The sequence below is a fragment of the Calonectris borealis genome, chromosome 2, assembly GCF_964195595.1.
Source record: "Calonectris borealis chromosome 2, bCalBor7.hap1.2, whole genome shotgun sequence".
NCBI lineage: Eukaryota > Metazoa > Chordata > Aves > Procellariiformes > Procellariidae > Calonectris > Calonectris borealis.
Window position 1 is genome coordinate 117432462 of NC_134313.1, and position 72089 is coordinate 117504550.

Sequence of the window (72089 nt, forward strand, 5' to 3'; positions counted from 1 at the left end):
AGGTCTCTAAGAGCCTCACTAACCAACCCTCATACCAATGACTAACTTTAATAAGGATCTTGGGCATTAGACCACTGGCAGTTCAATTCTTTATTCTTAGAATTATCACTACTGATTATTGTTGGTTTATATATATCGAACTGATGGTGTATAACCTAAATATTTTATGTGTATTTGAAATTGTCTTTTTACTCATGATTCAAATCATCATTTATTGCTCCCTATTTCTAGCATACCACTAAATCAGTGCATTCATCGTGCTTCTGCACAGGAAGTTTAGAAAATATCACTCTCCAAATAATTTGTTTTCTGCACTGCTTATCTCCAAGATAAGTAATTTGGATATAAATCGCTTTTCTAAATGTGAAACACAAGGCAACCTACATTCATCATGACTACTCATCAGTCTCTTTAGAGTAACCCTACTGGCAGGCAGTTCAGAATCTTCGCTTTATTTAATCCCCTGGTTTCTCTTTGGACAATAGCAAATAAGGCTCCAATTATACAGGTGTTTGTTGCATGGACAACTTGTTCCCAAAGGTCTTGATTCTACAAAGCACAAGGAGTTTTAGAGTTGCAGAGCTACTGAGATACTTAAGCACTGGTTTAACTTTAAGAGAGCAAGCATACTGATTTCATTGAGACCATTAGCATAACTACATCTTGAATCAGCATACAGCCAATATTTCTGACTCAGGAAAGTGCCAACGCACACTTAGTTTTACATGTAATCAAGAAAGCCCCCTAGCCTGAGGTTAAGCAAAAGGCTTTTGCAGCACTGAATATCCATGAGAGAATACATATTTTTTGCTACCAAGACAACATAAAAATATAATACAGAAACAAAAGGCATCATATATGGTTACCAACTCAGTGAGCTGTCCTCATTTTCCTATATTCCAAATGTAAAAAAGATACATTAATGCACGATTGCAACTCAGCGTAGTTAAAAGTGGATTTGAATTACCTCAGGCTGTTCTCTCCTTGCTTACATTCACAGACAAAACCAAATAAAGGCAATGCTACTACTGTTTGTTAGGACCTTGCAGCTCTTCCATCACGTTGAGTTTCTTTGTAAGCCAGTGACTCTTGTGAAGTAGCTGCAAAAGACCCAGCAGCTGATCTCAGTTTGAGGACAAGCTGAACTACAGGTGTGTAAAAAAACTTTTGGAGCAACATGAGGATTTTGTCAGAAGCTGCTTTAAGGGATGGCTCTCGTAGAAAGCTCAGAGGCACCTCAAGAGATCATCTGGTTGTCCCAAGGCAAGATTAGCTCTAATGACATCATTCTTCACTAATGCATGTTCAACCTGTTCTTAAAGACTTCCAGTGATAGACATTGCTCCTTATTTTCTCTAGGCAATCCAGTGCTGTGCTTCACAATCCCTCTTCTTTGAATATCTTAGATGTCTTAGGTAACTCCCCCTTGCTTTAATACGTGCTATTAAAATAGAAATAAAGTCCTATTAAATAAAAGCTTGCAGCAGATATGGAGAGGAATTTATTCCTTGGTTCTTTACATTCTTCATACATTTGAAAACTTTATTGTTAATCTTCCCATAATCTTCATTTCTCCAGACCAAACAGACGTAATTCCTTTCCACTTTCTTCTTAGACTGTGTTCCCTAGGTCTCTGTTTATTATCTTGGGGATCCTGGGAACCCCATATTTCAGCCACTTACTTGGGCTCCAGCAATTTTTCTGAGTATGATTGCAAAGCACTTTGAAAAAAATCATTTGTGTAACTATATGGAAACTACAGTTGTATTTAACTACAGTATCACTCCCTATGGATTTAAGATTTAGATCACCTTTTGCAGATGAAAAGCCCTGCCGGATTTTGTGCACTCTCAGAAAAAGCCGTCACTGGTTCCACTGCACTCAGTGACTTGGTTAGAGGAAAAACAACAGAAGCAGAAAGCTTTGGCTAAATAAGAATGATATATCAAAACACCCAATATTTTAATGAAAGAAACTGAATATCCACACATTTGCACTTCTGTACAATTTTTGTGATATATATATATAATTTTAAGCTGTTTACAAATAACATTTAATGCTTCAAATATTACATAATGTTGATATTATATTTCTAGCAGAAATAAATATATTGCACTTAAAAAGAAACTTTTCATTAGATGTTACTTCATAGTTTATGTTCATAACTTCTTTTTCCATAAAAAGATTTCCCCCTACCCCCACCCCATACACACAAACACACACTTCAGTACATGGTGAATGTGCTCACGCAATGCATTATAAACAACAAAGTCAACACAGCAAACAGCAGAACTGTGGTACATTCTGTTAAAGAGGTTACATCCAGTTTTTTACCTTCCTTTTTTTAAACCAAATCTTTCCTCGTGTTTCTGAAGGTACAATTAAAAAAAAAAAAAAAGAAAAGATTGTTTAAATGTGCTAAAGGTAAAATACAGCAAACTGTATTTTTTGTCCTTAAACTACCATAAAAAGTTACTTCAGAGTTTACTTAAATCACTGCTTAGTTTTCTTTTAAAAAGATAAAATAAAGAAAAAGAAGTTGTCATTTGATAAACTAGAGACTATATGCAAGGACAGTTTATCACAGACTAATACATAAATCCTCTGGCCAGCAAGTAAGTGGTTAGTAAAGAAACCACATCTCCTGGAGCAGAAAACACTCTGTAAGAAACAGTGAGAATAAGATCTCACCAAAACCAAAAATAATCTTGCAGCGAGTCAATGTGATCCCTCTGCAGATGATGAGTATAAGCGCTGTGGCCACAACTTCCTCCCAGATAAGGAGCCCTAAGCGTTACACTGATCTCACTGTTGCTTTTACCCCTTATCTAGGGGTAAATTACCACAATTTATATTAACTTACAGTTTTGGAAAGCTCCCCAAGTTTTTGCAATAATTTTCAGTGACATTTTTTTTCCCTATAGTACACACACATAAAGAGGATGTAGTGCATAATCAAGCCAAAAGTGCCAGCCAAAATGTTTTCAGTTTAAGAGAGGTTCATGTTCAAATGCTGGTTAGTGTTTGCTGGATGTTGGAAGCTGCAACATCTTATGTGTGCACGCTCATGCAGTGTCCCAGCTTCCATGGATAAAGCCTTCTGGGAAAAAATTTGCTATTGCATTTCATAGACTGTATTACCAAGTATGTTAACTATCATACAACACACCATCTTTGAACTCGTGAAAAAACATTTCCATTAGAAACTCTGCACCTTTATCCACTTGGTCTGTGCTTGTTTGTCAGTTTATACCTAGAAAAGTACCACTGAAACCAGGGGCATTGGATTTCTGTCTTTGACAGTGACTCAGGCCATGAAAAGCAATACTGCAAACCAAACAGCCAAATTTAAAATGTTTTTTATGTCTAGCTTCTCTCAGGGCTCCAAAAGTAGTAGAAAAAAAATTCAGACAAATGCATCTAAGTCAGTTTTGTTAGTCTTTGGGACGCTTTTGTTGGATTAAAGACCTGAGGCTGTTGACTGTCTATGGCTAAAAGGGTAATCCAGAAAACACCCAAAGGTACTTGTAACACTTTGGTTGATAATCTTATCATTCTCTTTGAAAAGCGCATTCAGGCATGTTCTCTCCACCCTTTAAAAAAAAAAAAAAAAAACACAACAGAATAAACCAGCACCAGTTTGCTCAGCCAAGAGAGCTCATAACGGTGAAGAGCACTTCTCTTGGGATATGAAATGTGAATTATATTGGAAAATAAACTCTAGATTATATTTGGCATTCCTAGACCATCTACCAGCAACAGATGTTCTGTCCTGAAAGTGATATAATTTTGACGGCAGTACAGCAACTCCTTAAATAAATTACTGAGTTATTGTCAAAGTAGTACAGATGATTTTTTTTAGGAAAAGCGATTTCACTCTTTAACCAATTAATTACAAATTTACATTCATTTTCGTCCAATAGTGAAATCAATGCTAAAGCTGATTTGTAGTTGTTTTTTAGTCTTTTCGGTAGAGTTCCTATATTGTTGCTGTCACTACAGTCACTGTTCTTACAGTTAGACTTTATTTTTAGGTAAGAATGTTGAATGAAATCCTGTCTCCATTACAGCCAAGAAATTTGTGGCTGACTTCAGTGGGGCAGGAATTTTGTCCCTGGAACCACTCTCATGGTTCTGCCCCTGCCCCTGCCCACAGGGTGGTGAGAGGGACAGGGGGAAGACACCTTGCGAGGTGGCAAGACCTCTTCGCTGGGCGTCCTGTTGTCTCTGTGAACTTCGTCCCTTCCACCTCAACTCTACACAACGGGTTTTGGAGGTAGGATTGTGAGAGCAAAGAAGAGGAGGTGAGACCTGGACGTAGCTATTGACCTTATTCCTGGCGAAGGCTCTCACAAGCTGCCTTCGTTCCCTTGCTTGGGATCTGCCCGTCATTCTGCATTAGTGGGGAAGCCAGTGGGTTTCTGATGCAAAGGAATTAAACCATCGGAGAGCAGCGTATGCCAGAGAGCAGTGCGGGGAGGGATGAGCACACCAAGAGAGACTTGATCTGATTGGAAAAATCAAGCTGTGGATTTTTAACAGATAGTTCTGCATCATCTACAATATGAAACTCATTACAGAGAATTTGGATGAGGAGTTGGCCTTATCATGTTTTTATATAGGGATAGCCTGTTGCCATATTTTTTCAGATATGAATCGCATTTTATTTGTAGTGAAAAGCACTTGTCTTTCATTTAATATTTTTGTAAGTGATGTTGTCAAAACCCAGTTTCATTTTCCTGGAAGGGCCTGGAGAATTTTCTCTGAAACAGTATCAGGGGCATTTCTGCATGCTAAATATTGGTGTTTCCAGAACAGGGACTGGGACAAGGCTAAAGAGATTGTACAGTTTATTTTTCTGAATTTGCTTCATGAAGGAAGGACAGGTCAATGTATGAGCAGGCATTATGTGACTTGTAAAGTGTGCCTAAGTCAGTCTACCTGTTTCAAACTTATTTCTGGAGTCATGTGAAAGCTGCCTACTTACTTGACCATTTCCTGATGGAAGTATCAGCATTAAAGCTACTGACTTGAATTCTGAACCTAACCATATCCCCTGCAACTCCAGATAAGTTAATGGAGCTGCAGAACAAAAGAGAGAAAAGAAATAGAATTTCCCCACAGGCTTTAGTGCATGTCCTGATAGGACCTTCACACAACTCTTACAGAAGTCAAGCAACTGAAGGAGAGGGATTGAAAGTTTCTTCCAAATCTCCCGTGAAATTCTCATTTCTGTGGAATCATATATGTACTTGAAGAGTTTTTTTTGTTGTGGGGCCAGTATCGTCTAATTTCCTGAAAAATAGGGGGCTTATATCAAAACGGGTCATGAATAGGCACAACCTTACAACATGCACTGTTCAAGTGAATCTGACAGCCTGGAGAAAAATCTAATATTTGGTTACATCAAGCCAAAATCAGTGTCTGATTTTAAAACATTTAAATACTGCAGAGCCTGGCTTATTATATGCATTTATGGACCTCCTTGTAGTAGCTCTGAACCCAAAAACTGGAAACAAAAGTTTGTTTTCATTCACATACAGAGCACAAATGTTGCAAATTGCCTCCGGTCATTTTTTACCAGCAGGTCCAACAGTGAGTAAAGGGAAATTAGGATGATACTGCAGATAACTGAGGCAACTGAAATGGCCAATTTGACAAGATTTTAAATTCAACTACTGGGAAATACATAAAGATGCCCCTTATCTGTGGGATGTAAGTACTGGCCTACAACAGAAACTGGGAAAAGCCTGGGAGGTTGTCATTGCTCGGTGTGATCGGGCATTTAAGACGAGGCAATGGGACAAAAAAAAAGGCACGTGACTTGCCTTGCACTTCACTGAGATGGGAGATAGGTGACTCAGTGTACTGCACTCCGCTTCTTACCATATGACACCAATACGCACTGGTCAAAAGTAGAGGAGAATAGTGCCAAAAAAGACTGTTTTCTATTCTGTGTTCCAGCTCTACACAGATCTTTAATATATGAGGTTGGATTGCTAGTTCTTTTTTATCAGTAGATGTGTTATCATCTATAACTTGGATGCAACTCTACACAGAAACTCTGTGTTGACTTCTTATTTACAGTGAAATCCCAGCTCCCGCCATGCAGAAAACCAGCATCGCACTGGTACTCTTTTCAGCAGTGCAAAGGATTCATGCTAGCTCTCTGCAGAGAGGTCAATTTTTCTTATACCTCCACAGTTCCTCTGTTGCATCAGACATAACGTACTAGAAAAAGTACTTTGAATGAGAACCTTAATTACTAACTCAAAAAAGGCAGATATGAATAAAAAAAATTACATGTGAAGTACTGCACTGATATTTTCCCAAGGAAACTCCACCATACTACTGGGACAGTACAACCCTCATTTTCCTGGTCAAACAGCTTGTATAGTAACAACCATGACCAAATCCAAGAAAATCAGAACAAGTGGAAGGATACTCCCATGCCACTCCTCTTATACCAGTCCATTGATTCTAGTTTGATCTAGAGAGTTTATAGACTGATCTAGCCTGAAATTAGGTTATCTTGGTACACATTTGCAGCTAGAAACAGGGTCTTCAGGTGGCAAGCGCAGCAGCAACCAAGCATTGATTTGATATCTTGGGTTTCTAAGTTTAAGTAACAGAATTTCCCAAATCAACATTTTCCTTCATCATACCTTAACAGACAGTTAAATCCTAGGATATAGGACAAACTTTTTTTTAGATTGAAGGACAGAATCCATCATTACTGCTACAGTTCCGTAACACAGTTCTTTTTTGGAACTGATAGTGTTTTGTGAAAGAAACAAAGAAAGAAAGACAGACTTGTTAATAATTTTCTCTTTGGGATTATAGTAGCAATTAAGAAATACTGCTTTTGGTGAATATAAGCCAGTCTTTTAAAAAGGACAGTGGCCTTCTCCACTTTTTCCCATTCCCAGCGAATGTATGCTGAGATAGCCTAAAACACGCTCAAAGTTATAGCAATACATTTTTTTCTGTTTAGATGCTCATCAGTCACAAGAAGAGATGAAGATGAGTAAGAGTATTGCCTTTTTCAGAATTCTTCTAGCGTATGAAAAAAGACCTATACACAATTAATTTGTACACTGCTGCATGAACATAATCTCTTTCTGCTAGGTATAATGCACCTTTGGAACAAGCTGCACGGGACCAAAAATCCTGGGAACTTTGGGATCCATTTCGGCTGTGTTACACATAGATCTGTGAGCAGCTCCAAGCTGCATGGACGCTTCTTGTGATCCCTCAACGGAGGAATCTATATCCATAATGTATTTTCTTAGCTGGTTTGTTACGAGTTCAGCACTCCTGCCACAGGCCTTTCAGGAAGGTCCCTTGTATTTTTCATATCAAACTTGCTTGTTTAAAAATCTCATGTTTCTCTTGTCTTACATCAGTCATACAAACGGCGTCATCACTGCGGAGGAGTGACGCAGTCCCTGGATAGCTGCATAAGGACCCTGCTGAAAATAATGGTGGTACCTAGGCATGTGGAAGGAAGGGAAAGTGGGGCCACTACCTTGCATGGAGCTGGCTATAGCAGAGGGTGTAAGAGGCATTCCCAGGCGGCTGTATGGAGGCAGAGATCCTTGGATTGGATGAGGAATGGGTGTAGCTATGGATGCAGTGCTGGTACCCAGGGCACTCAAAGACTGTGGATGCTGAAATCCAGGAAAACTGGTTGAGGAGGATACCCAGGAACTGAGGGACAGGTTATCAGATGTTGTAAAAGCTGACCCTGCAAGCAAAGAGAAAGAATGCCTGACGTTTGCACTGCAACACACAAAGCTGGTAAAATAGCAAAAAGGGAGAAAAAGTCTTTCACAGCACAGCTAATTATAATGACAAGTTGTCATTGGAAATACTTCCCAAATACTTCTCCTTATATCTTTCTCTATATTATTATTTGCCAGTCGCTGTCCTTTATCACCGCATCTTAGACAAATTTCCATTTTAAGAAGCTGGTTGCAGTGGCTTGAGCGGTTAAATCAGCTTTGCACATTGGACATTTTTGGTATTAAACACTGAAGAACTTTGCAATGCTGCCACTAAACACTGAAGCATCTACTCTGACGTGGAATCTCACTGCATTGCATCCCTGTTTTGCATCCTTTTTTTTTACCCCAGTAAAACTTGTCAACACTGCATCTTTTCACTCAGCTTGACTTTTTCCAAAATATAGAATAAAAAATTCTAAAATGTCAAAACATTTGTTATTTTTCCAACTCTGTAGAGTGCTCTAAGAAAAACAGTAATGCTAAATCATAGTAAGAGGTGTGTGTTTTAAATGAAATGCGCAAAAATATTAAAAACTTGCTCCCAGGGTAATTATCTACTTTTGATCAAATGGAAGTGGTTTCTTTGGTATTTTTTTAATCTGAAAAGTGCCAAAAGTTCTTTTCACAAATTCTTCCACTTCTTTGAAACACTTTTTCTCTGAAGATTGCAAAATCAGAAAAAAAGGAAATAAATTAGAACTAATTACTTATTTTATTTTGACAGTAAAATTTTTGGGAAACTGATGAATAATTTGTTTTGATAATTATACATGGTCATTTTCAAATAATCTGGTGATGGTGTTGCCCTTCACCTCTGCAGTTCCTCTATGCATCTGGTCATCATCAGATGTCTGATTTCTAAAAATGGGGAATACAATAAAATCCTATAAATAAACTCTTATTTTTTATTCCTGTTCAAAGAGTAATTCAACTCATGTCCCTTCAGTATTTTCTTTCTTGTCCAGCTTTGTCCATTGAGAAAATGTTTCTTACTTTAAGAAATAAATTTACTGGCAAGAATATTTGGCAAAATATAATTTCAAGCCAGTATTGCAAAACATTCTGAGAAAACAAATTTTACAACAGGTATTATTTTCATAAAACTGATTCTAGAAGATAGGTTCATCCAAATCAAATGAAAAAAAATTGAGTGAAAAGTAAAAATGTGAAGACGTCTATCTGTCAAGGCAAACTTATTGGAATTATGTTTATCGTAGCCACTTACTCAAAACTAAACTATGAGCAATAGAAAGAAACAATAGAAAGAAAAAATGCAAATTATTATTTTAAAAAAAATCATAAATCTCTTTAGGGATATATTCTCAAATCAGAAAAAGAGCTGCTCTTGATTAATTCCTCCTCTGCTTAATGAAACAAGTAAAACGGTCCAGTAACAGGAAAGAGAAATTGTGTTGGTTCAGCAGTAGAAACGGACTTGAACCAAATCCTGACCCCACCACTGAACCAAACCCTAACTGCTGGGAGGTTAGGATCCAGAGCCGAACTGTAAGGATAACACCATACTCGCAGACCAGAGCGAACCCCTTTACAAATCAGGGGATACCTGGGCATTATTGCACTACAGGGAAAGCGGGATGCGAATCTGGATTTGACAAGAAGGTTTACATTTGGCCCTGTTCCAGGTGGCTACCACGAATCCTGCGTGTGGATGCTGGAGCACAGGCACCCAGACATTATGCATTAAAGGGTTTTAACTGGATTTATATATTTCATATCTGTTAATTCCTTTGGAAACAGACTTCTTGTGATAAATATACTACTGAAGGCTAGCCACTTCCATCTTTAGACGGCTGAAATTGGCTGAGATGAGAATGCTCTGGATGTAATTAGAAATAAATAGCAGTGATAGACTTTCTTTGTTCTACACAGAACAAAGTATGTGATTCCTTCTCATGAGGAAGGGCCCTCATAAGGGCCCTTTCCTCCTCCAACTGCAATGGTCTCTAACTGCAACTTAGTACTCAAAAAAGTCTCACGTACCACGTTTGCCAGCAGCAAGGAAAAGTGCTGTAGTAATTCTGAGGTCGCCGAGGCCTCAGAGAGCTTGAAACACACACCACCCAGCAGCGTGTTTGTATTTGGCTGTCAACTCTCACACATATGGAAGGACACCCCTCAATTTTCCATGCAGGGTAGTTTTCAAATCCATCAGAAGAAATAAAAATGTCCGTGGAGTTACAGTAAGATCGCTATTTCTCTCCTCATATCTTTGAGGACTTTTCCTTATTTAAAGACACCAGACCTAAACAGAGAGTGAAGGCAGTACAAGGTACTCATCTGCAAGAGCAGTATGTTTTACCCTGCGTGCGTGCCTCTGGTTGCCCAGAACAATCACGTCCTATGTTAGCATATGGCTCCCAGATTAGAAAAAAGTTGGTTGCCACAACTCATCATCTTCCTCACTTACTCATTTCCCATATTGCAAGCAAATGCAGAACTGTACTCTGTATATATTGTACATAAAATTAATTTTAATAAACTATTCCTTCATCCTGTGACACCTTCCTCGGGATTCTCTTCAGAAGAGAAGGGCTCTAAAGGCCAGTTCTCACACTGAGGGTCACCTCGTGCACCCAAAGGAGGACATCATACCAGGGAGAAATGTAATTCTTGGAGAGAAGGTGCCTTGCTCTGAGCACTTCTGGTAAGGGAAAATTTAACAGTATCTTCAACAATAACTGGCCTCGGATCTAAGCTGACGTGAAGCGAGGTAATCCCCCAGAAGTATGTGAAAGGATGGCATTGTACCAGCTGAGGAGTTCCTCCAGAAACTCCGCAATCTAAGGAACTGCTCTTGGAATAGACGTGTATGAACAAGCCGACCTAATCACATTTTGTTGAAGAGCAACTCGTGGTTAAAAATAAGTGTGTTTTCCCTGCACAAGTCCGAAGAGCTTATGATCAGAAATAATGCTCTTATCTTAGCAACACTGTATGAAGTTAGAGGACAAGACAAGGGCACTGCCAGTCGGAAGGCAGATAGAACTGCTTTACCTCAAGTGGCTGTTGCATATCAGGCAGGTCACAAAGTCAACATGCAAAGTATAATGCAACGCAAGTTTATGCTAGTCAGCGATCCCACAGGATGGGTTTGAGATCGATTTCCAGTGGCAAATTATGACAGATGCAATTTGTCCAGCAAGTATCCCCACAAAGAACAACTCTGCCTTGCTACTATTTTTGCGACTGCTAAAGTAGACAAACCATTTGATAAAGCATTTGAGGTGTATTGCCTCAGCAGGAAAAGCACCTTTTACAGACCAAGAGAGAACAATTAAGCATCAATTTTCCAGGGAGCTATGGACTTTTCTTCTTGTAGAAGCAAAGCAGGTTAACCACAAACTGGTTGAAGATGGTCAGAACCAAGTCCTCTGTTCACAGAAGGCTGGAGCAAATGGCACATCTACACGGTACTTTGCAAAGGGTGCTGAGTCCCAGCTAGTAAGTCCTGCCAAGGGATGGGGAGTATTAGCTTGTTCTCAGCACCATGGTAATGAAGTTGCGGTAATGAAACATGAAAAGATGTTTTTCAGCCACCTTGAAGAGGAAGCAGAGAGAGTTCTCTTCTGCCGGCAAAGGCTGTATAGGCACCTCTAGAGCTGCCTCCTGAACTAGCCACCCACACCAGTGCCGTGGGTATATCAGATGTCCAGAAGAGCCATAAGGTAACAAGTATTCTTCTTCATTACAGGAATTCATAGCAGAGAGACACGTCAGAGAAATGCTTCAGAGTAACACAGTCCTGACTGTGGTCCTCCTTTTCTCAAGCATAACTAGGTCACTACAGTTTACTTGATGAGCACATTTTCCTACCTCTGCTTTGTGTTGCCTGGCTGTCATCTCCGAGGTCGTCTTCTCCTCCATAGGTTCGAATGGGGGATCGGGCATAGGAATGCTTTTGGATAAGGCTCTCCACGCTTTCTCTGTGAAAGGAAAAAACGTTCCATATCAATAACATCCTAAACAGTCTCCTAATTAATTCAGTTAAATACAATGAACATGCTGCCTTTTCCCTGTCCAGATCACAGCTTTCTCACACAGACTCTCCAAAATTACTTAACAAAAGGGTTACCTCATAGCATGTCCCTGGAAATGCCGAACTTGGCCTGCGGTGTTTTAACATTGCTGGTCACGTGGTACTGCTTCTTCAGCAGACAAAGTAGAGTGAACTTCCCACTGCGTTTCCTGGATGTGGTCTCAGGCAGGAAATATAAGACCAGCACTCTTCACAAATTTGAAAACGCAAGCTCTGGGGTTATTCATGCTGAGTGACCAAGCTGGGTTCAAAGAGACACCTGTGGTCCAGCTCCTTTCAAACAAGCTTTCACATCACACCTGACCACCTCATCTGGCGCTCTCCCGTTTTTTTGAAATCAGGGGCAAGAGATGGATGTGTCCAGAGAAGCTCAGCTCTAACCATGCTCTCTCAGCATCAGAGTCGAGGCCAGTTTGTAGCAGGAAGTCTATAGATACTACCCATCTCATGCCGCGTCTATTCTGGGAGGTTAGACGTGTCTGCCAGGCCCCTGCCTCACTGGTGGCACAAAGCACTGAAGTCACCCAAACAATTTTTAAATAGAAGGAAGGCATATCTGCACGATAAGCCATAGCAGTTTGTAAGGAAGATCCAACCTTACACGTTCCCAGCGTGTTTCCGTGTAAGTAGGTGGCATTATACCAAAGATGAATATGACCTAGGCACATTTCCAAAATGGCTTTGACCTTCTGTTCCCATTTAAGAAATCTAGGTAGCGATAGCTGTTTAAATCTGCTGCTCGGTGAATTTACCATTTGAATTTACCATTGTCTGAATTTACCATTTGGCCATTCATACTCACTAATGCCCTTCGCTCGGAGAGTGTGGCTGTTACAGAAATTCCAAGGAAAAACATTTTCCAAGTAACATGATAAATCACAATGGCACATGTTTTCCTTTCCTGCAGAAAGCCCATTATGGTCATTTTGTCCTTGGTCTATCACTGGCATCATTACTTATGCTAGTCTCCTTGGAAAAAAATAAATAAAAAGGGGATCTTATCAAAGTGATTTACTTGTGTCAGGATTGGAAGTGGACTGAAAGCAATGGCAGTTCCTACATAGAGGATGATATAATTGAATTACTGCCTTTTAAGTGATTGAAAACAGTAGGCATATCGGGGCTATCTCGAAGAAGATTTTACAAAGAAAAAGACAGATGGCATTGTTTACATTATGTGCTGAATGCCTCTTGAAACTTTTTTTTTTCTGAAGCAGAACGTGAAATGCAAAGAATTTTACTTAACCATAAAGACTATCTCAGATGAGTACAGAATAACAGAATAACAAATTAGACCAGTGTTGTCTGAGCGGTTCAGGTACCAGGCTATAAACATATTCATAACCAAAGAATTACTAATCTTTAAAGGTCTGAAAAATAAATGTGATTCAGGTGATCGTCTGTATTGTCTCTATTGACTTTATTTCTAGTAAAGGTCTGCTTATAATGACAGACATTACAGCGTGTAATAATATCCTGATGCAACAGAAATAATGCAGGCTCTAGTTTTAGTGCAGTGGGCCAAATTCATCTCTAAAACATTGAAACCAATGGCGATTTGGGGATAAACTCACCCCAATAAATTTACATTTGAATTACCTACAGGGATTTAAAGCTAAATCAAATGCCCACAATTATTGCAGACTAAATTCTTTCCAGATGGGTTTCTATGCTAGACAGAGAACTCTATTATTCTATATGGTTGTCTTCTTTTAAAGGAAAAAGAGAGATGACTTCTTAGTGAACCCTGAATCTGCAAAGTTTGAAACCAGGGAACTATGTGGTAGGTTTATTTATTTATTTTTAATGTTATAATGTTACAGGTAGTATGCTAAAGGTTTTAGAAGATTAATCTCATTCATTGGCACAAGAAGCAAAGGTTTTTATGGCAGAGGAAACAGCCTAACGAGGAAACTTGGATCAGGGAAAGCAACTAATTTCACAAAAGCAGTTCCTTTTGTGCAGCTGGGATTTAATATTCAAAACTGTATATGCTTATCTTGCCTAAGCGTGTTAGTGGTTTACGCTATAATCACAACATGCCTTCTAATTTTTCATTTTAGAGGTTGAGGCTCTGAGAGTGATTCACATCATGAGCGCAAAGCATTGAGATTCACACCAGAATTTAGGCCCCCGGCCCCCACAGCCTTCAGGTGGACACTCTTCTTTCCGCATACAACACATGCTGCATATAAACCTCCAAACAGACCTACAAAATGCAAAAGGCTGAGCAGGAAACTACCTAAGTGTGCAAAAGCAAACAAGGAAAAACAAGAAGTGGTGTATTTTCTCCACTCATGAAGTGTATCTCAGAGTTATCCCCACCAAGCACTGTTTCTTCCACCTAGAAAACCAAGAGCTGAAGTCTGCACTCAGGTCTCCCCGATCCTGGACAAGTGACCTAAGTTAAGGGATAATCTTTCCTTCCCTTTGTGTTTCAAAGGAAAGGGGTGGTGGCTTCTGCACCATGCTCAAATATTTCATGCTCAGAGAATACCACCCGGAGATCAAGTCTTCTTGGAGAAGAAGGGGGTTGCAACGCATCTAATCTATGGAAACGTGGAGTTTCCTACATAGGTTGGAAAGAGGAGGCCAACCTCCTCCGCCCTTTAAAAACAGAGGTGCTATAGGACTTTCTCTAAAGTAGATGTGTAGGAGGAAGCAGAACTTTAACAAGAAGATTTAAGTGCCTGTGAAATCTAGTTCAAAATGCAGGAACAAAGCTGGCAATCTGGAAAACAGGTTCCTGCTTATACCCTTTTGTCAACCGGGGCCAAAAGAACTTAAATCTCAAAATCTTCCTGAAAATTCTCTGTATAGAAGTGTGAACTGTTTAGGATATCCAGAATATGGTGCTCTGTAGAGTGGACCAATAAAATAATTTTTTTAAAGTCCAAAAATATACTACTACTACTACTACTACTACTACTACTACTACTACGAGGGAAAGACATTAATTTAAACCTCTGGCTTTATAGTTCTGTATGCAACATCTTCAGATATCTCAGTGTGGTTCAAAGGATTTATGGAAATAATTTTATAAATTACTGAATGATAAATCAATATTTGCCATTTTATGATTCTGCTCAATAAAAAAAATTAGGAAGTGAAGAGTATGGTGGAGTTTTTTTAAAGCTTTCCTTTAGTTTTTTTCAGAGCTGACCCACACTAAACTGGCTGAAGAACAAGGTGACTTCCAGTTACTCAGCGCTCAACTTCTGTACTTTTGTTACTCAGTTTGTGATCAGACACTTGTTATCTAATACTTGGACCTAACAATTTTTACCTTTTAATGCATCTTAGAACTCCACAGTTTCTTCTATTAGCAATAAACTTTGTTTTGAGAGATCACAAGCTGCCAGCTGGATAAAGGAAAGATGTCTTCTTTCTGTCAAATTCTTTTGTGTGGTCTACCAACAATTTTCAGTCTTCCAGACTGCTCTTCAACTCACAGATATCTTGTAAATACCCAGAGGAGGGGAAAAACACACACATAGGCGTAATATATTACTATGCTTAAGCCGTGCTATGTGTACAACTGGATAATAGTAGCAGATGACAGGCTGGAGAAGAGCAAGTTAGGGACTGAAGATGTTTGAGGAAAAGAAGAAGGAACCATGTGCCAAATGGAGAGGAAGAAACTAAGCTCGTATTGGCTAGCACACCCACAGAGAAGATGCTGAGGCAGGATAAATGTGAGGAGAGGTAATTTGGGAAAGGAGCTCAGGCTGATCCCAATGATCTGCATTCTGACAGAAGCACACCTTGAGCCCAGCCCTGTCAATAAACCTCTGCTTGTTATGAACGAAGCACTTCTCTCCTTTGTGCGAGAAATAAACCAGCAAATTTTGACCCAGGAATCAAAGGAAATGAAGGGTTGGGAGAATTTATCAATAGCAAGGTTTTAGGGTGCACAGGGAGCATCTTGCCATGCTGCAGGTTCTAACCTCTTGATTGAACACTTCACTCTTGTCCCTGCTGGCAACTGATTCCAAAACTAAACTTCCAGCTAGGGATGCTTTATGTCTTGCAGCTACAAGCTGAGTCTTTGACCTTGTTTAGTTAACAGTGCCCTGTACATACAGAGGAATCTCAGAGGATCAAAAGTAGATAGGAAAATCCTGATGTAGCTGACAAATGATTCACTAACACTTTACAGACTAAACCCAAGATCTTGCCATGGATATGAACTGGGAGATGGTAGAAAACAGAGCTGACTTGGGAAGCAGCTGAGGAGCGAGGCCCTGCGTGAGGATGCTCACTTCCTTTTGCTGTCAACCCAGATTATAGAAATTCTCTCGGGAGATGGTAAAGTCCCAGATTACCCTGAGCAGGATCTTTAATCAAGATGAAAGAACAGTGCTTCTTTGTAGGTGGTAGCAGGCATCTCTTTGATGCTTCTTTGTCTCTTTTTTTCGGCTCCTTTTGCTGTTGCTCTGCTTCAGCTGTGCATTCACAGCAGCCTGGTGATCACCATGACCCTGATTCTGAAGCGCATGACCACAAGCCCTACTGATATGGAAGAGGCTCACCTGGCCACAGTGCACTGTCAGCACTGATGCTGCTACATGCCTGCATGCACCTAAGTTATGGATTTTCCTGAATTTGGCAGAGAGCGCACCCGGGGGATGGAGACAGGAAGCCTATCTTCTCCCTTTGGGACGAGGAGGCCAGAGGCAATATATTTGGTTTTGGCAGAAGATGTTAGAAAAGCTAATCTAGAACTAGCTTGCTGGAGCCAGGCCTGGGTTAGTATCCATCTTAGATCTATACCATGGCTCCAAAGAGGATGGAGTTGATGTAATAGGCAGCCACCCATTCCACTGGCAGCCAGGTTCAACCTCCTTTGAAGACAACTTGCAAAAGCCAGACTGCGGTGAGAAAGAGCAGGTGGCAGAGCCAGGCTCTCTGAACTCATATCTTCTGCAGAAGTTACTGTCTCAGGAATGGCTACAAGAGGTGCAAATTTCAGAGCAGAGTTGAGCAACCTGTTAGTGTTCTCTCTTTTTGCCCTTACTATGCAGGTGCTAGGTAAGCAAAAAGGTAAGGATATCCTCAGAATCCACTCCCTGTTCCTGGTGTCATGGGATTTAGTTTTTTACTTTTGTTTTTTGTCTTTTTCTTTACAAGAAAAAGGCAATGTTAATAAAAAAAAATTAAAAGAAGGAAAAGAATAAAATAATAAAACTGACAACCATGTTTTTCTTGGCCATTCAGTTCAACACAAAGAAAAATACAGAACAGGATATAAAGTGTATGAATTATCAGTTTGCAGTCTGAATGACTTCTTTAGTTCTGCATTTCAAAGGTTTCCTTTTTTTGTAGCTGCCAGTTAGTATGTTTGGAAGAAAGCCCAGATAACAGAAGACATCAGAAGTGAGGTGAGGTGAAGACAGATGGAATAAATGGGCTGAGAAGGCACAAAAATAAACTTGTCGGAAGTCGCACTGTAGTAGAACTTTTTTTTTTAAGGGAAAAGATGACTAATTTGTCCAAGACGCAAGTGCTAAAAACAAATCTGTAAAAGAAAACCAAAACAAAAAAAAACAAACCCAAACCAAAAAAACCCAACACAGCAGGAGGAACAAATACATTTCCATAACAGCAGCTAAGAGTGAACAACAAACACCGTCAGAACCACTGTTCAGATATCACTCAGCCTTCATGTTCCTGTGGCTTTTTGTGGCTATTTTACACATGCACAAACATACAGACATATTAATTTGCTGCATATAGTTGCTCTTATACTGGTAGATGAATATTACAGGCTGACCCTAGGAACCTAATTCAGCTCTGACACAGAACGGACCAAATCCTCGACAAGAACAAAGTAGCTCCGTTCCACTGCTTGGGTTAGAGCCGAGCCACTTCCAACTGGGGAAGAACCAGGGCCCATCAAACTACTTTGGCTCATGTGAGCTGAGGTCTAATTTGGCCCAAAAGCTAATACAGAGCCACCAAACGCTTTCACACAAAGTCAAAACTATTGGGCAAGTGCTGGATGAATGCAATACTCCAGTAATACATGCAATTTAAAGAAAGAAGTGAAACAAGAATTAAATTATGAAAAATCGAGGTTTAGATGATTGCAGGAGAAAGAACAAGTGTATCTCCAACGTGGTGTTAACTGGTGCCCTCACAATGAACATCTGGCTACAGATGGCAATTCTGGAAGAGCTATAATATGCATGGAGGTGACATAGCCTGGCTGAAGCCATGACATGGGAAAAGTGATGACATTTATGAAGAAGGAGCATGAGGTTATTAAATATACCCACCCCACTTCTCTCAACTGCAAATAAAAATGAGAAAAACAGCTATCTTTATACAGGGAACGGGAAAAAAAAAAAAAAGATAAAATTATATTTCTCATCTCTGACTTGGAAAAAAGCACACACTTGCAAATGTATGTCAAAACTCTTTCTCTGGATCTTTTTTTCCCCAAATATAGTGACACACTTAAGTCTAACTTCGCCAAGCCCATGAGCTCCACTTCACCTGGTGATTACAACCATTTCTTTCTGACTGCCAGTCAGAAAGATGAGGATGACAGGTGAGGACAGAGCAGTGCTGTGAAACTGGGACTGGGGGAAGTCCCTGGAAAACTTCTTCTGGGGTGGAAACCGTGGGTCTGATCTGACATCATCCCCTCCTCTTATGCACGCCTACACCTGCATGAGATGAGTGGAAAACACTAGCAAAATGAAACATTTTTATACCATTTTGCACAAGTAAAAAGGTAGATAATAGAATACCTAAGTGAAAAATGAGCCAGGGTATGAGTGCTTAAAAGCTTGGGAACTGAAGAGATTTTAGCTGGCATGGAGGGCTTTCTGCTAGGGAAGAGTTGCCTGGCTAACAGTAAGCAGAATTGGAGGAACCAGATTTGAAGGGTGTCTAAATGTAGGCAGGCAGTACTTTCTGCCAGGACGATACAGAAAATATAGACAATCCATCGACCCCTCTGGAGCAGCGGCTGGAGTAACCTGCGCACATCTGGAGTGGCACCAGATACCAAGCATTTAGGCACTGAAGTCCCTGGTGTTTCTCCCTAAATTCAGGACTTCACTTCTTCTCCCAACCTAAACATCAGAGATGGTCTCCCATGCTGGTTGCCAACATTCATAGACTGAGAACTAGCTAAGGATAAAAGATCAGCTGGCGAGTTTGACTTGTTGGAGGAGAACTGTGACAAAGCCCTACTTAACCACGGACATGGGAGTAGATCGTAGGGAGAATATATTTCTGGCTGTTGGTAGGGTGCTTTCAAGAGTCAGGGAAGTTCTTCTAGACCAGCAGTAAGAAGTGGGAATGGGGAGGAAGGCAGCTCTGTGGGGTGAGCAGGGAAGGGGTGGAAGAAAGGACTGCTGTGGACAGCACATCATTAAGCACATGGCTTTGACTGCTACTTCAACAGGGCAGTGCCCATATCTGGGCATTAACATCCATTTCGCTTACAGCCTTGTAAGCCGGTACAATGAATTTCCCCATCTCAGACACGAAGTTCCTCAGGGGAAAATTCAGAATCTGATTACCATGCAAATCCAGCTGGGATGCTGGGATGCAGCTTGCTTACTTACTTCCCCCATCCCCCAATCCTTCCCTTCTCTGCCTAAAAATTACTTGGGTGTGCAGCCATACTTTTCCATTACCTAAGATATTGCCTCTTGAAGTATGTATCTACCTCTCAGAAGCATTATTGGACTTGTGCAGATGGGTATACTCCCTTAGCTCTCTTTAATAGTTACAAGTCCACACCCTGAACTTGCCTATCACATGCTGGATCAAATAGACAAGCAACGTTCAGATCATGATTATGATCTGTCAATTCTTGTTTGATCATTATTTTACGATTCAGTAGTTCTGTTGACTCACACTCTTGAAAAGATCACCTTTTTCACTGGATTGTTTGCATGATATTTAATTGCGATGGTTTTATTTATTTATCTATTTATTTTTAAAAGGCTAATTCTTCACAACAACTCAAAAGATAAATTCAGGCTCAAGATAAAAAAATCGATGTGTTGTGTTCTGATTTTGCATCCTTCATAGCTTTGGCAGTTTTTTCTTAAGCAGAAGCATAAAGATATTTCCTTAAAGCCTATCTCTAGAGTGAATTGCTCGTAAACCCTGCATTAATCTTTTTCACAAAGGTTAGCATTAAAAAAGATCACGCTCACCCACATTACTGCATTTGGCATCCCGTAGTCCACACCACAGTACGTTAAGCTCCACATTCTGACAATTGCTGCTAAATGTTCAGTTTTTCAACCACAACCACTGTGGGAGCCTTTTTATAATAGGGAAAATGTAAATACCACATAAAAAGATCAAAAGGTGAATCAGCAACTTATCTAAATCACGGTAGCCCCAGATAAAGTCTGCCCCATTACCATAAATAGATTACCACAAGTAATGTATGGAAAGAATTGGTTGTGGAAGAAATCTCACATCCTACTGAAAATTCGGTATATACCAAACTCACCAAAACTTTTGTCAATGGTTAAAAGCTTTGCATATATTGCTATAAGTACAAGGAAAACGTAAGGTATTCAGACAGGAACGAAAGAAAATACAGGTACTTCAATAGGTTTGCTGTTGCCTACCTCCTCTACCATTTAGCAAATTTCACTACCTTTACATATATTATTTTAACTCCAACACATATAATGCAAACAGATTTAATCCTAAAGGCATTTGCAGCTTGAATTTCCTACACAGGGATCGTAAATCTAGAATGGGAAGCCTGAAATCGTTAAAGTCACATATTTATAAAATCATATTCAATTAGGTTAAAAAAGTGCAATTTCTGTCATCATGTCATAAAAAGATGTGTTTTTCTCTCAGATCTACTATAAAGAAAAGCTCCCTATATTGTTACAGATAGAGGCTGTTTTCAATCAGTTACAAGGAGCAATCCAATTACTGGATGGTTTAGTGCAGTAACTGACTCCAGACTAATTTAATTTCTTTAGGTCTCTAAAGATCAATTGATCTGATTGTTTCCCTCCCCAAAGGCTGTTTAGGAAAAAGCAGGCTTAAATACCTGGAAATGAAATACAAAGCTCTGTACACTTTCACACTACTTAGGTCATTCGGAAAAGCTGGAACTCGCGATAAATGAGTGCTCTCTTGGCCCTAACATCACAGGATGCTTTACAGGAGACCATTAGGATCACCGCACAGCGCTGCAGGTTATGCACGGACGCGCTGCACGCAGGCCTGCCTAGGAGGCAGCGCATGGAAGGTATTTTCACAGCTTCTAGATAAATATTCAGTTTTCAAGAGCTGTGCAAATATGCATTTGGCCTGCATAGTCTTTTGCCTGGCAAATAAATATTTTTCTCAGACGGTGATCTTATAGGAATAACTAAGTTTCCAACTAGACCGAGCAAGAGTCATGCTGTACTATTCAACGTATCACCTATATCTTATACTGCATGTTGCGATGGACATGAAGCAAGAAATTCTTCCTGTTGTCATATCTCACTTTGCTATTTCTTTTGCTTTATATCAGATTTCTTTAAGCAATTTTGCTGGCCCTAAGATGAAAACTGTAGAACCAGTGGGCACTCAGAGAATGACATTCTCATCTGCCTGAATATTTTGATGCTGGAACTGAAAAAAACCCTTGGTATTTCTGGACCATATCAGATAACCTAGGAAATTCTTAAAGTCTCTTACCAGCCTTCTTGCCTGTTGCACTTTTACTATCTCATTACCTGATGTGTTGTGCAGCAGGTTTTGTTTTTCTGAATACTGTTTTTCCCTGATCACCTAAGCTTTCCCGTTTAAGTCAAAATAAGACCTTACCCAAACCTGGACTCTCAGATCCAGAGTTTTAATGTCATTTCAATACTTTTCACACTCTGTTTCTTGTATTTATTGTAGGTTTCACATTTGGCTACCTTATCTTTCACAGCAACGTTCGTGCCTGGGCTAAGCTCCCTGTCTCAGGCTCTATTCTTACGCTTATCAATAAACAAAAGGGCACTGCAGTTTATGCTCCGCATTTCTGACTCCATGCCATGTGCTGTTATAATAAGATGTCCTCTGGAAAAATTCCCTTCATATCCAGCACCACGATAGTTGGTTCATCTGCACAGAGGTAACCAAGTTTTTCTCCCAGCTTATCTATTCAGACTCTCTCAGCCCTTGCAAAGCTGTGTCATTAGATATCGCCTGTCTGTAAAACAAGGAAACTGAAATGTGAAAAATCAAAGTCTCTTCTCTTCCTACAGGTCCTTTCTTGACAATTTATTGCATACAAAGCTGAGCTTTGGATGTTGTTTACCTTAGTACTCTGTCAATACAGTAGGCTATGCTATTTTAATTAAATCTGCTTTGGTTTTTTTTCCCATTTTCAACTAAGACTTTCACTTAGGAAGCAATTTTTAACAACTTTGCAAGTGTGCCCTGCAGTCTACAAGCTTGCTTTCCCAAATTACTGTTCTTTCACCCAATTACTCAACGGATCACTAATGATCCAGTCACTAGTAAGGTATAAAATATACCACTATTTCCCAGCCATGGACCTGCTTAGATTGATGTACTTTTGAAATGCCGTAAAGACTTTCTCTAGCTGTATGGATATGACTTCATTGAGCAGTTTGTCCACTATATGCACCCGTGAAAGATGATTCACAGATACATCTGGATATCCCCACATAGGAGCCTAGAGGGTTTTGGCCTCTCCAAACTTTCTTTCATGCTTGTGTGCTCATAGGAAAATTTGGATGTGCTATATCCATCTCCATCGAGTTCTCTTCCAACCTAAAGGACGCAGGCAGCTTAATTTGCTTCATTTGCCAAACTATTTGACACGATATCATAAAAATGTGATGCGCTGGAGAGCTACCAAGAGATTGAAGTTTATTTCCTATTCAACTGTGGGTTAATGCTTCTGTCCCTATGGCAGCAGTTGCTTATAATGAGCTGTACACACACAAAACTCAACAGTTTCCAGATAAAGCTTTACCCTGATGCAGCCTGCAGTACAATTTTGGTGAAACAAAAATGGCATCTTTGTCGTCAGAGTGGGAGTTATGGGATCTGTCCTGATGGCAACAATTGCTGACTTCAGTGTCTGGGACTGCTGAAGTGTATTTTGGGAAGCTCCCCTCTCTCTTTTCCACTGTGTGGAGCAGTGGGGAGCTATAAAGATGTTTTTCACAGGACCATTGCCCTTGTTTCCCAGTGACCCAATTCACAGCCCTCAATAGGATTAAATGGCATGATAAGAAAAAAGCTTTTCATTCTGAAGTTGTAAAACTGACCCTCTCCCCCCTTCAAGAAGCCCCCTCAGGAAGATGAATATATCGGCCCCAAGTAGAACAGATGTCAAAACTCAAACCAGCTCTTTCTTCATAAAGTTTATAAGTATTTTTAAAGGAGGTGGAGGAGGCTTACTATATGCAACAAGATAACATTAAAATGCACAGCTTCTCAGGAGTTGAAAGGATGCTTTTCCTACAAACTCTCTCTTCTCTTTATCTTATCTGCATGGAAAGTAAACAGAAAGTCCCCATTACCTCTCGATATCAGTGAGTCTGGAAGAGTCCCGGAATCCTTTAGCAAAAGGGTTGCTGTCAATTTTCAACTTGGTTATCTGGAAACACAGAAAAGAGCAACGTAACATAAATATAATGTTAAGGTATTGCAGTGTACAAAGTGTTAACCGATCCATCCTCCTGACTTCACTGCTAATTTTATCCACGCTTCTTATGTGTGCGTGCGCGCTGCTCTTGAGATGCTGCAAAGCTGGGGAGGCAAACCAGGGTGTATTGCACACATGGCAATGGAAAGACTGAAGGGCACGGTGGGCTCAGCCTTCATGTTACCCAGAGCAGGAGGAACCCACCCACGTACAACCTTACTGCTTCCAAACACTTCAACAGCATGAATCAAGTTGTCTTTTCCACGAGCAACGCACAGCACACTGCTAACGTCTGAGCCTCGTTGGTGGAGCTGCACATCAGCTAGTATGAGCCCAAACTAGGAGCCACTGCCTGCAAACCTGAAGACCTTGCTTCAGTTCAGCCCCACCTTTTTTTTTTTTTTTTACTGCAATGCAAATGCTCTCAGCCAGACCTACCAGCCATCACATAGGGGCAGTTTAACTGTTTTTGCATTGAAAGAGGCTGAGGAGGGGAAAGAGGGAGGAAAAATGTGGGGAGAACTCAGATTTAAAGTGACAAAGCTTGGGTTAAAGGAGTAACCCCATTAAAACCATCACAGTCCTGGAAAAACAGAGGTCTTACAATGAAAATTCTCCTCCCTCCTTCAAATGCAGCTACAAACCTGCCCAGTGCATCCTGTCAGCCTTTGCATTCAGCCAGAGTAACCCACTGATCAGGAGTCGCTCTGCCCCAAAGCATCAGGGCTCCCCTTAACTTTGCGGTCAAACTTTTCAGGCACAGGTGGTGGCTTCCACTGTGTTTTTTTGGCAGCAGGAAAAAAAATACACTATTGCCCCTGTGAAATTTTCTAGCTGTCCGACCAAGTGAGATTTGGTGAATAAAACCTGAGACGTCATCATAATATTCAGATTTTCCAGCCATACTTCTTCCAAGAATTAAAAATAAAACTGTAAGTGGCAGTTGGAGCTTGATGAGGGACAACGCAGGACCTGTCCTGCAAGGCAGTGAATGCCACCAACTCTAACTGAAGGCCATGAAAATAAACAGCTCTCAGCATTTCATACTGAGCGGCTACGTCAGCCTGGCTTTCCTCAAAAAAAGACTGTATTGCAGAGGCCACAACCTCATTTTTAATAGCTGGCCCTTGAGACTCAGAAAGAAAAGGGATCTTTTCCAAATCCTCAAACAATCAAATGCTCTCATCAAACAACGGTATTTCAAAATGGGGTGGCTTCTTCTCCAAAATTAAAAAAAAAAAAGAGGACAACTGAACCCAACTTTCCATTCTAAGAAAGAGGTCTTCTGGGAGGGAAACACAGAGAGGGAGGGACAGGCTTACAAAAGACAAAACCTGAGTATTTAATTACTGGTCTGCAGTATATGAACGATGTGCTGAGTGGCTGCTCCTGCGGCTGCCGCCCACCTGCTCTGCCACCCTGGAAAGCTCACTGCACCCCTGGGCTGCAGCCTTCCCTGCTCGGCATTTCGGGTCCATACAGGGGCAAGCTCCCTGGGGAAGGTCCTTGCTTTGAGGCACTACATAGGAGGTGCTGCAGCTCACCGGTTGTTCTTATGGGCTGGTCAAACAACGTGGGACCTCGGTGCTGGCTGAGGGTTTGAGGCTGTCTCATCATGCAGGTACAACTGGTGGAAACTACCCTGACCGCTAGCCTTGTCACAGGACCTTGCAACAGCTCAGCAAGTTAGTTATAGTGTCATCCTACTCCCAAGATATCCATAAGCCCTTGACTCATGGTGATGTTGCAGAGAGTGGCGGGTTAGTGCCTCACGTCCGGCGAATATTTTTATGGCAGCATTTTGAAAACGACCTTGAAAAAAGATGAGTTCTAACTAGTTCCATTGACTTAGATCACCAACACACCGAGCCAACTGCATTGCAGAATAATAAGGACATCTATTCATCTCTTGAGCGTATTTTCACCAATCAAACTTCCATTTTCCTAATATTAAAGATTTGGTATGACATCACAAGAGAAACTTTTTGTATCCACCGAAGCCAGATGAGACTCACAATCATTTATGACCATATTTTTCCTGAGAAACTGTCTCACAAACAATCAGAGAACATCTGCTAGAAAGCATTTTTAAATGAAATCTGACCTGCAATTCAACTCTGTGGCAGTGGTTTGACTGTTTAAATAAATGCATGCCCTTTAAATCTTAAATTATGAGATAGTTTGTTGAAAGTGTAATGTATTTAGCTTTTATCTAATAACCTCCAGAAATGTAATCAACCCCTCCTTAAAACAGTTCTGAAAGAAATGGCAAAAATGAAAAAAGGCTCCATTTTCATTAGTCATAAATAAAATGACAGCATCAACCTCTAGGGGTTCCGGAGATGTTCCATTGAGAAATCTTCCAGGACGCAATGTATGTGCTTTGGGAAGGTTAGTTTAGAAACATCTCTGGTGTAAATATCATTGGTTAACACAAATCCATCCTACTGAAATAAATTCCAGGTTTAGCTGGTTTTGTGCCTGTTACTATTTTGCTGGTTTCTACAGAAAGTTAAGTGGAAAAATCTAACCGCCTGTCCAAACATTATATTCTTGAGTTGCCAGGTGCTGAATGCATTTTCTGCAGCATTCAGATACAAACCTGAGTTTAAAATCAATACATTCTGATATTAAAGCCTTAAAGCAGGATGTGGGGTGTGTCATAAGGACTGACTTAATACTACTACTATTATCTTCAGAGCTTCTTTGGCCCCCTATGCACTAGTTTGATTTTATTCATAGCATTTAAAAATTAATTACTTCTGCTTCATATTAAGAAATGCAGACTTCTTTAAAAAATCCAGCAGGTACATTGACTCTGTGATGCTGCCTGCCCACATGTTTGGACAGTACTTAGATTTTTATTAACTTGGGAGAATTAGAGAGGGAAAGAGGTATTTTTTTGAAGTGCCATAGTCATTAAGCCTTTAAAGCAGTCTGAATCGCACTGAAGCCAACAACATGTTTCCACTGACTTAAATATTAAAGCCCTATGCACTGTCAAGCGGAGCCTCTGCTCTCCAATTGTTTATATACTTCCTAAAATTACTCATTAGCAATCCATTGTTATGATCTCCTCCATTTTGTATATATTATTCACTGGCATGCAAATTGAAATTCAAACATCTGGATGTAATCTGGGCAGCCTCTGAAAAGCATATCTCTGAGTGATTTCCCTTACGTTTGAGCCTTACAGCTTAATTAGTCAACTTTTTAAGCCCATGAAATCATTACGTGCAAACCAGAATACGTCTCAGCTAACAGCTCGTGGCGTGAAAGATCACTGCAAATAAGAACAGTTCCGTAATGAGCTATAATTAGAAAAGGACTAAATGATAATATGCAAACAGCTTTGTATAGACAGAACGGAAGACAAATTAAAGCCTCTTTCATGTCATCTTTACTCCCATGAATAATCCTTATGGCCCTCTGAAGTTAGTAGTACTACCCATATATGTAAGGAATTACTCCTGAATATGAGTTAGGTTGGTCAAGGTCATTACAGACATTGGCGTGGAAAGGTAGGTTATATCAGAAAGTTTCCTAGTATAGATTGGGGGAAAAGAGAGTTTTCAGTAGGGTGGGATTTAGTTAAATCCATGGAAATTAGCAATGGTACTCACCAATTGATTCTGGTAGGCAGTAACAGCTGTAAAAACTGTCTCTGGAAAGATAAATGTCCTGAACTCTTCCGATTTCAAGTTTAGCAAAGAAGCCGTGTGATCCTTCTTCTTGATAATATGGACCCTTGGCTGGTACTTGTGCATGGAGTTCAAAATGATCTGCAAGAAAGAGTGAGAAGGCACTGTCCTGAGAGGAAGGTTAACAGGACCCTCGAAGGCTATAAAACTGTAAGGGAGAAAAAAAGATCCAATTAACACTGCAGGGGAGACATCTGAAATCTAACTGGCTAGGGGTTGATTTTCAGAGCAAAGTCTCCAGCTCCTTTGGGCAGTTCCAGAAAATGAAGATGGAAGAGCAGGCACCCCCAGAGCTGGTTTCCTTTCACTCCTACACCACTAGTGAGCACATGTTTTTTGAAGCATGAATACCTGTTCCTACAGGTGAGGTGTTTTACATACCAAAGTTGTTATTGCTAGCGTGTGCTGTAGTTTGCAGGCATCAGCTGCAAGTGTAAATATGTAACGCTTGAAAACTCATGACCGAGAATCCACACTTGCAAAAATATGCAGGTGCAGAATGAAAACAACCAGGAACCCCTCAAAAAAAACAGGAAAAAATAAAACCCAAGCAAAAAACCACCACCACCACCAGCACAAACCAGCTGACCAAAAATAAAACTCCCCAGATCCTTTTACTGTGGCAAACTGCTTCGTAGACGCTCTTCACCGCAGACTACCAAAAATGAGAGCAAGGAGGAAAACCAGTACAGAACCCCAAAATGGCCAGGGTTTGCCATTTTATCCTCATTAACAATTGTTTACGAGCTCCCAAAATAATTCTAAACCTAATGTATCAACTAACCAATTTCAACGTTCACTGGAGTCAAACCGAGAGTCCCACTTGCTTCGGTTAGCACTGGCTGGAGGCCTGTTTGGCTGCCTCTAACCACAGTATTACAATATAAGAATTAAATACAGAGCTCGGCTCGCACCAGTCCTTGTTTTGGATATAATCACAGTCACAAGACGAAATTGGCAATGGTGTGGGTGGTTCTATTTTGCAGGGGCCATAACGACATTGCAGCCAGCTCTGTACATCTGGAATAGCTAATGTGCATTCCTCGGGAAACGTTAACTTCAGCTGAAACACAGCAAAAGTGGTGCAGTATTTCATGCTAACTCAGTCAATGAGAAAGGTTGCACGTTGCATTGGAGCAGGAAGCTTAGACATGGCTTTGCCATGGCTACAATTTCCATCAGCGTTTTCTTCGCTGCTCTTTCTTGGCCAAATATTGCTATGATTCACACTGACTTTGTGGGGTTGTGCTGGTTTTGGCTGGGGTAAAGTTAATTTTCTTCATAGTAGCTAGTATGAGGCTATGTTTTGGATTTGTGCTGGAAATGGTGTTGATAACACAGGGATGTTTTAGTTCCTGCTGAGCAGAGCTTACACAGAGCCAAGGCCTTTGCTGCTTCTCACACCACCCCACCAGTGAGTAGGCTGGGGGTGCACAAGAAGCTGGGAGGGGACACAGCAGGGACAGCTGACCCCAACTGACCAAAGGGACATCCCATACCATATGACGTCACGCTCAGCTTATAAAGCTGGGGGAAGAAGAAGGAAGGGGAGGCGTTCGGAGTGATGGCGTTTGTCTTCCCAAGTAACCGTTACACGTGATGGAGCCCTGCTTTCCTGGGAATGGCTGAACACCTGCCTGCCGATGGGAAGTAGTGAATGAATTCCTTGTTTTGCTTTGCCTGTGTGTGCGGCTTTTGCTTTACCTATTAAACTGTCTTTATCTCAACCCACGAGTTTTCTCACTTTTGCTCTTCCGATTCTCTCCCCCATCCCACTGGCGGGGAGTGAGCGAGTGGCTGTGTGGTGCTTAGTTGCCAGCCGGGGTTAAACCACGACAGGGGTGCACACAGCGACAAGAAAGTCATTACAGTGATGGGGAACCATCATCCTGAAAGTGTTGCATGTCCGTTTTTACCAGCTCAGGTCCTTTCTCAAATCATTTCACCATTTTATATATGTACACACACAACGGCCATTGACGTTGCCGTTAATATCCTCAGCACTTTTCCCTCTCTTTTTAAAATTTTGTCTTACCAGCCTAGTCATTTGGGCTGCTCTAAGCAGCTGGAAAAGACATTTTCAAGGACGGTGTGTGGATGGTGTTGAGCTTACTGAGGAGTCGGCGCACAGAGCTCGGATCTTCCCATTGCCTTTCACAGCCGCGATATCCACACCAAGGCATTACATCTGAGCAGCAGCCGAGCGGAAGGAGGAAAAAGATGTGACAGAGCAGCTCCCACACATGCCCTTTTCTTTCACTCCTCTGTGAACTCAAATTGTGATAAAGAAACTCCATTTTTCAAACAAGACCACGTAATCCTTTATGAAAGTTTTCCGAAACCAAAAGTGCACATGGATAACATCCCCTGCCACGATGCTCTACCCGTGCCTTTCCACTGGAGGCAAGTCGGGTCATTCAGGTACAAAACAAGTACCGCATGTAGCCAGGAGGTCACAAAAGACCCGTGGCCAAGGTTAAGGTCACTATTTCCTTTTTGTGAGGGTCTGTGTATGTAGTGCTCCATCTGCCTCCCCGCACAGGCTGCCGATGTTGCAGTACTCACATTAAAGTCAGCAGGATACTGCACAAAGATACCCCTCAATATCCATGCAACTTCTTATATTAGGACCATCAAAACAGCCTAAAGGAGTTAGATACACAGGGTGCATCTCACAGAGCAGCCCCCAAGGGTGGTCTCAAAGCCCAAGCAGTCCCCTACCTGCATGGTGTAGCTATCAGAAAATCCCTGATGCCAGCTCTGCGATACTCAGGCTGGTGTGCCCCGAGAGAAACATCAGGTGCACGTATACTTTTGGCAGACCCCTGGCACGTGCTTACTGGCAGTACAGCGTGGTCACAGACCCCCAGCCATCACATCTGCCTCTGTGCTGACAGCCTGCGGCAGGGGAGATGACCAGGATCTGTCCTTACAGGATCCTGCTTGCTGTAAGGTCAGGCAGGTTTGTAGGCATCTGGCTCCCACTGGCTACAGACCGGTCACCAGAGGCAATCTGGATGCCAGCTGCAAAATCCCCGAGGTGACTTTGAATTCAGAAACTCTGCTGTGAATGTGGCTTCCACATTCACCAAAGAAGAGTGTTACCAGGCAAAGTTTGCTTTCTAAAAGCGTGGAGGTTCCTAACTTCTGCCAGGTTGACTGTAAAAAAACCACCTGGGCATAGCTCCCTGTGGCTATTCTGAAACCCCTGCTTTCACAGTTACTTGTTGGCCATGTTCACACCTTTGTGTTTGCTGTTGCAAACTTCGTGTGTTTGAGTTTTGCTATCATAAATGCCAGAAAAGCAATTACGATAATGTATACACTCATGGTTCACCTCACCATAAACCAGAAATGATGCCACCCCAACTAAGTGCAACCAAAAGTCCTAAAAGAAGCAGTCTGTGTGAAAAACATCACCAGAAATCTGGAAAAAAAAAATGTTCATAAGTGTTCCACAACCAGAAAAATGGGAATTTCTTGCTTGGCTGTAAAAATCCAGAGACAGGAGCCATTTCCTTCCTCTGGTAAGGATATCTGAAAGTGTTTCCATGGAGCAAGCTGTATGTCATGCACACAGAGATAAGACTCCTGCCTGGTGCTTGGGGAGAATATGTACATAGCTATGGGGTTATGCATGCTGCTGAAGATACACAAGCAGAGATGCTTGCCAACTCCAAAAGTCTCAGAATAAGAGAAAACAAACAAATGCCTCTCTTCCCTTCAGATTCCTTTTCAGGAAATGAACCACCCTACAAATAAACCACCACAATTACCTTAACGACCAAAACTGTCTTCTGGAGGATGGAGAAAGCAAGCAACTAGAACAAACTGGAATCAGGTTGGATCCAGGTTCTCTACCTATAACTAGTATTTAAAGGCGTCTTTTAGGTCATTAAAACTTCCTCAGGAACCAACACGCCTTACCAAACATAATTAAGATTTTAGCAGGTCAATTAAAAAGATCTCGTCAGTGAAGAAGGGCTCTTTCAAACTGAAGGGAGAGGTTTCGGGAGGCATTTTAATTCTCTCCTTCTCTTAGTACACGGGAGCTCAGAAATGCCATTGGCCATAGCACAGTGAGCCCTCCTTAAAGGCTCCAGAGAATGAATTTCTTCCTTAATTCTACTGAGCATCCAATGGTGGTATTTACATAACTTCAATAAGGCAGCACATAAAACCTGACACCCTAATTTGGAACATAAAAAACCGCAAAACATTAAAAAGCAATGCTCCGTTGAGGCGTAACACCTGTCACGCAAATCTCAACACGGGATCAAGCCTTCGGGGCTTATTCTTAATGGAACCTGCAAAACTTTCCATCGACTTCGGCTGTCCAAAGCCTTCACATAAAGAATGGGATCCACCTCTGCCGCTTCGTGGAAAGTTAATCGGGAGGCCACATCTCAAACGCTATGGATCATTTTCTCCCACTGCCTGTATTTGAGACGATTACGTCTTCTTGCTCTGTCACATGTCTCTGTTCCCGACAGCTTCTCAGACCTACTTCTTTTTTATACTCATCTGGGCTTCTGGGAACTGCACTGCTCCTAACTAGTTTGCAATATACTGCTGCAAGCCCTTTATTAGAGGCACACATGGCCCCTGTTATGATGAAAAATGCTTCTTTTTAAATGCGCACGTATACTGCTCTATCATCACTCGGTGATAGAGCCCACAAATCTTCAGCTTTGCCCTTCTACAGATTACGAAATAAAAGAGAGGGAAAAAAAAAAAAAAGACATTCTCCGCTAGTCAGGAAGGGAACCACGGTGGGAACCAGATTCAAGAAAAATATACCCACAGATGGATCTTTACAAAAGAACAACACAGAGGCATCTATCTGGGCTTTCTTTTGTTTTGGTTTTGTTGGGTTTTTTTTAAACTACTTTTGTTGTTGTTGTTTCCAGGATGTATTTTAAATGATCATGGCTGTGGTTCAATTCTTAGGTCTTGAAATGAGTAAAAAATTCTCTTTCGGATGAGAAGCATTTGCACAGAACACAGCTCAGACAAACAGCTACTGTCTCACACAGTCCGAAAAGGCAATAAATAGCACATTAGGGGAGGGATTTCTGACACCGCGTATGCCACAATTATTCAGCTTTACAGGTTAGTTGCCCCTACACATGCTTCAGAGTTCAAAATCACTCCTCTCTTCCCGACACCTCGTTTACTAACACTGCCTTTAGGCTCGTTCTTCTTAACTGCCCCGTTCTCAGCCAGCAACCCTTTCAAATCCGTCCCCCTGCTCCTTCAGCCTTCCCCCGGGGAACCGCCGAGCCCAGAGACAGCACTTTTAGCTCTTCCTTTGCAATTTGGAGGCGCTACCAAGCCGTTCCTGCACTTTACAGGCATTTTTGGGGAAGGGACAGGATGAATGGCACTTTTTCTTATCACTTACCATTAGACAGCCAGGTAGCTAAAGGAGTTGTCCCTGCTGATGGAGCACAGCGGGCGCCCATGGCCAGCAGCTCTGCACCCTATTTACCACCTTCCAGCCTCAGGGCTTGTGATGACAAACTGGTACTGATCAGAGCTGGGACCCGTTTCCTTTAGACACCCAAGTCCACCCTGTGGCACCTTGACTTGCAGGTAGCCTACAGTTATTTCAAGGGCAACTGAGGCACACTTATTTTTGTAATTCAATAGCCCTTGCTTTGGTGTCACATCATTATTTTCTGCTGACTCTGTGCCCATGCTGCATTGACTCTGGAAGTACAAGAGCTCTTATTGATGGACCCAACAGGTTGCCTGTAACGAAAGGGAGCTTCTAAGCACACATGGAAAAGCGTGTGAGCTTGCTAGCCAGTGCATGTGGCAGAGCATACAGCCAAGTCACAGCAAAATGCAGACAGAAGCACAACAAAAAGCTCACCTGCCTCCCTTCTCTCCCTCACTTTGATGCTCAACTCTACCCTGAATTTGTCCCCAGTGGATGTCCTACCTCTGACCGTGGTAAGAGCATAATTGAAACACTTGTGTTGACCTGGGCTCTACTTCATGAAAGGTAAAAAACTGATTTCTGAAGTCACCTGTTCCTCTACAACAGAGATTAAAACCCAACATGTTTAAGCTTCACACAGCATCCTCCTCCACTGCGGTACGAAGGGCTGGCCAAGGGAGGTGTAAGGTCGGGGCCACGGCAGCCTTTCCCCATCGCAGTCTCTCTCCCGCAAGCTTAGCCCTGTGGCACAAGCGAGCGATTCTCCTATGGTGGTTCCTTCACCCTTTCCCGCAAGGAGGGCTACTCACGTGGCCGTGCTGATCCAGCTCATTGTTGGTGAGTTTGACTTTTTCGAAGGACACCATCTGCTTCAGCAGTTGCTCTCCCGTGAACGGGGAGTCAGGGTGCACGTACAACCTAAAAAACACAGGGAAAAGGTCTGCTCATAAAAAAAATCTCACCTCTTGGCTTGTGCTTGGGCACCACTTCCATATGAAATTAAAAAGCCCGTAGTATCTTGCTTTCGGGATATGCAGTGGTTTCATGGATGTGGATTTCCTGAGCGCTTAGGGTAATACAGAGCTGCTACTCAAACAAGACATAAACAATCTCCCCACATTAATGAACGCCTGAAATACGACCATTAATGAAAGACAGTAAAGCAGATGACTTGAGTTGCTTAATTCACTGGAACATAATGAAGAATCCCGTGTCCAAGTGCTAGATTGCTCTCTAACCATACCTATTATTTTATGTAGTTATCTGAAATGGAGACATTAACTAACATTCGCTGTTGTGTCTTTTCCCAGATGAAAAATTGATCATGTCTTTCCCCACAGCTGTACTAACAAGCACTTAAAATAACAATGACTACAACTCCAAGAGAAAAAACATGGTGTCATTAGAGAGATAATGGGGGAATGTAGATAAAAATGCATTTTTCTTTATATGTAACATTAAGCCGTGATAATGATTTTAACCTGCACTCGATCACACGTTAGCTGTGGTGACGGCTGTTTATAAGAGGTTGAAGGCTGCAGTCCAGCACAGTGGTCTGACATGAAAAAATTAATTGCAGCTCTGTAATTAACAATCCACCACTTGGGAAATTAAGCAGAAGAAAAGGAAGCACAGAAGACGTGTAGATACAATGATATATACGTTATGACTAGACTAATTACAAGTGCCAGGCTATTTAAAAACAATGATTTTATAGGAATAATGCATTGCTGAAAATCATTTAACTCAAATGTTCTTTTGTGGTAGTGAATTAAGAGCTGAACTAGACCTTCAGCTAGTGCAAACCAGACTTGTTCTGCTTCTGTCGATGTTGGTTATCACTTGCTGAGGGCCTGACTCTCATTTTGGGTGATGTCTTTGGCCACGCAGATGGATTTCTTCCATTAGACGGGTGGGGCAGCGCTGAGATGTCGGGTTAGAAAGATAAACGTTTTTTGTTGTTGTTGAGCTACGATTTTGGTTAGACAAGAGGAGAATGGAAAAACCACTAAACGATGGGGCGTAACTCTCTGATAGACGATGCTGATCCCTAATCAAGGAATGCCCATACTAAAGACGCCGGGGAGCACAGCTCTGTTGCTCAAAGAGGAAGGAGATTTGATCTTGCACTCTCCGTTTTTGCCAGCAGAATCCCCAAGACACAGTGAAACTAAAGTTTTACCAGCACAGCTTGCTTCAGATGTGCAGGATGTTTTCCTTACATTGATCCAAAGCACAGCTTGGCTGGTATAGCTATGTCCACGGGAGGGATGCTGAGCCAGGGTTCGTGTCGCAATAAAATATTCCTAGCATACAGGCGCCCTCACTGCTATCGACTCTGTTGATTGCACTGCAAGGCTCATGAAAAATTATGATGTATCTGAAAACCCAAGACCTGGAATCCTGTTATGTCAAAAGAATTTCACCTCTCATTAAAATTAACTTTGCCTTCGTGTAAAAAACTGTGAAAATCTCAATCTTTAAAGCCCTGAATTAGAGAAGGCAAAACAAAAAGTGTCCCAAACAGGTCCTGCAATTTTTCAGCCAGTCTTGTGGTTTTTTTTTTTTTGGAGCCTGAGTCCGTATTTTGAATGTCTGGATAGGTAATAATGTTTACTGTGATCACAGAGCGTCAGGCTCAGCAAGGTTTGGCTAATCGGGACCAAAAAGCCAAACTATTTCAAATATGTGCTGGGGAATGAGTAAAGATCTTCATGTGTCTAAAAGCTGAGCACAACTGTTTTACACCATAGCCAGTTAATGCTTGGCACTGCTTTCAAACTACGAAGTGCCTGGGTGTTAGCAGAGCGCTAACGGGAAAGTCACTGCAGGATGGGCACCTGCAGGAATATTGGTTACATAAATGTATTAATAGACCTTGCTTTTCTTTACTGATTTGCTACACGCCGTCGATCCCACTGCAACACGTGGTTCCGCCTGGTGAACTACACCTATTCACACACTTTTCCTACAGCCTGAGCTTGTACATCCTGGAGAAGAGGGTTGAAAACTAGACGTGTCGCCCTCTGAAGTAGAAGTCGTCGACGAGACCGCGCGCGAGCAAACGGGTTAGAGAAATAAACGTGCGCATTCCAGGGCGGCACACGAGGCTCCCCCAGAAGTTCGCATGGGCTCTGCTGCCTAAGGCCGGCCAGATGCAAGGGGCTGCTCGCTTCAATTCACAAAGGCTTTGAGAACCATATTTGGATGTGAATTTGCTCCACAGTATATAATATTTCGTGATATATGCAAGGTTTGTGTACTGCTTCCTTCTTGCATATTTTGGAATGCGACACCATTCTCCTATTTAGTTTAACAGTTGGTCTGGTCCTACAAGCCCTGTGCATACTGCTTTTAATTACCTTAATGTCTCAAATAACTTGCAAAATATAATACCTTTTAGAGGTTTCCTACCTAGAGTTCTCTGTAAGTGCGTAAACACTCTAACTTCATTGAACAAATGAGTGTAGCCAAATACAGTAAAAAAAAAAATTAAAAACCAACAAAAAAAGACAAACTTTTTAGTGAAAGAAAGGAGGTGAAAAAGGAAGAAGAGCGAATAAAGGTGCATGCTGAAACTTATTAAACTGATGTGTCACACAGCCTTAGCAATTTGGAAGAACAAACATAAAATATCACATAGGAATTCTATCCCCAGATAGCACTTTAGAAGATTTACAAAAGACTCTCTGAAAAGTATTTTTATTTAAGTGTTCATTTCAACATAAACTTGTCTTAAACGTTGACAGCAGGAAGACAGGGATAAAACTGTTTTTTGTAGAGAGTCCCCTGAAGGGCTAATCTTTCAAACAGAATCACAGAATACTTATTAATTTTGAAAAAAAAAAAAGCTGTCTTGGCGTTGAAAGTTATTTTTATGATGGAAAGAGCAAAACACCTAACGGGTTCGATCCTGCAAAGTCTTACACCCGTGCATAGCGTGACTCCTGAATAATTCCCCTGATGCCGTTGTGCTTGTACAGATGCAGGCAGCGATGTGCGTGGGGAGTTAGCACCTTGGTACTAGTGCCCAGACGCTAAGCATGCTTACGGTCCTCGCTGACGCTCCTCAAGCAAGGAGATCTAAAAGCATGTGTTTGGAGGACAAGAAATCATGAGTGATAACTTCATTAAGGGCTCCTGTTACCAGAGCAGGACGAAACCCGTTTTGTGATGGGAGGAGTACTACTTTTAATCTGTTCGAGCAAGACTGAGGCTCCCACCGTAAAAGATGCTTTAACACTCCAGAAAAAGCATTAGTAATGCTAACATCGGCACGCTGAACCTCTCGACATCCTTTTTCTTACCAAACAGGAGCAAAAGAAGCAGAAGGTGCATAAATGTATACGTAAGTACCGTTCATACATGTACCTGTGCTATGACCAATGGTCTTTTGGCTAGGCATCCTGAAAATGAAACAGGAAAGGTACACGTCTGTACATAGGGGAAAAGCATCCTGAAAATGAAATAGCACAAGTACACATTTGCACATAGGGGCACTGACTCGATGAGGATCTTAAAGAGCTACCACAGTACGATGATAATAAATATTAAACTCCAAGAAGGTTTGACCCCAGCTCTAAAACAGTCAGTAGGGCAGTTGCTAATTATTCCAAGGATCAATCTCTTGTCTTACGCTCTTGTATTTCCTCACTGAACTAGTCTATGCCAGATATTGTGAATTAGCCGTCTATTTAAAGGTATCCCAAAAGGCACTTGAACAGAAAAATAAGAAGGGGAGAACCCTTCCTTAAAACTATTTCTGTCCTTCCCTTATTTCTTCTTTTGATGCCGACTCTTTTGGAGCAGGATCCGTGTTTTTTCTTTGGGTTTTGATCAGTGCCTATTACAATCGTCAAATGAAGCCCTCAGACGTTAACCACATTGCAAGAAGGAGTTTTTGGCCATGAAAACAAAGCCGACATAACTCCTAGGTTGCTGTCTTTAATCACAGCTTCTCTGCATGCGCATTTTGTTTGTTTACTTCCCTGAGCCGCCTTCCAGAGACCAGCAGTCAGCAAGATTTCAGTTGAACTATTTATATGAGGAAAGCGTGCAGGATTTGGTCCCTATACTCACACACACAAAAAAATCATGCTTCCATTTCTTGTGTTTCACTTCTAATTTCTGGTTCTGTAAGAAGCAAGTTCTTAACCCTGGGCTAAGCCACCTGGAGCGGATCTGTGTGCCTGCGCAGAGCCCTCCACGAAAAGTTTCTTTGAAGCCAGAGAGGCATTCACGTTATTTCCATATCTCCGGCTCTGACTCAGCAAAGCCGTTCGACATGTGCTTCGGTCTTACGGGACTTGGGGACTTAAGTAGGCACTGAAGTGCTGGGCTGAATACGATGAAGTGTGGGTCTGCACTGAAGTGCCCTCCTACCATACAGCCTAGTGCTGTAGCCTCAGTTTCCTGATGCTGAAAGGAGTCAGTCATTAACCACATTAGCGGAATGATTTTAGAAATTATTTTTCTACAGCATTTTGTTTCTGTACAGAAAAAGGGGGGAATTTACTTGATTTTTTCCTAACGTCTCAGAAAGTGTCATGATTTCTTAACAAAAATAAAATAAATCTCTGTGCTGTAGAACTGATCCATACTTTGCTTGCTGTCTAACAGATGACTAAAAGCAAGAATAAAATCATTGGTTAGCAAACGCTGGATGTGTTATCAAGAAATAATATCATTTCAAGCATAAACAGCACTGTAATGTAGTATTTCTACTTGGACTTGGCTGGTGGTGCTTGCATTACTTTAAATTATGAGGTCAAATACCGGGGGGGGGCAAACCCAAGAGACAAATCAATATCTATTTTTTTTTTAAAGCTTTCTTATCTGAATTGAGGCAAACTTCATTTAAAAAAAAAAAAAATAAAAGCGTCTTTAGCCAAATCCTGCATGCCTTGGAACATTCAGTATAAATCAAACCTCAAGCAGAGATTTGAGGCCCGATTCTGCATCACAGAAAATCAGACTTTGTTGATCACGAACTCAAAGTCTCAGAGCACTGTTTGCAAACAGCGTGAAAAGATTAATAGCAGTTATTTCTTGAAGGAAAAGAAAATAAAAAGTAAAGAAAATAAAAGAAAAACCAGCAGTAAAAATCTACAAACCTTGCAGGGAGCGGAGGGTCAGCTTTTCCAGCCACTAACCAGGAAGACCTGTGGTAGGCATATCTATATCTTTTATTGTCCACAGGAACTATATCCATTAACACAATATACTTGGCTTCAGGATCCACTCCCGAGAAGGAAACTCTGATCGTAGGAAACATTCTCCTGAAATAAAGGCAAATCAGAAAATAAATATGTGGATGGAGAACAGAAATGAGAGAGCTTCTGAAAAGCTGCTAAAATTAAGAATTATATTTAAACCACCTGAAAAAAATTAAAGCATCTGTTGATTCCGCTTCAGCATGATAGAAGTTAAATCCTGTGTATGCACAGAAAGTGCAGCTCGAAATCAGAACGATTTTTTGGAAGCAAAAAGAAAAAAAAGGGTAAAAGTGAAAAAGGGGAAAAGTACTTTTGCCTGTTAGTTAAAAGTACACAACGATTTCAGGAAATGGTTGTACCTAAGCTACGTAAGTCCTTAGAAACATGGATTTTTTTTTTTTATGGGATCCATACTAGTGTTAGGGAAATATTGCAGAAATAATCCGTTAATATTCTCCCATATTTTAGATGCATGTTCTTTTAAGCCTGCTCGCGATATTTCTGAGAGGAATTTTCAAAACTAAACTTTCCTTTCTTCACTTAAATTTTGACAAAACGCAACTTTAAAATGTAAGGTTTTGCCATAGACCAGACATAAATAACTTTAAACAGTTTAACATTTTGAACTTCAAGTTGCAGGTTTTATCCGTACTTTTTAAAATTATTTTTTAAAACACATGCTGGTAGAGCTCGCCAGTTTGAAAAAAAATCATCAGGGAACTCCATTAATAACAACTAACTTTGGGGATTACAAAACCCGACAAGACATTTGCCTCCTGCAGACCGCATTTGACTGACCCAAACCTCAAAAGCTTTGCTGAAGAAACGGCATGGTTTGAGGTGACGAGAAAGCCTGGGATTCTTTTGCACATTATTAGCAACCGAGAGAAAAGCAAACCAAACCCAGCCCCGACTGACTGACGTGCCCACGACCCCGCATTTCCCCGTGTCTGTACCAACCCGGCCCCGCAAAAATCACCGCACCGCGCGAAGGAGCTGTTAGCCACAGACCAAATTATTAGGGAAACAACATTTCTACCCAGCCGCCGGGACCCCCCGCACCCCGCTGCCGCCCGGGCCGCCTCTCCCTCTGCCCGCCGCTCGCCGCGGGGCTCCGCGCACCGCGTACCGCACCGCGCAGCGCAGCCCCGGGCTGAGCCCGCCGAGGGGCTGCTGACCCGCGCGGCGGCAATTAAGGGGCTTCACCCTCCTCCTCCTCCTCCTCCCCTTAGCCCATTCGTGCTGCTCTCCCAAAATAAAAACTGTGGGGTTTTCTTTGTTTTGCCTTTTTTTCCCTCCGTCTCCAAAGCCACTGTTAGGAGGCTGGCCGGAGGGGCCCCGGGGCTGCCCAGCCTTACCTCCCGGATTTGGTGATGATCATCTCGGTACCCAGCTCGTGAAACTTGTCCCAGAGCTCTTTGGTCTCCAGGCTGCAAGAGATTTTGGCCATCTCCTCGCTGGGGATGATGGGGGTGGTGGGGATGAGAGGCTCGGTGCACAGGGACGAAGGGCTGGTGCTAAAATCCCCGTGAGGGTCCAGGCTGGATAAGTCACTCAAAGGCTGGGCGCAAGAGGATTTCTCAACGAATTGTTCTGCAGGGTTTGGGGGGGGAAAAAAAGAGAGAGGGGGGATTCAGCCAGGACGGGGCGACCGCCGAGAAAAACTATTTAAAAAAAAAAAAAACAACCAAAAAAAAAAGGCATTTATCATTCAGCTGCCCCCCGCTCTGGTCCAGCACACCCCCAGATCCGCGCTGTTTCTTAGGCGTCAGCTCGTAGTTTGAGGGCGAGAGTGGTGATTTTCGGAGATTAGCTCCGGGAGGAGCCCGGAGCGGCGCCGCTCCCCGAAGGCGCACGGGGAGAGATGCGCGGGAGGCAGCGGGGAGCAGCGCGGCCCCGGCCGCATCGCCGCCCGGCTATCACCCGCTCCGCGGGGCGCGGAGGGGCAGGGCGGGCCCTGCGCGCTGCCCCCCTGCTAACCGAGAGTTTCCATGGAAAGGTCACTAATTCTCATTAAAACGGGAGCACTCGGCTCCATGGGGCTGCTGAGGGCCGGGGTCACGCTGGGGGAGCGCGGGCGGCTGCTCCTAAATTGCGCCGCTGGCAGAGCGCGTACCACAGAAAGAGCCCGAGCGCGGCCGCGCAGGCTCCGCGCTTCCTCCGCGGGGAAGCGAGCTCCTAACACTAACGCAACGCCGGGAGCGGGTTCACCCACCCGGAAAGCCGGGTCTACCCAGCCTCCCAGCCGGTTTGCTGAGGCCGAACACACTCCGTTGGAGAAACAGGCTCCGGGGGAGCTGCGTGCGGCCACGCAACCTGCGCGGAGGCGCTGGCTGCGCGGGTGCGGTAGCTGCCGCCGGCGCTGGCCGCCCGCCGCGGCTGGCTCCCGCCGGCGCTCCCGCGCTGCAAGCCCCGGGAGGCTTCGGCGACTCGGCCGGGAGTTTCAGCCGAGGGAGAGGACAGGAGGGAGCAGGGCTGCGGGGGGCTCTGCCCCGGCCCCGCGTTGCGGCACCGGGATGCGGCGACGGATCCGCCGCCCGGCGCTACGAAACGGGAGGCGCGCAAAGGAGCCCGGCCCCTACGGGGACGGATTTCGCCCAAATCTCCGGTTAATAAAAGCCGAGTTACAGGCAGTCGTTTCCCTTCGATTTCTGATTGAATGGCGTGGGGCAATGAGTTCAAAAAAAATTTGTGAAATTAATTGAGCGAGTGTTTTCAGAAAAAAAAAAATTGAAGAAAATTAGCTACGTTTAACACAAGACCGTGTAAGTACGTCAAACGGGAATACTACAACATTCCCGGCCTACGTTATCGCCTAGACTAAAAAAGAAAGTTTACAATGAATCCCTGGACTATGTGAAATCTATTGAGTCAGTTGATTAGACGGAGCAGACACAGAGAGCTGCCTTTTCAAAATTCCTTTAAGCTTGACTGTAATGTTGTTCATTGGCACCCTGAAAGCTTAATACACTTTTTTTTTTTTTTGTAGTTTTCTGCGAACTCTTGGACACATGCAAGGACCTCAAGCCGCAGAAATTGAGTAAGGAGGGAAGATGCTGATGTTTTTTAAAAAGCCTTCGGGAATCTGAATCGAGGCGAATAGAAGCGAAATCGCTTAACCGAAAATCACGAGGAATTACTATCAAAATCCTCCTGGTCGATGTAGAGTAAAACAGTCTGTATGAGCCTACATAGAGTAGCTGTGGAGCGAAGAGATTTTCAGGTCTACGTACAAGTTTTACCACCCCTTGTAAGCCTAGGCAGATACCGGAGATTCTCTTATTTGACTTCAAAAACACAGATGATTTCCAATAAATATTTAAGAGGTTCATTTCATACCAGCGAAGAGAAATGTAACTACCTTAGGGTGTGAGATTACTCTACGAATGGCGAAGCTGGATAAATAAACGGCGTAATTTAAGCTGGAGGAATTTAGAAAATGATTTATGCTATAAAACAGCCTCGCCTGAAACCGGCGGTGGGTAACGAGGAGACTTAACTGGCTTTCGCGGTGCGGCTTTTCCTTCTGCAGGGGAAACCCACGGGCAGAGGGAAACCCACCGCTGCCTGACCCGGCTGGCGGAGCTTTCAGGAGGGCGAGCCTGAGCGGAAAGCGAGCTCCGCCGGATGGACAGACGGACGGGAGCTCCGCGCCCCGCCGACACCCGCGGGTCACCCCCGTCCCCACTCACCCAGCGGCTTGATGGTGCTCTCGGGGGACTCCTTGTCCTTGGAGCTGCCGCTCGACATGAGGGCGGCGATGGAGAAGGCGTTGGCCCGGGAGGAGAGCTGCGGTTTGGGGGGCGGTGTGTACTCCATGGCCACCCGGCGGAGAAGCGGCTCGGCTCGGCGCTGCCCGGGCGGGAGTACGGGGGTGGCGGAGCGGGGTTACCGGGCGGGAGGCGGCTCTGCTCCCGGCGCTGCGCGCTCCCCCGCCTTAACGCGGGGCCGCGGAGATCCTATCGGCCGGCGGCCAATCGGCGGCGGGACACGTCAAGGGCCCCGGCCCGGCCGCGGAGGAGGAGGAGGAGGAGGAGGAGGGAAGGGGAGGAGAGGAGAGGAGGGAGGGGAGGGCTCTGCCCGCCCGCGGGGTGGGCAGGGGGCGGCCGGCCCTCGGGAGGGCTCCCCGCCGCCGCTCCTCCTTCGGGCAACCCAGCCTCGCTGCCCGCCGAGGCCCCGGCTGCGGGAGGGGCTCGGGGTGCGCCCTCCGCTCCTCTGAGCCCTGGCGGGGGGGCAGGCCACTCGGCCGGGGGTGCTCCCGAGAAGCTCCCCAGCCTATTCGCCTTGTCGAGGCAAGAGTCAGTGGAGAGATGGTCGAAAGGAGGAAAAGAAATATTGGGTTTTTTTCTCGTGCGTGTGTCAATTTTCTACCTTAAATTCAAATTTTAAAATCCGCAACTTTTAAAGCAGCCGTTTTCGTCGTTGTGTGCCTTCTGCTGGGACAGAAGGTTCCTTAAGGCTGATCGTGCACTTGGTTTTCCTGCACCGGATCCCAGATATTGTCATCCCAATCAGATGTACTCGCCCCGACCGACTCCAGGTGAGACCCTTGCTGGGTTCCCGTCCCGTGGGACACTGGTCGCAGAGTTTTCTTCAACTCCGTTTCATCGGCTCCATCAAACTAGATGGTATTGATCAAGCACATAAGACAGAGGGAAAACCAGGACGGGCTGATGATGCCAATGAGCAGATTATTTCAAAGCAATGGTTTAAGTAACTTGCTCACCGGTACTCTTTTAAATACATCATGTAAGCATCCTTCCGTAAATAAAAAAGCGGGGAATATAACTAAATAAATTTAAATAAAAAGAGGACTGAAAATATTTGCTCGCTGAAACGACTCAAAAAGACACGCAAATTTCTCACTAAAGTCCCAATTTCTAAACCTAGAACAGAATCTGAGGGGCTTTTAATACGCAGGCTTGTACCAAGAGACGTGCTGCTGGAACGACTACCCCCGGTCAGGTACAGATCTGTGCGACTCCTATTCCTGCTGGACTTAATTAATTAATACGGAGAAACAATTATTCGGGTCACCCTTCACAGCCAGTGAAGTGGTCAACACAAAATACTGCTTTATCGCTTGGAAATGAGGGAGAACCAACGGCGGTTTGCCCTTTTATTACCTGAATTTGCTAATAGGTAGAATATATAGATAGAACAGAATGTATATATATTCTATCGCAAACAGGACGTACATATTTAGAAGGGCCTGAAGCGTTTGGCAGAGGGCTAACGACCACCGGGGGCCCGGTCTTGGCCAAGGCGTGAGCTGAGGGAGAGGAGGGCAGAGGAAGAGCCCAGCCAGGGGACCCTGCAGCGGCAAGGTCAGCTCACCAAGCATCGCCTCTTGCACAAAGAAAACGAGACCAACGGTTCTCCTGACATCAATCCCAAGAAAACAAACAAACAAAAAGGGTCCCCACATCGCTTTACCGATTTACCCCAACAGAGATCTCTCCTTTTAACAGCGCGGTTTCCCTGAGGGACAGCCCCGCTCCCGGGGCCGCTCCCGGCGTGCGAGGGGCGGTGGCGGTGGGACGGGGGTCCCGGGGTCCTGGCCCTGCGCTCCCTTGGCCCAGCCTGAAAAGCAGGGTCCGGCCTGCCTGAAAAGAAAGACAAGGGAAGGTACAAATAGCCTGGGAAATTATTCTCTTCGCCCTTCCTGCGGTGGTGGTGGTGGGAATGCCTAAGTCCCCTTTGGTTTCCTACCTCCTCTATGCGCCGCGCAAATAAGAATAATAAAAAAGCCAAGCCTCCGTCAGAGTAACAGCGCAGATCCTGCCAAAAAAGCTGTCCCTTTCCCCCTGCTTATCTCCGTCCCCGAATAGCCAGGTCGTAACATACCTGTCCCTAGCAGGGGCTGCTCCCGGCGTGCCCGGCCCGTCGGGGCTCAGGGGAGGGGGCGGGTGGCGGTGAATATTTCGGTGCTGACCGCGCCTGGCTGGAAAACACCGACATGCGGGGATGGGCTCGGCCCCGGGAGCTGCGGTAGCGCCCGGACCCCTTTCTGCTTTTCCTCGCCGCGGGATTTCCAGCCCCGCGGGGTGACCCGTCACTGCCTTCAGCCGGGGGAGAAGGACTCAGCCCCCGGGGGGAAGCGCTGCCCGGGAAGAGGGACACGGCGGGCGAGGGGGGAAAGCGAGGCCGCGGCGCGGCCGCGGAGCGGGGACGACGCTGGAGGTCGCCTCCAGGCGGGGGGGTGTGCTCCCCTGGGAGAGAGACCGGCCTTGGGGACATGCGGGTCCCTGCTCGCAGCTTGGAGATCAAATACCAGGGTGGAAAGAAATAAGGGGCTTCATTTTGTTTTATTTTAAACGGGGTCCGTCCACACGGGATGGCTCTTGTTTGCTCAGTTAAGCCGTGCAAGCTTTCGCTCTATCCCACGAGAATCTTTATTTTCTTAGTTTTCCTCTCGCTCCGCCTCCGATAACGAAATGAGCCTTGTCTAGACGTCCAGAGCACCCCCTCCTCCCCCGTGGGCGATGAATGGGGCTCGGCTCCGGCCGCCTAATCCTCGCTGCGGCTCCCTCCCCCGCCGGGGTCGAGCCGGGGAGACACACGGATCCGGGGACCCGAGTCGGGAAGGGGAGAGAGCCCAGCTCCTCTGGGCTGCTCTGCCGCCCCTGCCCATGGCCGTCTCCGGGGATGGGGGGGCTTTCATGGGGGGTGTCGGAGGGACACACAGCTATCCCAGTGCTCTTGGTCCCCCTCTGCTTTCCCAACCAAGGGGATGTAATTAATAAAACCCTGCGCGCCCTTCCCGGAGGATGCGAGCCGGAGCAGCCGTCCTCCCCAGCGCCCGTCCCCGCTGCAGCCGGGCACAGAGCGGCTGTCCCCGCTGTACCGACCCCGCTCCCGAGAGCAGTTACCAACCCTGCTGCACCCGAGCAGGGCGATTGCCTGGTATGAACCCGTTTAAATTAAATCCTTCGTTATTTCTTTATCCTTATATAAAGAACACACCATCTACACCGCAGAGTTTGTTTTCTATCTAGCAAATCCAGGTGTTTGTCGCTAGTGTCAGTCTGGCATGGCAGAGCCATTTCATTAGGCTTCATTATGCTTTCAAAGTACCTTTCGCCCCCCCCCGCCTCCTTTGCGTAAAAAGCTCCTTGCTGTCTTGTGCTCTGGCAAAAACCAGCGGGTAATCGCTGCGGGTAATTGCTGCGTACCTCGTTGCGCTCGTTCAGTTACCAGCTTTAATCAGGATTAGATCTCAGTTTCACCGTCAGGTTTCAAACAGGGAGCTTGCAGCCCCCCTCCAAAACGTCCCTCTGATCCCTGAAAAGCAAAGGCGAAAAACCTGATCCCGTGAAAACGATGAACACCGCTTCTTCCCGGCCCTTTTCTCACCTAGACAAAATCACGACGGGAACGAGACACGAGGGACAGAAACCTGCAGAAACCCGCCAGGAATCCTAGGGTCCTGAGCAGGAGGGATGATTTCAGGTGCGCCTTTGCTTGGGTGACATGAGCTAACACCCTGCGCGCTTTTGCGCGGCCGCGCAGCCCCGCCGGCGAGCGGGGTGCGCGGAAAGGGGCACAGACCGGGCGGGGGACCACGCTCAGTTTTTAAGCAACCGTTTCGCACAGTGATGGAGGGGCCACCGCTCATTTTTTTTCTCTCGCAAAAGCCCCCACGCCGCCCACTTGACGCCGCAGAGACAAATCTGTACGCAGCCCCGCGGTGGCACCCGTGGGGCTGTGCCCCGAAACCGGCCCCGGTTGCTATTTCCCCGCAGAGCACGGAACTGAGCTGACACCCGCTCCTCTCCCGGCCGCCCCTTGGGATAACCTGGCATTTGCACCCCATCCCTTCTCCCCCGTTATTTCCCCGTCTCTCCTCCGAAGCCCTCGCCTGTGCAGAGGGCAAGAACCTCCCCCTCCTCTTTAATTAGAGAGGGTGCGGGGTGCCGCTGCCGAGACCCTCTCTGCCGCCTTCCCATCCTAACCGCTTCTCGCCCGGTGCTGCCAGGAGCTAGTTCCCGACCCTTCAGCCCGCACCGCCCGATGCTCGGTAACCTGCCGTGCTGCTTTTGGCTTGAACGCATCCCCGCCTCGGGAAGGGAGGAGTTAAAATATTTTTCTTATTATTTTTTTTCTCTTGTAGATGAAAACAGCTTGTCCTATGTAAAGAATCGTGTTTATTCGCTCGGGCAGGGTCGCAAGAGCGCCCGTTCATGTCTTGCGAGCGCATCGCTACTTCACAAAGCGATGCCTACAGGGCTCCCCGGCTCCGGCTCTGCTCCTCTGCAAGCTTACGCGATTATCAGCACTGTTTTCAGGCTTTTTTTTTCTCCTCCGCTGCACATAATTATATTACTCTCTCCGCCGGGTTCACCCTCTCTTTCCGCGCCCCGGTTTCGGAGCAAACCCCGTTCCCAGCGCTTTTTCTGGGGCGGGGGCATCTCCCCCTCGTCGCCGCCATCAAGGCAGAAGCCCAGGTACCCGAGATCCAATTTCATAACAAAAACATCTCAATGTCACCTACACCGAGAATTTGGAGCAAAATGCGAGGCATTTTAAACCCATTAGGTATCTCCCAGATGCAAATCCAATGGTGGAAAGAGAGAGGCTCTATTAAGACCCGAGGGCTGACAATTAGATTATAGTCCAATTGCCAGTGGATAATGTGCTAAAAGCTTTCCCACTTAGTGTAACTCCTCACTGAAAATTATTCACACTTTGCAGGCTATTGCACTCCCGAACGGGAGACGTCTTTGTCCACGGAGAGCGCGAACGGCTGGGCATAGCTGAACACGCACCCGGACACACAGACACCCGGACACACATCCATCCTGATCAAAAGCCATGTAGCAAATCTGTTTCTGGTGCAAGCTTGCGAGCGCACGCATACACGCCACAAACGTGCGAGTATACATCCATAGGCGCCTAAACACCTATTCAAACGTGCGATACTGTATATACACCGGCACGTCAGCTGGATACGATTAGACTTTTACGCCCCTTTCATGTGCAGAAAATACACTGTATTTTCCATATAAACCTAAAGTTTACGCTTAATGGAAGCGATGACATTTTTATTAAAAAAAAATAAATCCGAGTTTGGGTACTCCACAGATTTTTTTTTTTTTCGGTTCAAAACCATCAGTAAAAGCTGACGAAATTTTCACTGAGGTTTTGTACTCCTAACGCTCTGCAGCTATAACTTGAAGCACCACCAAGCAGTGCAAGACTCCGGACGCCATCATTTAATTCAAATATTGCAAAATCTCTTCAGGTTTGAAGATTAGCTACCGAGAAAGCCGCAATAAACGCACGAAACGTTATTTTTCTGGCCTGAGCTTATTAGCACCCCGATTACCCACGAAGGTCGTTATCCAATGCAATTACTTTTCCCTGTGGCAGGCAACACATTTTAGCCAGCCGGGCTGGTTTCCCCGAGTGCAGGCAGCGAACAGGCAGGGGATGAGGGGTTTGAGGCCCCCGATGCTCCGCCTGCACTCGCCGGGGGGAGGGAGGGGACCCCTGCCCCGGAGGGGGGAGCCTCCCTCCCCCCGGCAAGGGCAGGCACTTGCACCCCCGGGGAAGGGATGCTCCACAGCAGCCGGCCAGCATCCCATCCAGCCCCAGTGGGGTAAGTGCCCTGGACCAGAGAGGGGTCCAGAGCAAAGTTGGGCTCCCCATGGTGAGGTGGGGTAGGGAGAGGCAGCAGGGCCTTCCTGCCTCCATGCAGTGAGGAACCTCTGCTCCCTTTCACATCACGTGTACCAGAAGTCATGAGCCTTTTTTTTTTTTTAGCTTTTTTTAAAAAAAATTAATTAACACACAAGTTTGTCTTGCTCAGCTTTCCCAACATCACTTAACTGAAAAACCAAAGCAAAACAAGTCGTCCCCACCAGCACCCAGAATGGTCAAGACCTGTGCAACACACCACACATCCGCAGTGCCCAAGTGCCCGCTTTGGATTCTGGGGTTTAAAGCAATAGTCAGCGGTGTTACAAAAAGCCACATGATCTTTAACTCTCTATTTTTATACGTCCATTTCATGCTCAATTTCAAACCAAGGTCGTTAAGAGCCCTTCCACCTGTTTTGCAGCATTATATGCATTGATTTAATTGGCAGAACTAAGCAGAAAGGCTGGCGTGTTGGAGGGATGGATAGATTCAGAAAAGCTCCTTCACAGGTCTTAAAAAAAAAAATCAGAGAATACAAAATTTTGTATTTACAGTCCAGCTACTTCGTCAGAGGGGTCTGCATTTCAATGGCTTGCAAAAGGATCTGTTTGCCTGGTTTCTTTACACAAAAAACATTTTTCATTTCTTTACACACAAAGCATTTCAGAATTTTATAAATCATAAAATGTGACTTGCTTACTTAGCGGATGGGAATATTATTCAACATGAAAAATATGTGCATGTAGGTATACATATCTATACACATACATCTGCAATACTATACATTTAAATTTGCCCAGTGATGCTTTTCTTAGTTACCTTCCATGAATCAATACAAGCAACCCGCAATCTGCCATAGTGCAAGATTTACCGTAAGCCAAAACCACTGCTTTGGACCAAAATTTTACTGGAAAACAAGACTTTGGTATTTCAGTGCTCGTTTTAAAGATGTAAAAATGTATGTCGGTGATGTGGAAGCTGTTTGCTGGTGCATCTGAGAAATCTCTTCTAGTTCATGACTTTTGAAGTGTCACTGAAGTTATCATGTCTTGACAGGCATATGTACAGCTGTCTGTTTGTCTGTCCTAGAGATTGGACTGAGCTCATTCTTGACTTCCAACTTGAAGGTGGAACAGCAGTTCCTGGCAGACTGAAAGATTGTGATGGTTCCCTCTCCTTTGATCAGGTACTGCGGTCCTTCAGAAACTTTGGGCTTGCCATTTCCAGGAGAGCTGTCCCTGCAATTGTTTGTTGGTTGAAGAAAATCTGTGGCTACTGAGTGATGTGATTGCACAGTGGGACTGCTTGGAAAATGTACTCGAGCTCCTGAAACAATATTAATTTCTTCTTTTTTTTTTGTATCATCTGTGACAGGTATTTTAAGTGAATCTGTTTTAATTTAATATTCTTTCAGGCCTTTTTGACTTTTTCCATAGTTCATACTTAATTTTCAAATAATTATTTAATAAATCATGACTTTTGAGCTTTATTACATGATTGGAATTTAAATAGGTCTTTTGTTTCCAATTTAAAAAGTTTTGAAAATTGCATATTTAAAAGACATTAATAAACAATACATTGCCAATTAAAAGTATTTAGAACAAATTCAGCTAAATAAAAAAGTTTCAAGGAGCATATTTTGGTTTAAAAAAAAATCAGACTTTACGCAGCACTCAGTCTTAAGATGATCACATGTTCATTAAAAGAAAGGGCAATTTTTTCCCTCGACTTTTGCAGGCCTTGGAGTGATGCGAGAATTTCAGAGTTGCCTGTAATGGCGATATGAAAATAGGAATAGCGGGAAGTGTGGGGAAGGACAGAAACCTCAAGAACTAAGAAAAACATTTTCTGGAAAATGCTAAAACTTTTTTTTTTTTTTTAAATAGAAGAGTCTCTGGTTTTGGGTCTCCGTTTCGAGATGTCTTGGGTGTTACTTACTTCATCTAGATTTATAGTTCCTTGACACTTCTTTTGTTGTGTCCAAAGTTTTGTCCCAAAATATCCAAAGCTGAGAACCTAAAATTAGAGACTGCCTTTGAAACTGCTGACCTCTGCATATTTTCCCTCTGTGAACATACAGCAGTAGGAATACGCCCAAAGACAACGAGTTTTGCTTTGAGGGCCAGTGGTAGAAAGAATTAAAAAAAGACTGTCAGCCATTTTTCAAAAACTTTAGTAGCGGATGCTTTTCCATTTTTGCTCAGTCATATATCTACATTATGTGTCCCACGTCTTTCCTGGTAGATGTAAAGGAAAATTGTAGTTAAAAAAAACCAAACTAAAAAAGTGAGAAAACAAGGAGCCATGAGGTGAGTGTAGAACAAAGACGACCTAATTTCTGGCCTAGAGAACTCGGAAAGTGAGAAGAAGCGTCGTGATTTACAACTCTCCCAGATCATACAGAGCAGCTTGTAATAAAGCGTGTTATACGGCCTGGGAGCAGCCCTGCTGTCACCAAGAAACTGCTCTAGCAGCCTTCTGCTCTCTGAAGCCTTACAGCCACGGTCGCAGAAACCTAGCATGCGCAGATAGGGCCGTGCTGCCGGACCCATCGGGCACCGCGCAGGGGGCTGCCAGATATTTCTGGCTTATTTCCACACTGTAAGGACAGAGGGAGAAGCATTCCCACACCGTGGTGTGGAGAAAGGCATCGCTTTTGCTTATTTTAACAGTATGGGGAACAGGATTGGGGGTGTTCTGGCATGAAAAGGAATTTTTTTTTTTAAGCCTGCAATTTCGAAAGTATTCAGGATTAGGGCTTGGAAAACATATTTCAGTACCCATAACATACCGCTGATTTATCTGGCAACGGCTGAGCTTGCAGGGAGAAACTAAGCTTATTTGAAATAACGTGGTCGTAAATAACGTTGGGGGAAAGCAATTCACAAGTTCGTGTAATTCCCAGCACACGCTTTGCTGGAAGGCTGGCACCGAAAGGGTTTTCATTTCAGCGGCGTGAAGACAACTGTGGGAGCTAAGCGCTTCCTGCCCTGCCCGGGCGGGTTTGCAGCAGCAGCCAGCTTGCTTCCATTATTTATATCAAAGCAAGGAAACCAATCAACCTGGAATTTGCACCATAAAACGTGGCTAAAAGCCAGGTAGGTTGCCATCACCTTTCAGGCGATCGGAGGTGAAAATCTGGCCCCTTTAAAGTTAACAGTTCATTTCGCGTGGATCAGAGAAGAACTTGAACCAATACTTCAGTTCAACCTTACCAAGCCTCGCAGGGATTTTTAGGCTGGTTTTAGAGCTTAATTTGGTGACTGTAGTACAGTATTCGTGGTCGATCTTAAAGCTTTCAGCAATAACGATTGTGGTAATGAAAATACAAATCAATTAGGCTTCTGGGTGCTGTAGAAATTAACACAACATTTCCCTACAACAGGCATGAGATTATGATCGTTTATATTTAATACAAATGAATGTGTAGTTTTTGCTAATGAAGAACATCTATAATCTTGTAGTGCCTGCATCTGTTAATTTAAAATATGGCTAAATGAGAGTAAATAAGGTGCTAGCCTCAAGTGTTCTTGCAGCACACAAAGTTGGGCTGTTTTTTTTTGAGATACAGGAAAGGTTTACAAAATTTAACACAATTGTGACTGCTGTTACTGTGAAACACAAACGAAGCAAACGTAACTTAACCGATAGAATAATATCTCACGTACATGTCGAGTAAATAACCAATAAATACAATCATCAATATAGTTTATAAATGCTTATATAATCCAAATGTAAATTGGATATTTTAGGGATAAAACCAATGGGAAGTAAAAGGTGTGAAAACAGCTGCTTTCCACCAAAAACGAGACCCCCCTTACTACCTTATTTTTTCTGTGGTAGAGAAATCACTGTTCCTAGGCTTTTATTTTGATGATTCTTCGTTACACAAGGATTCAACTACATTTGCAGTCCAGTGTGCTGCTTTTTTGGCCCAGCACTAGGAAGGTAAATGGGGAGCTTTTTAAAGACTGCCAGGCAGAAAGGATTCCTCTTGTGCAAGGTGACCATCAGGGGAGGAAGACAGCGTACCTGACCCTCCACCGCTGGCCTGCCCCTGCCTCTGACGAGGCTGCAAGGTCTTCGGAGCAGGAATTGGCCTTTCTGTATGGCTATAGTTACTCAATACAGCCAAAATCCACCACAACGTAGTCGATGATTAGTAGCAAAGCTGCCCTGACTTATTACTGTTGATTATCTTCCCCATCTGTCAGTCAGGAGAGCACAGGGTATGCTTTCAACCCTACCCATTGCTGAGGTCTGAGCTAAGCCTAGCCCAGTTAATCCAGTGACTTACTTCTTTGCCTCCATGGTAGCCTCTTAAATTTAGGGCAAGACACTTTCTCTTGGTTTTTTTTTTTCCTCTTTAAGAGATCTTTCTTTGATGAAGGGATTGATAAAAATCAGCCTGAAGCCATATGCTGTAATTCCAGCTGTATATGGAGTCAAAGTAAAAAAGAAAAAAAAAAGTCGAATAATAAATCTCTTTCATTAATTGAAACATTTTTCAGTAATGGAAATTATTTTTAAAAATATGTTGGAATAATATATTTCAAGTTAAAATGTATTTTACATTGTCACTTTTCAGCAAGTTAAGGATTTGACCAAGAGCTTGAAACAAGTGAGTTCTCTTTATAAGGCCATGGTATAGCCCGTTTTTATATACCTAAGTCTATATTCCTCTTTCTTTTACAGAAACTCTTGAGCAAGTATGTAGTACAGAACCTCGTCATGCATCTTCCAATTTCAAAGGCAGTTGCCGAAGTACAGTACAAGAAATAATGTTTTAATAATTTTTTCTTTCTAGCATCAGTAATGCTATGAGTGCCGGTGCTAAAACAAACCTTGTCTCTCAGGTCTCTCACTTACATCACTTGAATGTAAGTGATCCTGTGGAAAGTGATATTTACCTTCCCATAGTGCACAAAATACTAAAACTGTTCACCGTGATTAGTGTGGATATCCTAAAAAGGTCTAGAATAAATGAGAATCAAAAAGAAAATTCCCTTTAACCTACCAGAACAAATGATATGGATTTACTAAGCAGATAGTAAAACCAGAGGCTGGCACTATAAAAGAAAGACAATGGCGTACAGTAGGCTGTAGCAGAAGTGAGGGGGGGAAAGCCTGGACATAATTTAGTGAGTACTTTGAAACACGTATTTTATATCAAAAAGGGAAAACCAAGGTTAATTCTGGCAAAATAAACAGACGTAGCTGACACTTGGAAATGGAAAGAAAATTAAGACCAAAGGGTTGAGAGAGAGAAGATTTGGTGCTAAGTCCCAGGGGTGGAAATACTTGCTGAGAAAAAAGAGTGGCTCAAGCGTGGCTAAACTTTTACAGCCAAAATGACAGCTTTGTACCTCAGGTGACGCCTCCACCCTTCCTCGGCAATGCCACGTTTGCTCTCGATCAGTACGAGATGGTAACTAGAACACGAGACTGGGATTTACTAGTCTTAGACTCTAGCCCAGAATTGCAACTTCTTTATGTTCCTGCGCTTTGCTTTGCCCAAAAACGAGCGCAACGATACCAGCATGCTGTGTAAGAGGCTTTGGAGTCTGCTGATTAAAAGCACCATACAGAGAGCTGGTATTAGTATTGCTTATAAAACAGGGCATTTGGAAGACAGTTTGATTCGTAGACTCTGTCTGAGCTTTCACAAAGGAGAAGATAGAGTCTATTCTTAAAGCTGGCGTTGCTACTTGCTAACAGCCGATGACCCTATCATATTCAATTAGGTCATATTTCAGAGAGCTTTTTAAATACTTTTGTTATCAAAGCACCCAATATTTGAACCCTTTCTTTCCTAAGTTCAGTTTCAAAGGGTTGTGAGTCTTTTGCACTGATGTGTTCCTAGGGATTGGGAAGAGCACTTCTATGTTTAACATGCAGTCATGTTTTCAGCAAAAGAAAGGCCGTATGGAATCTGTCACTTAATATTTGCAACCTGCGTGGCATCCTTTTCTTCAGTTTGACAGGGGAGATTATGCCCACAAATAAACATTCCCAATAGTATATTTGGGCTCTTACCACTTGGCATCTGTCAAACAACTTGCCATCAGCTTTCTAAAATTGACAGTTTCAGTAGATTTCTGCTAAATGTTGAAAAATAGTTTCGCTGACCTCTTCTCTATTGAACATTTAGACACCAGCTGAGGCAGCTGTCCAGTTTGCAGTATGATACAAGAGGAATTAACCCAACAGCAATTGAATTTGGAAATGTCTTTAGAGAAGCCACCGACTGCTGCAGGAAAGGGAGTATTACTTAGTTCTGCTGTCACTAAAATGGATGACATGTGCTAATCTACAGTGACTGATCCCTCTCTAATGTGTGACCGGAGCACTGGAAGACTGAATGGGTACAGACTGCAGTCACAAGCAGAACACAATGGTCACCATTATTTTGCTGATCTTCTCCACTAAAACCTGAGTATATACAGTTTTGAATAACACGTTAACCTTGGGTTTTATTGTTTGTCTCTAGACCGTGCTTTTTTGCCTGCAAATTTGTGTCTGTTATGGGTTGGTGCTTTCAATGGCGGTGGTGGTGGAATTACAGGAGCAGCGTGCATTTGTCCCACCGACAGTGGTGTAGATGGCAGCGATGGGGGCGGGAGATGCAGACACTGCAGAGAGAGTGGGATTTGTAACGTATCCCAGTCGCTTACCCTGTTTTTTTTTTCTGTTGACAGAAGTGTGTGTTCTTAAAGCTGCGTCACACTGAAGGCTGGAGAACCAACTGTCACGGGAATGAGAGGCCTTTCACCGAAAACCGAGAACCAAAAAGAATCAACTTTTGAGTGCATCTGAAGCACATAAATGAGAACTGCATGGGCTACAGGGGTAGAGAAGGGAGGACGTACAGGCAGAGAAAGAAAGGAAGGGTTAGCCCTTTTGAAAGCCATCTTTTCTCTTTCCTGTCTTTTTTTAAACAAAAGATTTTTCACTTTATTCAAGCACTGCCAAGATCATCTGTGTGCTATCTCATAGCCATCACTGGCAGCTTACAGTCCTTGACATCTGTAACTCACTTTGGTTCTCATTTTACTTTTAAATTTTTTTTTTAAAGAAAAGCAATTTCTGCTGTGAAATGCCAGCTCTCTCTCAGAGCACATAAGCTTTGAGGTAGAGCTGAAACATCGTCACATTCAGCCCTAGATCCAGAGGAGTTAATAAACCGTGATCCTTCTGCAATATTCTCCCTGCGGCGTGTCACTGTTTTACATTCTTAAGCCGCTGTTTAGCTGGTGTTTCGCTAACACCCAGAGTAACTGGTGAACTTAGCTCAGCTATCCACAGGAAACATGCCATACATGATCTAGCAAAGACGGGGTCATTTCAGCAGTTAAGCATGTTCCTGAACCGAGTTCTTGGTATCTTAAAATAACCTCTCCTCAGAGCCATAAATCAAGGGGGAAGGATTGCAACAAACTCTTTTGCAGTCAAACTAAGAGTGAATTGTACTAATAGGCTGTCCACAACCCAGTCACACTTTCTTCATTGACTCATGTGACTGACACCAGAAGCTGCGGTTCCTCACCAGGCTGTTTACCATGGTCCTAGCAACATGCCCATTGCTTTTATCCCTGAGCCTCTGTTTATTGACAGGTAGTGGGGACATGGTACCTACTTATCATCATCTGTCTCTAGTAAAGAAGAGGCAGGCCTGACCAAAGCACTGGTACTTTGAATATCTTGGGGGGAAGGAAAGGACATGAGAGACATAACAGAGCTGATGAAACTCGAGGACACTGGTGCAGGCTTTTCCTGTGAAAGGAAAGACTTCATAGCTGACTCTGCATATGGAACCCAGATTTTACAAAAGCTGGGTTCTCTTCTTAAGAAGAAAGACAGAAACCAGATTTACTATCTGTTCAGCAGACTTCATATTAACATGCCACACTGATACCAAATATCTTTAGACGTGTCTAGGTGTGGTCCTGTTTGAAAGCTTACGGTGAAGCTCCTTACCAGCTTGTTTAGTCATGCAAGTGCCAGGGACTGGAAGAGGTTTAAACTATTATATATGAGATAGCAGCACATGCAACACAGCTAAAGTTAATTTTACTCCCTCTGGTATAATTTGAATTTACCAAATTTTTTTTTTTTTTTTACAGAAGCTTATAACACATGAAAAAAATCACATAAACCTGTGTAATCAAAACAAGGAAGAACATGTCAGATCTCACAAAACTCTTTTTGTTGGGAAACCAGACCCACTTCCTAGGCTTGAGGAACAGGTCTACTAATACATCTACCCCATACTGAGTTTACTGAAGACCAGGCTGTTCCTCTATGATGCAATGGAGCAGGCAATATGTGCAAATTTAGGTACAATTTCTCAGGAGCAGGTAATGAAGGGGGCATAAAGAAACACCTTGCATAAAGTAGCAGAATCTATGAAGGCTGGTCACCTATGAATTTATGTCTTGCGATAAAGTTTGCTATGTCAATAATTATCTAATAAGAAAGAGAACCAAGTCATGCTGTAATTCTTCCATCAATGGAGGCATAAAGAGAATCTCTGCCTCCTATATTAGTCTGTCTGTATTCACAAAACAAGTATACATTTAATACCATTGATAGCCTGTCCTTATTTTCAAACTAAATTGAAATTAGCCAAGTAGTTCAGAAGTTTTGTTGGAGGAGGGGTGAGATGGATGGACAGACAGAATTGTTTCAGCCTTGTTTCCTTAAAGAATTCAGTTTTAAGAAACAGGCAACAAGCATAGTTCCCTCATAGTAATATCACAACAACGAAGCATATCTGTTTTGTGTTATATAAACAAAGACAGTGCTTCAGGGTCAAAAACTCTGGGAGAGACATTAAGATGCCTTGCAAACTGCCCATATGTTCAGTGTCGAAGATGAAGGTCCTGCAGGTGACTCATTAGATTAGACCTCCCTCAATTAAAAGAGATACTGAAAGCAAATTGCACAATGTCCACGTCAGGTGAGTGTAAGAAGATGCAAAAAGCAAAGACCCCTCAGACAGGCCAAGTGGAAAAAACCTGACTGCTACTGCCCTGTTGTTTCACATCCTACACTTCTGGGGAGGAAACCAGACAGCATTAATAAGGTAAGAGCACAATACCACAGGAACTTTCCTTGCTTTTTGCAGCTTGACCAGCATCTGGTTAAAAAAAAAAACAAACCAAAAAAAGATAATGAAATACTGTAGATGTGGGAATATTTTGCCCTTGGCAGCAGTGAAGAAACCCATATAACTTATCTAATATGTCAGCAGATTGTTAGCAGCAGACGTGACCCCAGTTGGGTGGGTACTGCGTCTATGCAGAAGTATAACGGTACGGAGAGGAACATAATGAGAACCAGGCTGAGCTGCAGCATGGCTCACATGGAGAAAGGCTTTCTTTGCAGTCACTGTGATGTGTCAAGGAAGTGGGGCCTTTTGTGAGTCAGCAGCAGCAGCATCGCTAGTGTTCCCTCAGAGGGACACTGCTGAAATGGCTAACAGACCTGAACCAGAGCTGTGAAGGATGAAAAAGACACTATTATGGCATCTGAAACCTTCCCATGCGAACGATGGGAAGGCTCGACTCGCTCACTGGTTTCAAATGGAGCTTCAGAGCATTTGGGAACCGAATCTGCTGTTTCTTTTCCTCCTCACAGAAGTCCTCAGAGCTTTGCGGAGCAGCAAATTCTGTAATACGCTGAGTAAGGAGAGCGAGCAGAAAAGTAAAGATGGCTTTGGATAACTAGCCTGTTAATTAAAGTGCTGCTTGTAGGGCTGGGGGAACTGCAGAAGAAGCACCAGGGAACCAGTTACCAGTTCATCACCATATGATACGCATCTTTGACATGTAACATACTACTGTCCCACTGTTCTCTCCTCCCCTACCCCTCAGTTCTCGTCCATGGCCAAGTATACGAAAGACTTAACACCATGGCCATTTCTCTACATTTGTGTTCTAATGGCAGCAGATTTTGGTAGTGCTGGTAGTGGCCCTGTACCCATTCTCGTGCAGTCCATTGCATTGTTGGGGCACCAGTTAGTAGAAGCAGCAAGAAGAAAAGATGATCAGGGCTAGAAGTTGAATAGACATTGGGTACGGCACATATTTTTTCCACATTTCAAACAACGTCTTCAACTAGCTCAGGAAGGCAACAGAGTGCCCTGTAAAATTTCAAGGCAATGTATGCACAATTCTTCTTTTAATGACTCAATAATGCAAGATTCACAGAGAAATGATGCCGGTATTAGCCAGCTCACAGCACTGAACTCTGCTGGAAGCAAATATAAGCTTTATGGTTGAGCAATAGTATTAGGCAACTATTCATATAAAAAGGGCAGCAGGGTAAATACCATTCATGAGCCGTGAATATTAGCCTGAGGAAAAAATCATAAAGCGCACTATCTCTTTACTACTTGTACAAACACTTTTTTTTTTTAGATACAGGGGAGATTCTTCCCTACGTGTAAGTGTAGCAGAAATATGTATCACCAGGACTAGCTGCTGCAAAAGCTGATGGTGTTTGGTTGAGCATACACAAATACTGAATAGTATTGTGTCTTCTAGAAAGCAGCCATGCGGGAGTAGGAAGGGAGGCCCAAGAAGTCCATGAGAGAAGGACTTTGTTTCCAACACCCCCAGAATACAGTGAAATTTAGCTGAGCTTGGACCGCACAGATGGTCATTGAAACCTGCAGAATACTGTAGCTGTCGATTCTCTTCTTTTTCTGGGGAGCTGAAGAGAGATCTGTGGGGAAGAATTTTGTTTGTTTGTTTCTTAAAAGCAGCTGCCCGTGCTCTCCAGGGAAGCTGCAAAACCCAGAGGACAAGGCTGGCAGCCTGTAAGAACACACCATGCCAAGGACGAGGGAAGATAACGAAAAGGGACTCTAGCAAAACAGCTACATTATCCTACAGCACTCTTCAGAGAAAGTGTGCCACCAAGTGTCTATTCAAACACAAGCTGCTAAAAGCACCAAGCATCTGATTTCAGTCAATTAATACATGGAGAATCTGCATGAAGGAAACAGAGCGCGCTCGTCCGAATATGAGAGAGATGCGGCTTCACTGGCAGGCATATGGCATTTCTTCTGTACCACTCGCTATACAGCAGAAAAATAATTCTTCTTTTCTTCTTCTCTCTCCAGTATGTGAGGAAACAAAGAGCTCAGTTGCACAGTCTCAGTTCCTGGGCATTTTGCTTAGGTGCAGTGGTGTTCCTCGTGAGCGCACGCCTGGCTCAAGCTACAGTTGCCAGTGCTTCTGCATTAATAGTAATAACAATAAATAATGATGAAAAGGCCTTTTATCACACTTTTCAGTGGTACAACTCAAGTGCTTTGCAAAGAAGGGTATTATTGTGATAGGTAGGAAAGGAAGAACTGCACAAATTTTTTCAGCTTTGTCCTCTGAAGTACCAGAAGGTAAATGCCACAGTAGGAAGTGCATGCATGTCTCCTGAGGCTCAGCCCAGTGCTAGATCAAATAGAAAACATCTATGCTCCTTTTTGATATATAAACAAAGGAGCTACCTGAATACAGATGCTTGGACTGGTACTAGCATTCTCCCACCATGCCAGGAATCCACATCTGGAGACGCAGCTGTCAGTCTCCTGTCGGAAACAAACAGCCTGAGGTACCTTGCGGGAGCAAAGCTTCTCTGATGGCTGTTTGGCAGCCCCTACAGAAGGGACAGAGAGTTTCTGTCTGACGGGACAGTCGTGTCAGTGAAACCAAGGCATACAGCACTTGGGCTACAGAAAGAAAAGTTTAAAAAAAAAAAAAAGAAAAAAAAAAGAAAAAAAAAGAAAGAAAAAAGCCCAATCTAGGCTATGATCTGTATGGAAACCAGTGCTGAGGGACTTATTGCAACATGTCACCATCATGAAGACCCAGCAGATGCACTGGTAAAACTGTTGCAGTGGCGGTGGTGTTTTTTTTCTTTACTTGTTATATGCATGCAGATGTTTTTTTACCTTTGTGCAAAAGCCCCTTATGTCCAAGTAGTTTATTTCCTTTTTCCTTTCAGAAATAAGCCATGCCAGTATAAAACATACCTTATGTTCAAGAACAAAATGAAAATTCAGAATTGCTAGCATGCCACATATATTCTGCAGCCCACATCAGAAAAGTTCCAGGACATGTTTAAAGTAGCTTTTATTTCATTTCATTTGCTTCAGTTCCAAAGTAAATTCAACAAAACCAGATTAAGGACTTTTAAACTCTGAATTAGGAGTTTGACTCAGGAGTTTAAATGGAGTTTAACTAATCATAAAATATACACTTTCAGCTCATTTGGCTTGTTTTTTCTGTGTGTTCCTGTATAGACAAGCCGTTAAACTGCCTGAGCTTTGGTTGTCTTCTTCATTCACAGAGTGAATGCAACAGGACCTTAATTTCAGCTCAAGCTGTTAGCCACTATCCAGATACGATGGCAAAATTAACAGTAATCACAAAGTTTTACTGCTACTTATTTTGTCTTGCAGATTGTAGGAGATAAATGCATGTTTTGGTTCATAAAGCAAAAAAAAGAAGAAGAAAAAAAAAAGAGAAGTCAGACACATGGAGTCTCTCAACCAGCACAATTCTCTGAGATTAGGAGACTGTCATTCAGCTTTCATCTCTAATTTTTCCCTTTGCTCATTTTTCCATCTAAACAAGAAGTGTTGTTAAATCAAGAAGATTAGCAACAAGATCAATGCCTTTTTTTTTTTTTCTTGCTGTGTTTTGCAAGGAAAGAAACATCCTGCAATCACTTGCAAAGCACGTGGTTATAAGCACGCTGCAACTGTGGATACGGACGCGCAACTAGCTGTTGCAACTAAGCCTCCCGTTGCTTAAACAAGGACTCAGCCAGCGCTACCTGTTCTCAACCTAATTTCAGTATTATGTTAGGGAGAGAAGTCTCTTTGTATCAGATCTGACAGGCATGTGTTCCCGAGGAAGTGGAGGGGAAGCCCTCTGTTCATATGACTAATTAGACAGGCTTCACGCTGGGTTGCTCTTTTTTGATGCTGATCCCTGTACTAATTGTCAGTTTGTTCCTTGGGAAAGCAAGGTTGAGTTCAAATGCTGCAGTGCCTTGTTCCCCGTTAGCTTTCCTGACCTTAAACTGATGCGAATTGACAAGGAACAGACTGGGAGAGAGAGAGCGGGGTTCATTCCACTTGTGGAGAGCATATTTTGGAGTCGCGGGAAGAAAGAAGCAGGAGCACAATTAACAGGGAGCAGTTAGGTAAAACGGGCGGTCGTACCCCTGGAGCAATAGCACGAAGGGTTTGAGGAGGAAGAGGCAGCATGATCGATAAGCAGTCACTTCTAGCTGAGATTCTGCAGCTCCCTTAGGCAAGTGTAGATGGTTTAATTTTTAACTAGATCTCCAATTGGATTTTTTGCTCTGCTTTTCTTCTGGTTAGATCTGCACGACCAAGCTACCACAGCTGAGCCAGGCTCACTTCTCACCAGCTGTTTTGGTTTTTTTTTTTGCTGAGGCTGTTTCAGCTCTGGTCAGGCTTTCATGGTAGGAGAGGAGGAGGGGGAAGAAAGGGGGAGCATTTAATCAAATCTGACATTCAGGAGCTCAATCCTGCAAGGTACTGAGTTCATTGACCTCAGTCCGGCAAAACAATATACATGGGACTTCAAAGGGGATACTCACATGCTTAAAGTTAAGCAGATGTCTAAGTGGTGTATTGGATCTGGGCCAGAGAAAGCAGGGCCTTCCAAAAAGCTAAGGCGCTCCAGCGTGCTCAGGTCTGCAAACTGCTACCTTTATCGGCCCGGCTCTCAGCATAGCTCCAGAGCAGGTGTTACAATTATAGCCGGGTCTGAGATGAAAGGGGCCCAAGGACTTGGCTGCAAAGGCAGGAGAAAACTGGCAGTTTTCTGGGCAGTAGTTCCTGTTCCGTTCCTTGCAAAATAAATGCTCTCTTATGCTATTTCTGATTTAGCATGAAATGAGGCAGCCAAATGCTCCGTTCCCCTCTAAAGTCCTAAAATTCTAATTTACAATCGAGGCATGACAACTCTGCAGAAGAGGGAAGAAAGATTTAGATTTCATTGGTTGGGCTTTTCCCCCTTTTCTTTCTGATGCTTTTAATTTTAGTAAAAGAGTTCAGGAGTGCAAAACCATAACTTTCTGATTTCAGGGAAGACAGCTTGGAAATCACTGTGTGTATATGAGCATCCTCAGAACCTGACTTTAAAAAGTTGGCGTTGTGCAACTTTAACCAACAGACTTTCCTCCACACTGTGCATAGACATCTGAGGGAAACAGGAGAGTTTTCAGCCAAGTGAGGACTCTCTTGGTCTGATTTCAGACCCGATGGTCTCGGGAGGACTTCAACTATCCAATGCGTCTTGGAGGTAAAGAGTGAGCAAGACCTGACTGAGCAAGACCTGACTGTGATGTTAACAGCAAGAAGAAAAGAAACCCCAGCAATGATCTCCACTGGAGACATTTAGTAGTCATTATCATCTGCTCAGCTCCTCTTGTCCAACATCCTTCAATTAAATATGTTTTACATAGGTACATATTCACACACCTATACATCTTCCAGTTCTTAATTTGCTGCTCAGTAGAATTTGGAAAGCTTATTTCTGGACACAGCATAGATAGTATTTCTGTCCACCTTATGGCATGGAAATATAAGCAAGTGGGAGGGATACAGATAGAACATTTCAACCTCTGGAGAAATTAATTCTTCAGAAGTTCAACTGGCTGGACAAGAACTAAGCAATTATTGAAGATCTATGAAATTCCAGCCTTTGAAATGTCTTTGAGATACGCGGAGAACATGTACTGATCAGTACAGTATGCTAAACGTCAGCTTTCTGATAAAATCACTGCTAAATTACAAGGGTTTTAGGGCTTTACACAGCACTCATAATGTGATTTTCAAATTTTCTTTCAAGATATGACATTTTAAAAATTTTCTGCTTAGGATATGCTTCGCTTTTCAGTGAGGCTGTCCAAGTCAGGAAGAGAGAGAGTGCACTCCACAAGCAGGTGGGAGAAACCAGAGGAAGGAGAGCGAGCCATACGAGCAAAGCACTGTCACGTATCCAACCCAATTTAAAAATTGTGACATAGGTAGAGGCTAATGTATATTAAAAAAACGCCAAATTTTTCTTAATACTTCTCTAGAGCAGTTCAAAAGAATTTTGCATTGCTGTTTTAATAGCTTACCAGTGTGGTAGAAGGTAACTATTTCCTCCATTCCTGCTTTTTTGTGATACCGCACGAGAAAAATGTCATCTCAGTCTTTCACCTTTGGGGATTCAAGGTAACAGCAGACTCTTTCAAACTTGCTACGAGCATATATATTAAGGGATGCCATATATCAGACCATGTAATCCTTCTCCTCCTACCATCTCTAGCTCTGCTGTGGATGATTGTCTGGTCTGGAAGAAAAGGGAGAGTGCAAGTGAAAATTCACCTTGGGCACCTTTCATGCATGATACTGGAAGTAACAAAACATCCTCGCTTTCATACTTTGACAGCACAGGGTTTCTATTTTAGCACATTAGCAGCAAAACAGCTTCATTCTCACTGACTGCATCTGCAGTAGGCCCTATTTTCATTTAAATGATGGGTTCTCAACGTTCCGCGGTCTAGACTTTGTCTAAATAGAGGAATATTATCTCATCAACACCTTCCTCCACATTCACATCAGCACAGACTGGCAAGAGACTTTCTTGCAGAACTTCATCTTTATTGCATTAGCAATATATTTCAGAAAATTATTTAAAAAAACTAATAGTCATGTAAGACAGAGGTCACAAAGTGTCATGCCTGGTGTACCCATTCCCTCCAAGCATGCAATCTTTCAAAACCAAAGCAGTGGGGTCCCCTGTTCAGCCATGACATCTGTCTCTACGTGTCCTGAAGAAGTGCTTGCTAACAGAAGAGGGGACCTGCAGAATGCCAGAAAACACTGTCCTATGTCAAGTCTGCATTCAGATCAAAGATCTTACTCCAAAGCCTGTCACAGGGAGCCCTTATGGAGCCTTGAATCGGGTATTATGTCTTGGCACTTCAACTTTTCCTCTTAAATACAAAATAACGCATTTTTTTTTGTTTTCTGAAGCAGTTTTAAGAGACAGTGGTAATATCCTACCCATCTGTGAAGGAACAGTTGCTTGCACCCTATTCTTATGTGCTTGGATAATGTTCCAGCAGCATCTATTGAGTAGTATAGCTAACTTGAGCGCAGCCACAATTGTGTGGTTGTAAAAGCTCCTGTTGCATTAAGTGATCAGAAATACACAAGTACACATGCAAGAAGACAGAGCACTGGATGCTGGTATCCTCCTGTCCTAGAGTTCCTACATCTGTAATAACAACTCTCCATGTACCAGAGTTCAAGGTAACAGTTATAACAAAAACACCAGAATATAGATGGCACGGTATTTTTCCCCCTCTTCTTCCTCTTTCACATACATGAAACAAAACAAGGCAAGGGGAAATAAAGCGCTATTCTGACACAGCTTTGAGAAAAACAGTTTAGGTCCCATCATTAAGGCCACATCAGAACACACACAACAATCAAGGTTTCCCAGAGATCATTGTGGAAGGAATCTATTTCAGCATCATGCATGTGAGATGTAGACCATCTAAAACACAAAAGAACAGCAGGGTATCTTTGCTGCAGTTTGAGGTCACTTGTCTATTGAAATGAGTCTCATGAAAACAGTGCTCTTGATATTGCAGAGGTCATCGGCCCAGTGCTTGGTTTGTCAACATGACAACAATTATTCCACAATAACAAACCTAGCCACAACAATGGGGACAGAACATCAGGGCAGTAGAGTCTCCAACCTGCAATTTTCAACTTCAGCCTGCCTGTTCAGAGTGGAAACAGCAGTGTGTGTGGCATGCCCTCTGACTGATGTACAAGGTTACTGAAAGCAAAAGTGTAGCACTTGGTGAAATAAAAGTTTAGACTAAACAGTGGGTGATATTGTTGGGACTTGACCACGTGAAGGAAGCTTTCATCACCAAATTGCATTTTACCAGATGTTCATGAGTATACACACGCAAACTCACAATCTCTTGTCTATTAGGAGGGAATTCATGCAATTTTCCTTTGTTCATTAGAATAGGCTCCTATTTGGAGTAGGTTTATAGGAATATTTCAACATATAACAGCTCCCATTGTGGACAGATGGGAATGAATACTTGAAAACCTAGTCATCAGATATAATTACTGTGGGAGAGAGGGGAAGAGACCAGGAGAGCTCTACAAACACAGTGCTACCGACAATTTTATTCAAAGGTTGCCGCAATACGAAATGGGCATGGTGAAGAAATGGAGTTGGGAGGATTGAGGGGACTTCAGGGTAGATGGTGATGAAAGGTTGTAGTTCTGAGGGAAGGAACAGTTTGGGAATGGGGAAAGAGCTTGAAGAATGGGAGTGGTGTGCTGGAATAAGTGTCAGAGAACTTAGAAGCACTGGGGGTACTTGAACTCTAGGACAGGAGGGTTGAGAAGTAGAAGATTATGAGTTCCCATCACCCGGTCTCTCATGCTAAATCAGGAGGAGATGGGATTATCTTTAGCTAGCGATAAGGAGACCCTCATTAGGAGTCCAGGACACACAGAACTCCATCTAGTTTTTTCCTTACACTGGACTAGTGGGACACTCTCCCTCTCTAACAAGCTGGAAATATCCTAACCTTTCCAACCACTCTTGGCCATAGGATAGACCTGTCAGAATTTCCTAAGCATGTTGTGCTCTCTGTCTTGTCAAAGAGCTTCTTTGGCTATTTCATATTAAGGAATAATGAATTAATCGTGAAATCAGTGCTGGCTATCATTAAAATAATTTATTTTTTGAGTACTTTTGGGGGTTTTGTTTAGCTTTCTGTTTGTTTGCTTCTTTTGGTCCCCACCTTCCACTAGCACAAACAACTGTGACATCGGAAAAGCCAGATCCCATTTCCCACTTCAATATGCTCAAGGCCCTTAAGACCTTCTTAATATCTCCACATAGAAAAAGGTGAAGTCGTTCATCAGAGTACAAAATCATTTATTTGTAGAGGCTCATTTCTGCCATCTTTACAATGTAAAGAATAGTGTAAAGTAAATGCAAGGAACCATTTTTTAAACAAGTGCAGAAAAGGGTTTTCCACTGCTGGTGATGAGGCAAATGCTGATGAACACTCATTTTTTTCACCCAGTCCCATCCCTTGTGCTCTCAAGGAACCATCCCGCACCCCCAGGCCCAACCTGGGGCTCCCTGGTACAGGCATGTTGCAACATGCTGAGGAAAGAGGATTGGGGAGCTGCAGCACCACCTGCGCTAACTAATGGCTGTGGATTAACTCAACTCAAGCCGTGACTGGCTTTGAAGATGGTGCTGGGGCAGATGGAGGGACACCTGGTGCAGTGCAGAGCTTGCGAAGAAGTCTCAGATAGGCAGAGATTTCTTCACTGTTCACCTTTAAACCCAGCACCACAGTGTTATGCGAGTCTCTGTACAACATGACAACTGGTCCAAACAAACTCTGGGAAAAAAAAACCTCATTTGAGGTACAACTCGCCACATACCCCCTGAATGCATTGCTGCCCCACAAAAGTAACAGATTGAGAATGCATGTTCATTAAATAGCATTTATGATGGGACCCAAATAAGGAACAAGTGGAATAATTTATATAGAGGTAGCGAAAATATTTAATCTTTGTAAGTGCAAAAACTAAATTTCATTAGTTTTCATTAGTTTCATTTCATTAGCCCCCCCCCAAAGATAAAGCGCTGGGAGCTAGCTCATTTGCTACAGTAGTTTTACCTTCAGCCTTACTGAGTCAGACCTCTTAGGGTTATAAAGTAGTGTCCTAAGGCAAATGACACCATCTCCATCACAAAATGGTCCTATTTTTCACAAATGTGAAACAATACAAAAACAAGTTTCAAAAAAGGCATAAGGTAGAAGAGCACAGCATAAACAGAAAACTGAGTAAAATAATAACAATGTTATTTGGGACAAACCAGACAGAATGTACTTGAAAAACTGTGTGATTGCAATTTGAGTTTAAGCACATGTAAAGACAGGTAAAGCTAAGTCTTATAAAATTACTCATCGGAGATGTATAAAGTTTTCTTCAATAAAGCAGGGACTTCAAATAATATTCAGGAATAACTGTGCCTAAAAACAGTGGATGTCACAGCAAAAACAAGTGGGTGATGGTATTTGCTTCTCACAAAACAATCCAAGAGGCACCTAATGAAGTTATCCTGCAGCAACCTTAGAAGTAAAGGAAGGGAAGTACTTTTCCACACAAATGGTTAAATTCTGGGACTTACTGCCACAGAAGGCTGTGAAGGCCAGGAGCATGAAAAAAGGTTCAGAGAAGAATTAGGCAAATCTGTATAGGTTAAATCCATCAGTGCATATTAAAAAAAGAACGGTTCTTAAATCACCAATATTTGCAGGTTGGAAAAAATATACCAGAAAAAAGGATCCCTCTCTGTTCAGCCAGCTAGTAGCAGAACAGAGTATTGGCTTATATGGATCTTCTGGTCTGGTTCACCATAGCAGTACTTATGCTTATGGGAGTCCAAAAAAAAAAATCTTTTATACCCCTTATTCACCAACATATTTTTTCCATTTCTTTATCCCCACGTAGCTGTTTAAACATAATGCTACGAAAGCCTGTTAGTAGTGTCCTACTGTCTGTATTAATAATTACTAAATGCATGAAAAACAGGTATAAAATTGATTGCAAGGAAAGCCATCATCATCTTTAAAACTAGGCACATAGGGTAATTCTGCAGCATATCAATTTAGCTGCAGTCCTTTAGCATTTGTGTTTGTCACTGTCTCTTTTAATACTCTAGTTCAAAAATAATTTAATCCTACTAGCAGTTTTAGGTTTTCATTTTTTTAAAATTAAGTCTTAGCAACTAAAAAAATCAGACCAAAACCCAAGATTAATCTCTTTTAAGACTCTTTCTAAGTGCTTCAGCAGCACTTCTTTCACGCAAAAACATATCCTAAAAAACAATATGAGGAAGACATCTGGAAGATGAGTAAGTTGGAGAACACCGACACTGACTAGAAAGCAGAGACACCTCAAATGGGGCATGATTTTATCATTGTAATACAATTAAAATTCTAATTCCGAGGTCCAGAAAATCTATTACTCTTCCAGTTAACAACAATTCTTTCCTAAACCTCAGTGCTACACTCAGTTCCATTAAATTAACGGGAGTCTACATTAAAACATTCAGCATCAACTTCAGTTTTAACCAACATTTCTCGGCAGTACTAGACAGCCTGTCAACCACAGCTGTAGAAAGCATAACATCATTGCTTGCAAGCATCTTATGTGATAAAAGGACAGTTTTAGAAAGGGAGAACCAACATAGCAACAGCGTGAAAAAACAGCATAGCAAAGAAAGGTTACCTGCCTTTAACTGTCCTTGGAGATGCTCTGTGTTGTGGCAGTATCTGTATGCTGGTGCCTGTTGCATACAAGAAGCATGAATGCAGAAGTAGATGACTGCTCACAGAAAAGTTAGATATTTCACCCAGTTATTAGTGCTACACTCTGCCCCTGCCCCCCTGCCTTCCCTGTTATTCCAGGAATCTGCTCGCTTCTCCATCCACCAGTGCAAGCTCCAACAAGCAACTGGTGGTTTTCCATAGCCCTTCCCTCTTTGGTACCACTAAGCCCACAGACAAGACCGATGTTTCTCAGCCCAAGGACGTCCAGATGAACAGGAGCAAAACAGCCCACTCACTTACTAACCAGGAAATAGTCACATCACTCAATTGCTTTACTCCTCCCTGTTGGTTTTAGCAAGGTCAACACTTGCCCAAGAGTACCTAGAAGGAAACCAGGAACACCCGAGAGCCCTGAGTAGGTTCCTCACCCCAGATATGCTCTCCTATGCAGGAAGGCATGCCTTTGTATACAGGTGTGGTAGCTCCACACCTGGTGGAGGGATGCTAGGTACTGATTTTAAGCTCTATGTAGGTGCTATTCATAAATGGTGGCAGACAGCTTCCAGCAGCTGAAACCAGGACAACCACGTTCACTTATCCAGAACTGAAGCAGTGCTGTAGCTATTCTTCTGTATCTTCATTGGTGATAGAGAAAAAACCTCTTTGCCACCTAAAAGTGGACTACTCAAATGGCAAACTGTGGTCTAGACTGAGACCACCCAGTGGATTTTGCTCGCTGGAACCCTCACCGGTGGCGCTCACATCTTGGTAGAAACAGAGACTGTGTTTCTCATAGCTTTCCTGGTGTCTTAGTGGGTTGCTGTGAAGCTACCGCATATAATGACCAGTGGCTTAGGACCTGGGTATTTCTTTTGGCTGAGCAAAGTTCAGTAAAACTGCCCAGGAGACTTCAATAAACATTAATTTAGTAGCTGTGCCCTCAAGCTTTACGTTTCAGGAGTTAAACATCCCCAGAGATAAGAAGCTATTTTGTAATCGCCACAAACAACGAGTTTATATAACCCAATATGCTACATGACACCTTCTTAGCAACCAGTTCAGCATCAGGTGTTCTCACTTCATTAAATTAAAGCTTTTTAAAGGTTGTCTAGAGCTGGCTGAGAAAGGTATTTCTCATTCTTTCTACCTATGCTTCCTCAGATTTTTTTTTTTGTGTTTTAACAAAAAGTCTCTGCCAATAACATCAGTGAATTTCTGAAAAGGAGGAAAAAAAAAAAATCTGTTTGAGAAGCCCACAAAACTGAGCTAACCAAAACCACTTCACATCAGTATCCATTACTTTGAAAAGCCATTTTCAAAACAGATACTTTTGCAGTAGTTTATTTTATTATGCTACCAACTCTAGATCAGCACACAGAGCAGCACATTGTTTAATTAAAATTCGAGCAGCATTTGGGGTGGGACCAGTACGTTAGAAGATTAGGCACATCCTTCTTAGTGGGGACAATATCCACTCCTCTCCACCATGGCATTACTTGCTGCCCATTTTCTTTAAGACAGCCAGTTATTGTTAGAGAGAGAAATAAGAGATTTTAGAGAAAAATAAAATCAAGGCCTTAATGAACCGACAATGATTTCCTCCTTAATGATAAACAAGTTCTTCTATTCTCTCAGAGCGGGATCCAAAACCTGCTGAAGGTTATGGAGCCTCCCTATTGATTTAAACGGGCTTTGGATCTTCTCTAATTCCCTCCTCACAGTTTTATCTTATTTCTAAAAGGCCAGATGCTGGGTCCATATCTGTTCAAATCTATATTTTGCTAATGGAGCTCAGGTTTCCGTAGAAAGAAATGAAACTGAGTTCCCCTAATACCCATTGCTGGGTGACTCTAAAAGAGAGACTTAGTCCATCCTGCGGTGGAGAGATAAGAATCATATTTTAAACCAACCTACTTTAAATGAAATTAAATAGCTGTCAGTGTTAATTGAGGACACTTGCCTGTGGAACCAAAAAATCTGACTTTATTTCTTCCTTCTAAAAGAGCTGCACTTAATTCACCTCTCCAAATGGTGAGATAGGGATGACTTCCCAGGAAACTGAGGAGATAGACGTTTGTGCAAACAGCTTTTAGGGAGAGAGGGAATCTTTTCTAAGTTTCTGTATAATTTATGTTTCGCTCACCCTTAGATAAAATGACAAATAATGTATACTTGGACCTTTTAATAATAACTTTCAGCTGTTTGTGAGTGATGAAGTATCTTACCTGTGCAATGTCATACCCAAATACAAAAAAGATAATTATAGATAGGGTATGCAAAAAAAATGTTGCAGCTGAGTGCTCTGTGCCACGAACAATCTCATGCATGTGACACGGCATTTAACATGCTGGACAATAGCCCGGGCTGAAGCAGGGTCACAAAGCAGCAAAAGGGCTGTTCTGTGGTTTTATCTATAGGTGGTATTATAGACCACTGTATTCTTTGATGTCCTTTCTTTAAAACGTCATACAAATTAATAGAGAAATAAATCCAAATGAAACAAATAATACAGAAAAAAACTGTTTAGCTATGCCGGTAATTTATAATTTCCTTCAAAATATCTGTCCTTTAAAAAAAATCTAACAACCTTTTGTGTTGCTGCCTTTATTTCTAGAAGGTTATCTCTCTCAGTTAACAAAAAGTCCTTTGCCAGTGTTTGATATTCGGTGTTTGAACTGTACTAATTTGGCAATCGTTGTAGGAGGAGATACTCTCCTTTATCAGACCAACAAATACGAGTGGAAGAAATTACAAGCTTTTGCATTAATTTGTTCAGACAAGCCACTGGTACCATCTTTGCTTATTAGAACACTGAATGTGCAAGCATCTCTAGCATTTCATAAAGGGATTTTCCTTTTAGTCATGTCAAAGTCATTCCTAAATTGCCTCCTTTGAATATGCATACCAGTAAAACTCCATCACTCAACCCTTTTCAAGAAGCTATCCAGAAAGCGCCTAACATGGCAGGAGAGAACTCACTCAAAGAAACACACAGAAGTGCAAAATCTCTCTTTTTGCACTCACTTTCTGTGTCTGATCAAAGCCACAGAGCCTAAGTGCTGAGATACTACATGCAACTTGTTTCATCTGCTATCCTTAAGACTGCAAAAATCATCCCCAGCATAATGATTTCCTCTTAGTTTGGAGCTTATCCC

General features: G+C 43.0%; 1 protein-coding gene across 1 annotated transcript; it reads right to left on the bottom strand.

Annotated features, from left to right (window-relative positions):
* Positions 1 to 6833: 6833 nt before the first annotated feature.
* TBX20 (T-box transcription factor 20) lies at positions 6834 to 42681 on the bottom strand. Its single transcript, XM_075140733.1, has 8 exons — positions 42555 to 42681; positions 40221 to 40455; positions 38761 to 38925; positions 33457 to 33565; positions 27124 to 27282; positions 23376 to 23452; positions 11622 to 11731; positions 6834 to 7747 (listed from the first exon to the last, which is right to left on the bottom strand). The coding sequence occupies exons 1-8, from the start codon at positions 42679 to 42681 to the stop codon at positions 7407 to 7409; spliced, it is 1323 nt and encodes a 440-aa protein (XP_074996834.1). The 3' UTR covers positions 6834 to 7406.
* Positions 42682 to 72089: the final 29408 nt, after the last annotated feature.

What these genes read in the sequence shown, in the direction of transcription:
- TBX20 (XM_075140733.1), bottom strand. Translation starts at nt 42,681, where the DNA reads ATGGAGTACACACCGCCCCCCAAACCGCAGCTCTCCTCCCGGGCCAAC. An exon ending in ATCATCACCAAATCCGGGAG is followed by an intron (nt 38,926 to 40,220) that starts GTAAGGCTGGGC and finishes CCTTTATTTCAG; the next exon opens with GAGAATGTTTCCTACGATCA. An exon ending in CCAGGCAACACAAAGCAGAG is followed by an intron (nt 7,748 to 11,621) that starts GTAGGAAAATGT and finishes CTTTGCTTGCAG; the next exon opens with GGTCAGCTTTTACAACATCT.